The sequence below is a fragment of the Prunus mume genome, linkage group LG2 (genome assembly GCF_029339155.1).
Source record: "Prunus mume cultivar Tortuosa linkage group LG2, ASM2933915v1, whole genome shotgun sequence".
NCBI lineage: Eukaryota > Viridiplantae > Streptophyta > Magnoliopsida > Rosales > Rosaceae > Prunus > Prunus mume.
The window spans coordinates 36330304-36398976 of record NC_142699.1 but is presented as its reverse complement, the minus strand read 5'-3'; the positions used below and the strand labels follow the sequence as shown (position 1 = coordinate 36398976).

Sequence of the window (68673 nt, the reverse complement as noted above, 5' to 3'; positions counted from 1 at the left end):
TAGTATAGTAGCATTTACACCTGCATTCGAGTTTTTCGGTTTGATTCCTTTCTCGTTCAATATCTATTGAATAAAAAAAATATATGTTTAAGAAAAAGCCATCCTCTCTTTAATTTCACACTCTTCCCTTCATAAAAAAAGGACATAAACCCACCATACTCTGCCTTTCTATTTAAGGCTTCAAACTACTCTTAGTCTTTAACTTCCTCCTATTCTCTCTTTCTGTCTCTGAGTTGGGTTGGTACTTTGGTACTTTGTTACTTTGGGGACATGGAGAGCCAGAGCCAGTACATTGGGAGCAATAGTGGGATGGATGGGGTGGATCAGAAGGAAGTGAAGGCAGCAAACCAGAGAAAAGCAGGGACTTGTGAGTCAATTCTGAGGATTTTGGCCTTCATGCTAACTCTAACTGCAGCTGTAGTTCTTGGGGTGAATAAACAAACCGAAATTGTGTCAATGAAGATCGTCCCAACCTTGCCTCCTATTGATCTTCCAGCTACTGCTAAGTGGCATTACTTATCTGCTTTCGTGTAAGCGCTCTCTCTCTCTCTGTGATTTGAACACTAACTAATTACTAATGTTTTCTTTGATGATATATCCACACATACAGTTTATTTTGTTTTGCATCATTTAACATGTTTTTAAAAAAAATATATTATTTACGAAATTTAACATGTTTGTTAGAAAATCTAACATGTTATGTTATGATACTGTAATTTGAGAACCATTAACAGTCTCACAACATAACATACTATGCGAGATGCGAGATATCTACCAAGACCAAGAAATCATAACCCTATAAGAGATTGGTGTGAGTAAAGCTAGATGTGATTTGATACAATACAAATTGAAGCTTAAGGCCAAAATCATAAACAAGGGATTTCTGAGATCAAAATAGAACACATATCTCCTACATGAAGACCTGGAAGATCTTGGCTTCCAAATTACAGTAAACTCACATAGTTGACTCGGTCCTCCACCCACCCATGCCTTTTCTAAATATTTCTGGCTATTATTCCCGTGATTGCATAAAATCCCCTATGCTTGTGAGAAAACTTTACAAGTCCCTCTTTCTTGTTTTCTTTTATGTGGAAAGGTCAACATCAACCACAATATCATCCGAGTTTACAAGTACCTCATAAGTACGTAATCCTCCCTTCTCACCATTTATGTTGTCATTATCATCCTCCTTGAGATGGAGGAGTTCTCAATGACAGAAACTTGCTTAAATGTCCTCAACTACTTTGTCTTACTAATTTTCAGTCAGCTGGTGCTGGACACCGCAGTCTATAATTTGTAGACTATATGTTTACTCACCACCTGTAATCGGGGCGAATATTAACGTCGCATTAATTACCTTCAGATGAGTGTGATTTAATCTGCCACCTACACAAATGAATGGGTATTGTAATGTTACCAACCAACAGTGGCGAGCAAAAAATATGTGTTGTTAAGAACTCCAACAACAACTAAAACTCCTCTAAAATTTCCTTCTTTTTGTTTTGGTAACTCTAGATTATTGGTAAGTAATTATTGTATAATTCTAGTAACTAATTTTACCAAGGTTGACTATGTGCTAGGTACTTTGTGGTAGCAAATGCCATAGCATGTGCATATGCAGCATTTTCCCTAGTCCTTTCGTTTGTGAATCGGGGCACCAAGAGCAGCTTAGGGCTGGTGATCATCTTACTTGATCTGTTAATGGTGGCATTGCTCTTCTCCTGCAATGGAGCCGCAGGGGCAATTGGTCTGATGGGGTACCAAGGGAATTCACATGTGCAATGGAACAAGGTCTGCAAAGTGTTCGGGAGATTTTGTAACCATGCGGCAGCTGCAATAGTCCTGTCCATGCTTGGATCTCTGGCATTTATGTACCTAGTTGTGCTTGCTGCCTTGGGCCTCCACAGGAGGTCTAAGTAGAATAATGGCATGCATTGCACCATATAATTTGCAATACCTATAACAGAGGTAGAGCCCAATTTTTATTCTCTATGTCAAGCACTAGCTAGTTTGGTGTGTGCATAATAAAGAAATTTGATTTCTTTCACCAATATTTCTTCTGAAATATTATTTGTCCACTATAGTATTTCTGAAACTGCTTATATTGTTGTCAATTCCTTTCAAAAGTCGACATGGAAGCAATTAGATCATTATGACATAATCTCTCATGAAAAAGTTGAAGAGTATCTTCAATTTCAAACATTAATTGGAAGGAAAATAAAAAGTTGGGTTGGTGGGGACTTTATTGTGTTCACAAAGTGTTAATATATACAGAGAGAGAGAGAGAGAGAGAGAGAGAGAGAGAGGTCTTTGATTTTGTGGCTTCTGTTTTCCTAAGGGTGAAATCAAAGGTTGATAAAAAGAGTTCCTACCAATTTTTTTTTTTTCTGATTAAAAGTCTTGAAAGAAGAGAAATATTGTTGAATTTGGTTAGGCCACTACCTACTAGAAGGTAGCACAGTCGTCAACTGGAGCAAAAGAAACCACTTGTTCTTCAAGGTCAAAACCAACAAAATAGTTCTGTTGCTGGATATTTCCAAATATGGACAACTTTTCATTGGACCTCACCATGGCAAGGCACCAAAGCCCCTTCTTTGCTTCAATGTAAGTAGTTTGTTTCATTAGAATGACTTCTGCACCATCAAAAATGAATGTCACATCAGGTGCTGCAGATTCCAAGTCCTCAAAACTTCCTTCAAAACACAACTCAAACCATTCGCTTGGTCCTCTCCTTTGTGGCAAATCTATGGCTTCGTTCAGTGCCCTGATCAATGCATCATATGCTTCTGATCTAAGAAATGTGTAAGTTGTGCCTGAATCAATCATAAACCCTCCTTCCCCATCACTTGTCCTGTTAAAAATCCCGACAGGGAGAGGTACATTTTGGTCACCAATGCGAATTCCAATAAGAGTGACATAGTAATACCGATCCTCTCCCTCCAGAAATGGAGTTCGCCCACCAGAGATCACTGCCTCTGATCCAAAATGCATCCTGCTTCCCGATCCCTCGTTGTTCGGGAGCACCATGCAGTATGAGAACCTTTTTATGTCTAGTTGAGAAATTAAGGACAGGGGCCGCCGGCTCAAGCCAAGAGAACCTGATTCATTCCCAACAAAATGCCATGAAGAGTAGTCAGAACAACCAAAATCCAAGTGACCAACATCCACAAGGTTCCTCTCAGGGTCTTCAAATGCAAACTTGTCATGGGACAGAGTTCCCTCCGTTGTGGAACCATCTCCATATCTTACCCTATAGTAGCAAGGGTCAAGAAACTCTGCGCAGGTTCTCCTGCCTACCCCTAAAACCTCACAGGCAAGGGAATCACACGGATGGTGACCATAAGAAGAGGATTTTGTAGGGTTGAAGACAGGGGAGCTTTGTGAGCATTTGACCCAAATGACCTCACTTCCAGTGTCCATGAAGGCATGTACTTGGGTAGGGGGAGTGCCCACAGAGAAAGTCACTATGTACTCACCATTTTCAGGGACTGTTCTAGAAGAGATATCTTGTTCTGAGGAGGAAAAGGTGGTGGTGAGTGAGTGGATGTGGTTAAGACGCAAGACAGAACGATAAGCAGCAGCTTGTATACGATCATAGGCAGTCATGGAATGATTGTATGATGGGGATAGAGGTGAGTCATGGTGAATCAGACGAACCGAAAAGCCATCACCAGCAGTACTGCTGCTGATAGAGTGTATGGATTGAAGAGTAAAGATAGTGTTCAAGAAGAAGAAAATGGTGGAAAAGAGAGAAAGGGCACTCATATGCCCATTATTTAATATATGAGAATACTGCATCAGAATTTAAGTACCTAGCCAACTAATGCTTTTTTTGGAAGGTAATCTATGCATTTTGGTGCAATTGTTGTCTATTAATAAGGCAGCATTAGGAGTAAATTTAGTTATTAATGTATACCATGTAAGTTTGTGAACTAATATAAAGTGTGAATGAGTTTTTTTATTATAAAAAAAGTAGGTCAAGAAAGGCATCAAGGATGTGATACCTTTACTCTTGCATCAAAAGGATGTGATACCTTTACTCTTGCATCAAGGATGTGATTCCTCAACCTTCAATCTTCATTCTCTCTCTTTCTCGATCCCTGCGAAATAAATAGGAGTAAATAGACCACACCCGCGGAGTGTTGGCCAAAGGCCCTCCAATGCCTAATTTAGTTCAATTGTATCTTGATAAAGATACGACAATAGCTAAAATGAATAGAGTTTTCTCTCATTAGGAGAGTCGGATGGCCTTAGCCGTGTGTGGTGGCGCTTAGCCTTGTGAGAGAGAGAGAGTTGGGAGGGGGCGACGACAAGAGAGAGAGAGAGAGAGAGGGTTTTTTCGGGTGAGAAAGCAATTAAAAAGAATTACCTCAAATGTCTTGCGTAGCTATGTATTTATAGTCTCCTTGTGTGCTAGGATTTTGGGAGAATAATCCTAACATTCTTTCCCAAAAAGATGATAGAAATTATTCCAAGAGATTTGGTGGAGATTGGTTCCTTGATTTAGAGAGATATTCCTATCTTAAATCAAAGATAATTTCCGTAATTTTAAATAGACTTTAATTATGCTAATTAGTTTGACCTAAGGAATATTATTTTTCCATGTGTCGTCTTATTATTGGCTAGTGAAATATATGTTCTCACAAATGCGCCCTTCAGCTTCTGCATTGCGCTTGTGAGACATAGAGGCAATGAGAAATATTTATCGGGCTCTCCAACTACATCTGGGCTTTCTTTCTTGAGTTGGGCTCCTTTTGCGAGTTGGGCTTCTAATAGGAGTAGGCTTTTGACTTCTTCTTCGAGTTGGGCTCCCAATGGGAATAGGCTTGTAATTCCTCCTTGACTTAAGATGCCTAACCTTTATAAATACAAAGCTTCTTTTCACTCATCTTCAAATTGCAAACTTTCATCCTCTACTTTCTAACTTGTGAGAGAGATCTTGAAAGAGTCGTTATGCACACCAAGGTAGGTTGAATCTTTTTTTTTTTTTTTTTCGAGGCTAGGACCATCTAGGTGGGCTCGACTGGTTGTCATCATGATCGACGCTGTTGCGGCTCCCATGAATTTCCCTTTCTTTTTTTCTTTTGTTTGTTGCCGGACTAGCCGGGTGGGCTTAGCTGGTTGTCGTCGTGACCACATGGAGTGGCCAACAAGACCGCGATGGCGGCATAAATTGTTGGTGGCATTGTTGCCACTTTTTTTTTTTTTTCATGTCATGTTCCAGGCCCATTTGACTGATGCGGTGTAGTGATGGCGCATGTTGGAGTCGTGGAGACACTGACAAGCTGCGGGCTTGGCACTATCTAGGCCGTGCAAGCGGTTTGGTGTGGCTTGGGCCGAGCTTGCTGTTTCTTTCTTTTTTCTTTTTTTGTCACAACTTAGGGTTTTGACATGGTATCTACTTGCAATTTTATTCCCTTTTTGCACCTATTTACCAATCAAGTTTTTCCGATGAGGGTAGCTGATCATTGAGTTCATAAGTTCCTTTGTACTTGTAGGGTGGTTCCAAGGTGCACAAGAAATGATTTGTGGTTTATCTGCATCGTGTTACCACCGAGGCTCACTTCCAAAAGTGGCACGCCACCTATGCTTCTGCCATACTTGATGACGTGTATGTCAAGCTCGCGGCAGCTTCAACTAACGATGTGCCTTGTGTGGATCCGAATGCTAGAGTTATCACATTCCGTCCCTTCTACTTCTTTTTAGGCTTCACATTCCTGTTATCAAAGTTCTTTAGGAAAGTGTTCTACGCATGGAGTGTGTCCTAAGCCATTATATCGGGCGATCATGTGTTTTGAGAATCTAAGCCGTTTCTTCAAGTTGGATTTGATGGTGCGGGAGTTCTTTTACTTCTTCGAAGTGAGGCGTTACGAGAACTATTCTCAGGTCCGTGTGTGCAATGCCAAGCTGTTTGGCAATCTCAGCCAAGGAGATCACACATGGCACGTCGATGTGTTGGAGGTCAATGGATGGTGGGAAGGTGAAGGTAAGTGAAGGTCCACTTGTTCCCTTCACTTACTATGATGGTACGTCATACTTTATTGATCTGCTTCAACTTTGTCTGAATTTCTTTGATGTATGACTGACTGACTTATGTCTTTTACTTGTAGAGAATGACATCGGCAAGAAGCTGGATCTTGAGCCGGACATGGCTAAGGTCCGTCGGGCCCTGAACATCCCTATGAGATTTCTCAAATGGCGCTGGCTGTTGAGCGAGTATCGAAAGAAGCTGGTGGTATACCCCTCCCAAGAATATTGAGATATGGAAGCAGTATAGCCTAGACTTGGACAATCTGCATGTCGAATGGAGGAGTCCTTGACCAAACTTCTTGAAAAGAGAAAGGCTGATGCCAAGTCCTCCAAAAATGAAGCTGGAACCTCGCGGGTAAGGGACGTGTCTCTGTTGAGAAACAAGCCAAGACTTTCTTTTGCTATGATCAAGTCTATTTCAAAAGAGGTCTCGTCTACTAAGAAGACTCAAGCGGGAGCTGCACCTTTGTCATCTGCTAGTGTCGAGCACCTCTTCGGCGCAGATAGTAAGAAGATTGGCGGCATGCGGAATGTTCAGGACATTCCACAAAAGTCTCCAACGACAAGCTCAAGACCTGCAATCTACAGTAAAGAAGTCTGTTCTGAACGGATTTGCTTGCCGAGAAACAAAGAGTTGTTGACACTCCTCCCTGAAGTTCGAGTCTGCACTCAATGGATGAATTTGAACTGGGAGGACTGCTCCCCACCAAAACATTGTGATCTAGCTGTCGAGCCACGAGCAGTACTCAAAATTCACATATTATACACATAATTCTCACATATTATTAAATAAAAATAATATATGTTTTTAAAAAATGGTATAGCCACACGGGTAAACTTAGCTTTTCCCTAATTTTCTTTAAAAAGTAGTATAGTCGTGCGGCCATACTCTTTTTTTGAATTTTGTTTAAAAATAGTATCACCACACGACTATACTCATTTGACACGTGGCCCATAAGTATTTAGTGGTCTATATATATAAAATAATATAGCCACTAGCTATACTAGATTTTTTGAATTTTTTTAAGAAATAGTATAGTCGCATACAACTATACTCGTTTTCCTTTTTTAAAAATTAGAATAGCCGCCCAGCATTACTGTTTTGACACGTGGCACCTAGGCACCGGGTGCATCTTTTTAAAAAGAATATTTAATCTGGGAAATTTCGTCGGCATAGACCTGTGCCACCGATCGTTCATTAAGAGGGGCTTTTTAAAAAAATTAAAAATATAAAATTAGTTTCTTTACTTTTGTTTTATGGCCTTCTTCTTTAATTTAATATATTTAATTAAGTAATATCTTAGCTTTTTGAATTACTTTAATTAGTAAGTATATTTTTATTTTTATTTAATAAAAAAATAAAAGAAAAAGTCCACAAAATAATTAATTTCTATTTATTCAAGTCTTTTGTGAAATTGTTTGGGTGTCTTAATTAAATTTCTCCATAACCCAAGAGCCCTATGCATTACTATTAGACCATTACATGAGTCTCTATTTCCTCCTTTTGATTTTTTTAATTTTCTAGAGTTATTACCCGTAGAAAGATTTTAGTACTTTGACGTTTAATAATGTATTATACACGTACACATGTATTTCTCATGCTTAATACACATTTTTTACAAAAATTTCAATAAGACACACAAAATTCACGTATTATACACATAATTCTCATATATTATTTTTATTAATATATATATTAGTATAGCCGCACGGCTATACTCAGTTATCCCCTAATTTTCTTTAAAATAGTCTCGCCATGCGGCTATACGCTTTTTTGAATTTTATTTTAAAAGTAGTATAGCCGAAAGGCTTGACTTGTTTGATTTTGTTATATATATATATATATATATAGCGGCTATACTATATTTTTTTGAATTTTATCCAAAATAGTATAGCGGCTACTATCTGCGTTTTTCCTAATTTTTTTAAAATAGTATGCCGGCCGGCTTTACTATTTAAACACATGGCACCTAGCCAGTGGGAGCGTCTTTATTATATATAAATAGTATAGCCGTCCAACTATACTTTTTAAAAAGAATATTTAATCCTCAAACTTTACAAGATAGACTGTGAACTTTAAATCGAGAAAGGTTTTTTTTTAATTTTAAAAATATAAAATTTTAGTTTCTTTACTCCTTTTTTTTGGCCTACTTCTTTAATTTAATATATGTAATTAAGTAATATCTTAGCTTTTTGAATTACTTTAATTAGTAATTACATTTTAATTTTTATTTAATTAAAAAATATTAAAGAAGAAGTCCACAAAATAATTAATTTCTATTTATTAAGTCTTTTGTGAAATCATTTGGGTATCTAAGTATCTTAATTAAATTTCTCCATAGCCCAAGAGCCCTATCCATTACTATTAGGCTATTACTCAAGTCTCTATTTCCCCTTTTGATTTTTTTACTTTTCCAGAGTTATTACCCGTAGAAAGATTTTGACACTTTCATATTTAATAATATATTATACACGTATGCACGTATTTCTCATGTTTAATACACATATTTTTTTACAAAAATTTCAATAAGACACAAAATTCACGTATTATACTCATAATTCTCACATATTGTTGAATAAAGATAATATACATTTTTTAAATGGTATATCCGCACGGCTATACCCAGTTTTCCATAAAAGTAGTATAGCCGTGCGGCTATACTCTCTTTTTTTCCTAATTTTGTTCAAAAATCGTGTAGCCTCATGGCTTTACTTTTTTGACACGTGGTCCATAGGCGCTGGGCGGGTGTATATATATATATATATATATAGAGGACAAATAGGTCTTCGATCTTGTGGCTTCTGTTTTCTTAAGGGTGAAATCAAAGGTGTTGGAAAATAATATTATAATATTTATTGGATATTATAATTTTTAATTTTTAATGTGTGAATGAAAATAATTATTTTGTTTAGGTATGAAGGGTTGCATCTGATACAATTGAATAAGTGTAGTTGCATCTTTCCTTTGCATAAGTGGCGTCATTTATTGAACAGCCACTGTTGTTATTACAAAGGTTATTTGGGTTAATTATAAAAAACCCATGTTGTATGGCTATCCAACTAGTTCTTACCCGCGAAAAATCCGAGTATTCCCTAGTGCTCTAGTTTTACTCTTTTGATCAATTCTGAGTCTAGTCTTGAAAGTACAAATATATAATTGGTTTGTCATAGTCTTAAATTGAAGTGCTTCAATTTAGGATTATCAATTGTTGAATCCTGGAAGATGAACACCTATAGAACTACCGAGCACAAGGGCATGGGCGAAATCTGTCTTTAAGACATTGCAATTCTTGCAAGCCTCAATCACTAAAGTTGTCAATATTTCTCTTTGTGTTTGTTAATTTACATTAATTTCATGTAAATTTGTTATTGTATTTGATTATTACAATTCTGAATTTCCCAACAGTCTAAAGACAGAAAAATATGGAACAATTTGGAATATGAACTAGTTCGTTTTGAAAGTATCTCATTAAGTATTGCTGCGATTGAAAGCATGACCTTTCAACCAAGTCACCCAACCACACACGAGCAGAACAAGTGAGTGGTGTCATACTATAGCAGTATCTGTGATTTTCTATGGAAAATTACATTTTGGTGGGGGCTGATTGTTATGCTAATTGATGTATATTCAGTATACATAATAGCATAATTGATGTGATCACTATCAAATTGACTTTGAGGATGAGGGCACGTGGTCCCATCTGGTTGAACAAGTTAACTATTTTGTTAATCGTTGGGGTCTGTTTGAATAATTGAGACTCGTTTCCCATATATTTTGAAAGTTTGTTTACAGATATATATTTGCATGTATGTTATTCAAAATTGGCGAACAATTCTTTTGTACAGAGAGAAATCATATTACATATTTGTACACAGATCATGGATGTGATGTTAAGAAAGCAGCAAGTTGCTTTCGATTTGAATGGGTTGTTAACTTACACTAATGGTGCAGCCCCAGTAGAAGAGATATGTTTATGTTTACATAATTGTATATGTCAACCTTCGGGTTAATATGCAGATATGCAATTGGCATATTAGATTCCATATAGAAAGATTGCATAAATTTGGTTTTGCAAATTTTTTGAAGAAGGGAAAGCAAGTCAGTGTGTTGTCTAAATTTGAAAAACACAATTGAAAAATACTTCCGAGTAAGTGTTGAGATGACCGGAACGTGGTATACTTCTGTCTTGTTAAGACTACAACTGAAATGTGGGGACTAAGGCCTATTTTTTAAAGACTGTAGTTTCTAATTGTGAAGCTTCAAACTATAATGGATTGTATGAAGGAATCCATCACAATTTCCATTAAATGGAAACAATGAGAAATCGAAATAGTGGGGGTCCATTACAAAATTGCACTAGATGTAATTTACAAAGTTCTTAAGGTATGTAAATTCATTGGTAGTTTAATAGCAGCCACAATTGTAAGAGAATTGTGGGGGGTCATTTAACTATCTTTGTAATCTCATATTCGTGTAAGAATGGAAAAGTAATTTGCTCTTTAAAGAGATGAGTAAGCTTTTATTTTAAGGATATAGAAAGGTTAAAGACTCTATAAATACCCCAAATGTGGGGGAAGTCTACCAAAGAGTTGGCAAATTACTTAGTAAGTCCCAACAAACGTATGGAGGACTTTTTGAAAACATCTTCTCTCAAATGAATATAATTTCATAAAATGGAACAGTTTATAGTCAACCTAGTGGATCCAAAATTTAAAAGGTTGGCCTAGAGAGTGGTTGAGCATCAAGGGAAATGAGGTTAAAGCCAACATATTGAATGAATCGGCCGGGTGGAAACCTAACCTAGTTTATTAGAGATCCCATGGTCTAGGTTCAATAGGAAAACCGATTGGGCATGATTCAAAGAAGTTAACACACTATACCTCATTCCTATGGTGGAAGAAGTGTGTTGTCTGCAGAAGCATAAAGGGTACTTTTGTTTAATGATACTGATATCTTATAAATAAGAGGAATAGAGCAGACTATTCTTAATCAATGTGTCACCTATGTGAGAGTAGAAGTGGGGTCGCTTCTATGAGAATGAGATGGCTAAGTTCTCTAAAGCTCTCATGAATCTGGGATTTGTTCAGGACCAAAATGAACACAACCGAATGAACCATAATATATTAGGATTGGAGATGTGTGATTCATATTTCTCATTTTACTATTGCGGTGAACGGTTCAAGTTCATTATATCCACTGCGTCACCAAGTAAATCCGATAGGTATTCACTATGATAGGTTCACGTCCAAAAGACACCTCTTCAGATGCATCTCTTTTCCGCAAGTACTCTCAATTTCTTTTAATTTTCATTCATGTGGGATTGTTGGAAATTTAATATTATAATATCTATTAGATATTATAATATTTAAATTTTAATATGTGAATGAAAATAGTTGTTTTGTTTAAGTATGAAAAGTTGCATCCGATACAATTGAACTAAGTGCAGCTGCATCTTTCCTTTGCATAAGTGGCGTCATTTAGTGAACAACCACTGTTATTATTCCAAAGGTGACTTGGGTTAATTATATAAAACCCGTGTTGTATGGCTATCCAACTAGTTCTTACCCGCGAAAAATTAGAGTATTCCCCAATGCTCTAGTTTTACTCTTTTGATCAATTCTGAGTCTAATCTTGAGAATACAAATATATAATTGGTTTGTCAGAGTCTTAAATTGAAGTGCTCAATTTAGGATTATCGATTGTTGAATCCTGGGAGATGGACACCTATAGAACTGCGAGCACAAGAGAAGGGGTGAAATCTGTCTTTAGGACATCGCAATTTTGGCAAGCCTCAATCGCTAAAGTTGTCAGTATTTCTATTTGCATTTGTTAATTTTGTTAGTGAGATCCTAGCTTAATTAGGATATTTATTTCCTAGTTTATTAGGATTATATTTCTTTTCTTTTGTACAGATATTGTGTAATTAGGATTTTATCTTGTTTCCTAGTTTGACCATACTAGGGTTATATCCTTGTACTATTGTTGAAGAAAAATGTAAACCTCCAAACATAATTTCACCACCACTAATCAATTAATGGGAAAAAATTATGTTGAAGGAAAATATGAACCTCCCAACATAAATTCATCACCACTAATCAATTAATGGGGTTTTATTATTTTACGTTGGACCCATTCGAGACTCAAATCTCTTAATTACAATCCCTCGCTACAAGGGAAAACCCTTTGATTCCATCATAAAGAAACAGAATGTATGTGTTTGGTTTTGCGACTGCTTCCAAGTTCAACCATAGGGTGCCTACATATCTCTTGCAGGAATCAAGTCACTCGTAGTTCAAAGATTCGCAATGAGTAAATGACTCATTGCAAAAGGAGAAATTTGAATGAATTTGATTGAGTTGTGTTTGAGTGAATTTAGCTGAATAAACCAAGGGTTCGATATGGAATTGTGTTTGGGATGGTTGCATTTAGATTGAATCTCTAGATTGCCTACGTACCCTTTCAAAGGGATCAAACCAACGTAGTTCGGAATTGATTTGTGTGGAGATTTGATTGGTGAGAATTTGGTTGCGGTTGCGTCTATTGGGATGCTAGACTGCCTACGTACCCTTGATGGGATCAAACCAGCGTAGTTCCAAAGTTTGGAAATTAATGGGTAAGTGTTGCCCAATAATTTAGAGTTGGTGTCTTTGAAACGATTTGAAAATTTTCATAGGTAGATGACCTATAGGAAAATTTGGAAATTAATGGGTAAGTGTGGTCCAATAATTTAGAATTTGTGTTTGAGATATTTGAATTTAATCTCATTGGAATTTTCATGAGTAGATGACCCACGAGAAAAAATTAGAAATTAATGGGTAAGTGTGGCCCAATAATTTATAATTTGTATCTTTGAGATAATTTGGGGATTTTCATAGGTAGATGACCTATGGGAAAAATTGAAAATTAATGGGTAAGTGTGGCCCACTAATTGAGAATTTGTGTTTGAGATATTTGAATTTAATCTCATTGAAATTTTTATGAGTAGATGACCCACGAGAAAAACTGAAAATTAATGAGTAAGTGTGGACGAATTTGGTTAGGATAAAACCAGGGATTCAAATTTAGTTGCGGTTGGGTCTATCGGAATGTTAGACTGCCTACGTACCCTTGGCGGGATCAAACCGACGTAGTTCCAAAATTTGAAAATTAATGGGTAAGTATGACCCATTAATTGATAATTCTGTTTGAGAGATTTGAATTTAATCTCAATGAAATTTTCATGGGTAGATGACCAATGAGAAAAATTGGAAATTAATGGGTCAGTGTGGCCCATTAATTGAGAATTTCTGTTTGAGAGATTTGAATTTAATCTCAATGAAATTTGTATGGGTAGACAACCCATGGGGAAAATTAGATGGTTTTGTACCATTTTTCTTTTTGTCAATATCCAAGAAAAATAATGAACAATTTTGATTAAGCCACTAATTTTCTACAATTGACATTTGCACTTGGACCCAAATATGGCTATGATGATTTTTTAAAATTGATTCGTGAACCATATAATAGGCAATTTGGGTCTCTGTAAATTTAATGGGTAATTATTTGGATTACCCATTAATTACTATTGACTTTTGAGAGTTAATAGGCAATTATTTTTGACAGCCCATTATTCTATTTTGGGCCTTAGATATTTTGACTGACCAATGAACAAAATTGGTTCACAACTGTGGTCTTTGTGACGAAAGGACCAGTGCAGCTTTTGATTGTTTGCAAACAATCAATGGAGAAGGAATTCAAGGCATGGCACCTGCCCTTTTCAAAGCCTTGTTTCTTTTCCTTTTTTTTTATTACTCATGTTTTCTTTTGGCTGGCCCTTTCTCTCCTTTTAACCCAGCAACAAACACAGTGGCGTATAGCCACTTTCTTTCCTTTTTTATTTTTGGTGGCTGGCCCTTTTTTCTTCTTTCTGTATGTTGCTGTTCGTCTTCTGCCTTTCTAGGTGGCTGTCATTTTTTTGTTTGTTGCTGCTATATGCAACAACAAGCCAAGAATTCAAGACGTGGCTGCAAGTCTATCTTTCTTGTTTTTTAATTGCACACACCAAGCATTTCTCCAACCAGCGTGGCTGTTCCTCATCTTCCTGTTTTTCTTAGTATGTTGCGTCTGTATGCAAACAACACCAAACCCTCCCAAAACGGGGCTGGTTTCCTCCTTTATTTTTTTGTTTGTTTGTTGTGACTGGGTGCCTAACAACAACAGGACAAGAGGATCTTCCAAGAGAATTCAGTTTATGAGTTTGACACTCAAAATGGATTTAGTTTATGGGTTTTGTACCCAAGCATGGCGGTTCGCTCTGCAGAGCATGAAGATTTGCTCAGCAGAGTATGGAGATTCGCTCGTGAGCATTATTAATTTGTGGGTTGCTACCCAATATGGATTGCCATCCATTTGCTTGATTTTCGGGTTGCGACCCATGATGGATTGATAATCCATATAATTTGGTTTATGGGTTTCATACCCAAGCACGGAGGTTCGCTCGGCAGAGCATTATTGACTTGCGGGTTTTATACCCAAGCATGGATTGCCATCCATTTGTTTGATTGTGGGTTGCCACCCATGATGGATTGATAATCCATATAATTTGGTTTGTGGGTTTCATACCCAAGCTAAAAGACTTCCAGGGAGGAACTTTGTTGAAGATGCAAAAATATAAAGGTGTTGAACTGAAGTGGCTCACCTTCTTGAATTGAAACTAGCAGTTTCATTGATTTGGAGCATTTGGTTTGCTATGTTTCATAAGCTCTTTTTTTCTCCAGCCTCACGGCTGCCTCTCCTGCCTTTGTGGCCTTCAGGCCTCCTCCCTTTTTTTTCCTTTTCTCTCCTCCTTTCCTTTAGCACCTCTCCCCCTTTCCTTTAGCATCTCTCCCCCTTTCCTCCTTTTTTTACCTCTGTACGTTCATGTCTTTTATAGGCAAAAGATGAACAGCAGTTGGGGAAGCACGTTTGCTAAGTGGGCAGTTTCTCCGCTGAATGGAGTTGCCAAGGATAAACACGATCTCTTCCCACCTTTTATTTTTTTATTTGTTTTATTTTATATTTCTTTTGAAAACTGACCTTATTCCCTTTTTAATTTCTAGAAGGAACAATCAGCAACCTTAAATATCAACCTTCACGTCTTGGGCTTTTATCCTAGGCTCCTTTCCTTGTCTTATAATTTTTTTTTGTTTTCAACAACTATAAATACCTAATTTTGGAGAATGAAATACAACCTGAAAAATATTCAACCCTACTTTGTTTGACTTGGCATCAGAGCCAATTTTTTTGGTGACTTGTGTGTTGTGCCCACCCGTGTTCTATCCCTATATTTTTTTCTCTACCTGTGTCGTGTGTGCCCTCTTGGGTTTGTGTGTTGTGTTGTAGTGTCGTATGTGCCATTCTTGTCTTCGTGCATCTGTCGTATTTATGTATCTGTTATGTTCCATTGTATACTCTGCCGTGATCTATTGAGTTTCTGCTGCAATCATGGGTGATAACTTCATTGTTGGTGATGCTACTGCTGCCTCTACAAATTTGTGTGTTTCTAATTCTATTTCAGATACTAGCTCCAATACTTGGATAATTGACACTGGTGCTTTTGATCATATGACTTATGATGCTAAATTTTTTGATGAGTTGTCTAGTAACACCCGTGACCCATACATAACTAGTGCTAATGGCTTACCCTCTCCAATTACTGGTGATGACACAATCTCTCTCACTCATACTCTATCCTTGTCTCGTGCTTTACTAGTTCCCAATATCCATTGTAACTTGTTATCTGTTGGTCGATTACTTGATACACTTAATGTTTCTGCTACTTTCTATTATACGCATTGCTCTTTTCAGGATCTCAAGACTTACGAGATGATTATGCTTGGTAAACGGATAGGGGGGTTATATTATTTGACATTGCCTTTTGCACCAGTTCATGATCGTGTCATTAATGCTATTCAAAGTTGCAGTTTCAAAGACAAACAACAAATTTAGTTATGGCACCGTCACTTGGGACACCCGTCATTTGGCTACCTTAAGCGTCTGTTTCCATCTTTATTCCGCTCTTGGGATGAGTCCAGTTTTATGTGAGATACATGTATTTTGGCCAAGAGTCATCACACTGTGTTTCCTTTGAGTGACAGTGATAAAGCTGCAAGCCTTTTGATTTAGTGCATTCTGATGTGTGGGATTCGGCTCTCGTTACTTTGAACAGATTTCGTTGGTTCGTCACATTTATTAATGATTATACCCAACTCACTTGGGTTTTCTTGCTGAAAAATAAACATGATGTTGCTTCCATCCTTCCAGAGTTCTGTACTATGGTGTTTACTCAGTTTCATGCTCGAGTCAAAGTATTCCAGACTGATAATGGAGGCGAATATGTGAATTATATTTTGGCATCTTTTTTCCATGCTCAAGGTATTATTCACCAAACTACAACCTTATTTACTCCTTAGCAGAATGGTGTGTCTAAACGCAAAAATCGTCAGTTACTTGAAGTTGCCCGCTCCTTTATATTGGACATGTATGTTCCCTATCATATTTGAGGGCATGCTATTTTATTTGTTGCCTATTTGATTAATCGTACTTCTAGTAGGGTTCTTGATTTCAAGACTCCACATGTTATGTTTGGTGACCATGTTTCCCTTGTCTTAGTCTCCAAGTTGCCCCCTAAAGTTTTTGGGTGTGTTGCCTATGTTCATGTCTACTTTCATCAACGGAGTAAACTTGATCATTGTGCTCTACGATGTGTCTTTATTGGTTACTCTTCTACTCATAAAGGTTATAAGTGCTATCATTCACCTACCTAGAATGTGCATGTTACTTTGGACATGACTTTCCATAAAGAAGTGTCCTATTATGTCTCTCTCTCCTCTCCAATTCAAAGGGAGAGGGGGAGTGAATTGGAGAGTCTTGGATTGGAGAATGATGTGTTTGAAGATACTGCTCTCAAGAAGGAAACGACTTGTCGCACTAAAGCAAATGACCAGTCGCCCATATCTGAAGTTGAAACTTGTGGTCTCTATGAAGAAACGACTTATTGCCCTTTGGAACTCGACCGGTTGCCCATATCTAGAGATGAAGTAGGTGCTCTCGGTGTCGAAACGACCAATCACACTGAAGCAAGTGACCAGTTGTCTATATCTGAAAATAATGACAGTGATTCTTGTATGGATGGGTTCGATGCAATACCCTCATCTTCCCTGCCAGTGCCCCAATCTACTCGTGATAGTGAATCAAGTGAGGTAATTTCTAATGATCTATCTGTGTCAACTTATCAGTTACCCCCATGAACCACTCGTGGGAAACCTAAAGTACAATATTCTCCTGATATACATGTCAAGTCTAAATATCTCATTAGCTATTATGTGTCAACTCATCGTTTGTCTAAGTCATATGCATCATATTTGTGTCAATTATTTAGTGTATGTGTGTCAACTAAGCTGCAGGATGCTTTATCTAACCTCAAATGGATAGATGCCATGAATGTTGAAATGGATGCCTTGAACAAGAATTAAACATGGGATTTAGTTCCTTTGCCATGAGGAAAGAAAGTTGTTTGATGCAGATGAGTGTTTACTTTGAAGCATAAAGCTGATGGTTCCATTGACCGTTACAAGCTAAACTGGTAGCAAATGGTTATACTCAGACCTATGGAGTGGATTATTTGGAGACCTTTACTCCAGTGGCAAAGCTCAATACTGTGCATGTACTATTGTCCTTGTCTGTTAACCGCGACTAGCCCTTATTACAATTCGATGTCAAAAATTTGTTTCTACATCGTGACCTCAAGAATGAGATTTACATGGATCTCCCTCATGGTATTCTTGTAACCTCTAAGGAGGGTGTTGTGTGTAAGTTGCCGAAGTCTTTATATGGATTGAAGCAGTCTCCAAGAGCGTGGTTTGAGAGATTTGCAACATCTATGAAGAAATTTGGATATGTGCAGAGTAACTCAAACCATACTTTGTTTCTAAAGCGTCATAAAGGTAAATTGACAGCTTGAATTATTTATGTTGATGATATGATTGTGACTAGAGATGATCATGCAGAAATGCAAAATCTTCAAAAGTATCTGGCTTCCGAGTTTGAGATGAAGTCATTAGAGTGATTTGAAGTACTTTCTTGGGATTGAAATTGCCAAATCTAAACATGGTATCTTTCTGTCTCAAAGAAAGTATATTTTGGATTTACTTGCAAAGACTGGAATGTTGGATTGTAAACTAATTGATACCCTTAGTGAACAGAATCATAAGTTGGGGTTGTATCCTGATCAAGTCCCTACAGATAAAGAGCGTTATTAATGACTTGTGGGGAAATTGATTTATTTGTCTCATACACATCTTGATATTGCATATGCAGTAAGTGTAGTGAGTCAGTTTATGCATTCTCCTAGTGAAGATCATATGGGTGCTGTGATGCGCATTTTGAGGTATATGAAAGTAACTCCTGGAAAGGGGTTAATATTTTACAAGTATGGTCATACATATGTAGAAGGGTATACGAATGATGATTGGGCTGGTTCAGTCACTAATAGACGTTCTACATCTGGGTATTTCACATTTGTTGGTGGTAATTTTGTTACTTTGAGGAGTAAAAAGCAAAAAGTGGTGTCTAAGTCTAATGTCGAGGCCGAGTACCATGGGATGGCTCAAGGTGTGTGTGAGTTACTATGGTGGAGAAGATTGTTGAGAGATCTTGGGTTTAGACCCCAGAAACCCATAGATTTGTATTGTGATAATAAAGCTGCAATTGCAATTGCGCATAACCTTGTGCAACACAAAGCACGTGGAGGTTGATCGACATTTTGTTAAAGATAAGTTGGATGCTAAAATTATTTCCTTTCCGTTTATATCATCCGAGTATTATTGAAAGATGTTCTTACGAAAGTTGTGTCTACTACGGTCTTTCTCAACTCGCTTGACAAATTGGGCATACGTGACATCTTTGCTCCAACTTGAGGGGAGTGTTAGCGAGATCCTAGCTTAATTAGGATATTTATTTCCTGATTTATTAGGATTATATTTCTTTTCTTTTGTACAGATATTGTGTAATACCTTATTTCTTTCCCTAGTTTGACCCTACTAGGGTTACATCCTTGTACTATAAATACCTTATTTTGGAGAATGAAATACAACATGAAAAATATTCAACCCTATTTTGTTTGACTAATTTACATTAATTTTATGTAAATTTGTTATTGTATTTGATTATTACAATTCTGTTGAGAATTTTTATTATCTTTAAATTCATATTTCCTATTGTTCCCCTGAAAAAAAGGGTTGATAAAAAGACTTGCTAGCATGTTTTTCTGATTAAAAGTCTGGAAAGATCAGAAATATTATTGAAGTTGGTTAGGCCACTACCTACTAGAAGGTAGCACAGTCAACTGGAGCAAAAGAAACCACTTCTTGATCAAGGTCATAACCAACAAAATAGTTCTGTTGTTGCATATTTCCAAGTATGGACAACTCTTCATTGGACCTCACCATGGCAAGGCACCAAAGCCCCTTCTCTGCTTCAATGTAAGTAGTTTGTTTCATTAGAATGACTTCGGCACCATCAAAAATGAATTTCAAATCTGGTGCTGCAGAATCCAAGTCCTCAAAACTTCCTTCAAAACACAACTCATACCATTCGCTTGGTCCTCTCCTTTGAGGCAAATCTATGGCTTCCCCCAGTGCCTCGATCAATGCATCATATGCTTCTGATCTAAGTAATGTGTAAGTTGTGCCTGAATCAATAATAAACCCTCCTTCCCCATCACTTGTCATGTTAAAAATCCCATCAGGGAGAGGAACATTTTGGTCACCAATGCTAATTCCAATAAGAGTGACATAGTAATACCAATCCACTCCTTTCAGAAGTGGAGTTTGCCCACCAGAGATCACTGCCTCTGAGCCAAAATACATCCTGCTTCCTGATCCCGCATTGTCCGGGAGCACCATGCAGTACGAGAACTTTTTTATGCCTAGTTGAGAAATTAAGGACAGGGGTTGCCGGCTCAGGCCGAGAGCCCCTGATTGGTTCCCACGAAAATGCCATGAAGAGAAGTCAGAACAACCAAAATCCAAGTGACCAACATCCACAAGGTTCCTCTCAGGGTCTTCAAATGCAAACTTGTCATGGGACAGAGTTCCCTCTGTTGTAGAACCATCTCCATATATTACCCTATAGTAGCAAGGGTCAAGAAACTCGGCACAGGTTCTCCTACCTACCCCAAGAGCCTCACAGGGAAGGGAATCACACAAGTAGTGACCGTAAGAGGAGGATTTTGCAGGGTTGAAGACAGGGAAGCTTTGTGAGCATTTGACCCAAATGGCGTCACTTCCAGTGTCCATGAAGGCATGTACTTGGGTAGGGGGAGTGCCCACAGAGAAAGTCACTATGTACTCACCATTTTCAGGGACTATTCTAGAAGAGATATCATGTTCTGAGGATGAAAAGGTGGTGGTGAGTAAGTGGACGTGGTTAAGGCGTAAGACAGAACGATAAGCAGCAGCTTGTATACGATCATAGGCGGTCATGGAACGATTGTATGATGGGGATGGAGGTGAGTCACGGTGGATCAGACGAACCGAAAAGCCATCACCAGCAGTACTGCTGCTGATAGAGTTTATGGATTGAAGAATAAAGATGGTGTTCAAGAAGAAGAAAATGGTGGAAAAGAGAGAGGGCAGCGATATGCCCATTATCTGATATATGAGAATACTGCATCAGAAAGGTACCTAGCCAACTAATGCTTTTTAAGGAAGGTAATCTATGCATTTTGGTGCAATAGTTGTCTATTAATAAGGCAGCATTAGGAGTGGATTTAGTTATTAATGTATACCATGTAGTTTGTGAACTAATATAAAGTGTGAATGAGTTTTTTTATTATAAAAAAAGTAGGTCAAGAAAGGCATCAAGGATGTGATATACTCTTGCATCAAAAGTAGCTGAGTGAATAATATTTCGACATTAGACAGAATTGTTGCAGGGTTAGGTATTTTATGGTTCATATTGGAAAAACGCAGGAAGCTGAAGAAAAGCTTCAGGGGTGTGAATGCCTGTCTTGGAATCAAAAGATGGGGAAAGACTAATATGACACAAAAGCGTGTCCAAGCTCCTGGCCAAGGCTATACGGCTAACCTAGCTAACCACCGTGCCAAGTTGTGATCATCTAATTGTGATCAGAAGGTAGCACAGTCAACTGGAGCAAACGAAATCACTCCTTGTTCAAGGTCATAACCAACAAAATAGTTCCGCTGCTGAATATTTCCAAACGTGGACAACTTTTCACTGGACCTGGTAAAGGCAAGGCACCAAAGTCCCTGCTCTACTTCAATATAAGTAGTTTGCTTCGTTAGCATGAATTGTACACCATAAAAAAGAAATGTAACATCTGGTCCTGCAGAGTCCAAGTCCTCAAAACTTCCCTCGAAACACTGCTCAAACCATTCCATCGGATCTCTCCTTTGCAGCAAGCATATGGCTTTTCGCAGTGCCATGACGAATACGTCATATGCTTCTGATCGAATGATCGAAGCATCGTATAAGTTGTGCCTGAATCAATAACAAACCCTCCTTCCCCATCACTTATCATACTAAAAATCCCATCAGGGAGATGAACATCTTGATCACCAATGCTAATTCCATTCAGAGTGACATAGTAGTAGGCCTTTTCCTCTTGATCAAATGGAGTTTGGCAGCACCATGCAGTATGAGAACTTTGTTTTTCTGATCCAAAATATATCCTGCTTACTGATTCCTCATTGTCTGGCAGCACCATGCAGTATGAGAACTTCGTTATGCCCAGTTAAGAAGGTAAGGACAAAGCATCCCTGTTCAAGCCCAGAGCACCTGTTTGTTTGGTTCCCCACAAATTCCCATGAAGAGTAGTTGGAACAGCGAAAATCCAAGTGTCCAACATCTACAAGCTCCCTCTCAGAGCCTTCAAATGCAAACTTGTCATGAGAAAGAGTTCCCCTTGTTGTGGAACCATCTACATATTCTCCTATATAGTAGCAAGGTTCACGAAAATCTCTGCCTCCACAACAAGTGTTGCCGCTTGCACCTAGATCATTACAAGAAAGGGAATCGCACAAATAGTAGCTGCAAGAGGAAGATTCTGCAGGGTTAAAGACATTGGAACTTTGTAAGCATTTTATCCAAATGACGCCACTTCCTGTGTCCATATACTCACCGTTTTCAGGGACTAATCTGGAAGAAATATCATATTCCTGGCGTGAGGATGGAGAGGAGGTGGTGAGGGAGCGGATGTGGTTGAGGTGCAAGAAAGAACGATAAGCAGCTGCTCATATACGCTCAAGGTTGGTCATGGAGTGGTTGTATAATGGGGAAAGAGGCGAGTTGCGGCGGATCAGGCAAACAGGGCAATGCCATCACCAGCAGTGCTGCTGATAGCACTCGTGGATTGAAGAATGAAGGTGGCGTACAGGAAGAAGAAAATGCTGGGAAAGAGAGAGGCAACAACAGCCATATCCCAATGCATGCAGAAACTATGCACCTATGAGCCAATTGATACTTTTATTAGGAGTATAATCCAAAGCATTTTCGTGCATTGGTTGTCCATTTTACAGCACTTTGGTACATCAGTTGTTTATGTAAATCATAGAATTACTATATAGCTCAGGAGAAGCATCAAGGGTGTGAAATCTTTTACTATCATAAAAAAGCTGAGTGAACATTAGAAAGAATTTCAGTTTACATTTGAAAAATTAGCCAAAGGAAACTGAAGAAAACCTTCGAGGATGTGAATCACTGTTGAGAAATCAAAAGATATATACGGCCATCCATTAATTGTTATTAAAAGAAAAGCTTCACGTTGCCCAAATCCAGAAATTGTGATTTGAAACTATGCAATAGGGTTTAGTAGGTCCTCTTGCTCTGAAAGATCTAACTAGAGTATAAAATTAACCTATCAAATGTCACATTCCGAAAATCCCTCCGTGTCAGAAGTTTCAGCTTGAAGATATTTGAAATGATACAAACACACTGGTAAAGTTAATTGAATCAAATCACTGACATAACAACAAAACTTGCATTGCCTTTGTAAGGAGAGCAATCATTGGGGTGCTCATCAACCTTGGCCAAAACACATGGTTCTCTCTTTTACAGGATACGAACAGCACATGGAGCTTCAAATTTTCATTCATCCCCGAGGAGTTCAATAAAGAACACCTTCTTTGCTGGTTAGGTCCTCAATGTTTACATTCACTTGTAATCCCGTGGTTAATAGACCACTAACCATTGCAGGAATATCAGATGTTAAAGATACGGCTAATGCCTGGATACAGGGACAACGTGTAAGCTTGAGTTCTCAAACAGACTATTGAACAAGAAAAACAGTTGCATAAATGGTATACCTTTCTGTCCTCTTCCTTTTGGTGCCTAATAACCTCTAAGGGCCACTCACTACCCAACTTTTGAAGCTCAACCACAATGCTGGACTTCTTTGAATCAGGTAAAGTCTGACATACATAAATCTCAATGGCATCAGCAAATAGGAAAATATGAAATAAAATCATAACATGGAAATATGTTTGATCATAATCTTGTCCTTAAAGGTAAGGTGGAGCCAATCTGAAACCAAAATCGTGAGTTGTGTTCAACAATGGAACTCACACCTCATGCGAAACCAGAGTAGGAGCTATTCTCTCTTTGTATGTCAAACATTAAATTTACTAATGGGTGGACAGACGTATTAAAAGTTCAAATATGGTCATTTATCCTGATGTAATAAACAAATGAAATGAATCATAGTTGCTCCATTCATTCAACAGAGAGATTCTGTGGTACCGTTTAAAGACTTTACATTTCTACAAAAGACTCAGATTTCAAATTAGCTATTGTAGGACTTATTTCCCCTATCAAAATATAAAGTGTAATAAGGAATCAAACCTGATTTAGAACTTGGATGATGGAAGCAGCTTCCTCAGGCTTATGTTCTAAGAGAAAACCCTGCAAAACAATTAGTAAATAAAAGTTAAAAAAAACATGGGGTGAATTGATTGAAACTAATAGCTATACCAAACAAAGCTCTAACTGGAGATGCTGAGGCAAAGCTCAAACTTTTAAGTTCTAGTTTTTTTTTTCTTTTTTCTTTTTCTTATTAACAGAAAGGGGGATTCAAACTTGGAACCTCGTTTGATATTGGCAAAAGAAATACCACTAGACAAAGAGCTAGTTGGTTCTAGCTCCATAGAAGCCATTTAACCAGATATATAGAGGAACTGTCACTTAACCACCTATAACCAGGTTTGAGTGGTTCTCTTACATATCTGGTAGTAGAATCAACCATCTCCAGACCATTGCTTACTGGACCCAGCTACCGGTCCGTCTCGTTTTAACAAATAGGTATGGAAAGTTTGGGGGGAGAATAGAGGGATGTAAGGTTCAATACCTTAGCACATGAAAATCCACTCGCAACAGTGTGCTGCTTCATCGACTCAGATCTTAACTTCTCAATTTTCCACAATGATTCAACATCTCCTGCAAATGAGAAACTTGAAATGCTTTAAACAATATACCGGATGCCATCATAAAGGATAATATTCATTTGAAGCTAAGGATAGCATAACCTACTGGGGATGACGATAGAAAAAATAATAATAATTTGGTCTCAAAACATAATATAAGAGAACAGAGAATTTGTAGAAACCTATTTTAGCAGCAAATTCCATCCATAGATCAAACGCAGTTTGCCGTAGCTTTACTCCAGCTTTGACAAACCTTTTTGAGTACTTAGACATCAGCTGCCAATTATCAGTATTGTAACAGATGCTGCAAATAGTCAACCAAAACAGATTCAAGATCATGTTAAGAACGTTACAAAAATATAAAAGTGAAACCATACAGAAAACAAAAACCTTAGCTAATGATTATCTTGTTTCTTTGCAATCAAACCACTACAGAGACCACTTGTGAAATCTGTCCAGTATTTTAAGTTCTTTTTCACAATGAAACTTTGAAAGGTAAGAAGTAAAAGCATTATCTAAGCAGTCATAATTTATAACCTAGATACCTGAAAACAATATCTGCTGTACCAGGTTGCAAGGGTAAGTCATTCTTCTTTAAAAGACTCATTATTTCCATCATAAGTTTAGCATCACCGCGTTCTTTAGCATGTATCTGCAGCCAATTTACAGCAAGATTTTATTGCATCTAAATGTCAAGTACAAGAGAAACCTAAATGGTCAACGTCCAATTTCATTAGTACCAGTAAATGGTGAGCAGATCCGATGGTAGGAGCCAATCCATACACATTATGTTCCCACAAGGCCTTCTTTCCTGCAATGTCAGATATATAAATTGATAAGATCCAGCAAGTGCAGAACTCTGAACACCCAACAATCTACATGCAAGGGTTTCTCTAAACTGTAGATTTAGAATTTCACTTACAAAAAGAGACCAAATTTGAGCCCTAAAAATAAGATTCATATGGCATACCAAAGTCGAGGGCCCCCACACGAGCACATGCCTTAGTAACCTCTCGGCAGAGATTGCAATTAAAATCAGAATGGATGCGAAGATTTGACAATCTCTGCAATCAAAAACAAAGCATACAACTGTCAACAGAAACAACTTAAACTTCACTTAGAGTATGCAAATTGAAAATGGTGAGCCAACCATAATGCTGAGAGATTAGGAACTAACAAATCTGCGTAGGTTCTGCAAGATGTCAAATAGAAGCTTAATATCTTCATGCTTTTTGCAATTCTCAATCAATGACCATAACCAAGCATTGGGGGGCATTGATCGTTTTATATTCACAGATTGCAGCATTTTATCATACAGCTCCTTCACAACTTCTGCACCCAACCAAGAAAAGAAGATATTACTAAAACAACTTAAACATCAATTTGAAACAATTTACACCAAAGCAAAGCTACAACCTGTGGAACCACCTTCGACGGTACTCGCTTCAGAAGAAAAGGGCGCTCTCAATGTCATCATTGTGCACATTGTGTGTTGTTCCATTGGCAGAAGATAACCGTGAGTAATGCCTATATAATTCAATATCCTCATGTTACAAAATTATTGATTTCAAGATATAGTAGACTTTGCTTGTTTGTTTGGTTCATGAAAAAATACTCGCAGATTATAAATAGAAAAAAAGTTAAGAATACCTGAGAACATAAAAATAAAATACTCTAACTTCGTCACTAGAAACATAAGACTCAATAATCATTATCTTTTACCCTTTTATTCCTTTCATTTCCTCAGGTTTCTCAACAACCAAACAACATATAAACTATAGAAACTGCATCAACACAGAAAAAAAATTCTCAAAAGTAATACTTTTACTCCTTTGAGTTCAGCTTTGGCTTGCCAGATATTTCTCGGCAACCAAACAGAATATTAGTTATAAAAAAAAAATTCAACTAAATACAGAAAAGAGAAAGGTTCGCAATGAGAATTAGATGAGCGAATGCTGAGCCTACCAGAGAACAAGGAGTATTGCGAAGAGACGGTGCTGAAGTTCCGCCATTGGAAAGAAGTGAGGGGAGCTTCGAGAACTCGGACATCTGGAGAGAGAAATTGATCGGATTTGATAAAAATGGGAGATTTGAGAGCTCTAGAGAGCCTGCGAGTATTGGAGACCACTTGCATGGCTTTGAAGGACCGAGTCCAGTCTGATTTTGGGGCTCCGAGTGAACTCGGCGAATTTTGAGAGAGAGAGAGAGAGAGAGAGAGAGAGCGAAAGCCCAGGCACTGAACGATCAGGGTTTAGAGGGAAGACCGGAAGAGAGAGGAGCATGTGTTTGTGTAACGGCGGTCCATGGTTGTTACTGTGGAACTTTTTTTTTTTTTTAAGACCGTTACTGTGGAACTTCACTTCCAAGTTTTTGCTACTTGCTATATACACCCATGAAGTTTGATCATCACACCCAACAACAACTTGAAATTACGAAATTTCAAAGTTTACTCTCTATATATGGCGATAGAAAATAAATAAAATTTAAAAGGGTTTAAATGCAAATACATTTTCTTAGTTGCATTTTTCAAGGGCTTCAAAAATTATAGGGCGACTACTTGAAGTTGGTGCAAATTAGTGGAATTACTTTTCAAAAGTATATTTTTGTTATAAATCCATGGAACGTGGATGATTTATAATCTATATTTAGTGAGTTAATTTCTATGGTTGTAAGCCTATAAATAAGTAGTTATCAAAGATGAAGATAACAAGTTCACAAAACAAATTCTCTATATTTCTCTTCCTCTTACTGATCTCTACAATTCTCCTTAGTTTTATTACACGTTATCAGCACAATGCTGCTCTTGGTATTATTTCTTTATTTGAATTTTCTTTTCCGTCTAAACTAGAGTCATCATATGATATAGAGCTCTCTTTGTACTCACCATTGAACTTCACTATGCTCGTTTTTAAAAATAAAAATAAAAATTTCTTAATCTTAGGCATGAATGCCATGTTCGATATTTTTCTTTTGGTTGCATGCCTGCTTTATATTTTCATTTCTCATCTTATTAAGCTCTGGTGCTTTAATCATTCTGAGATGATATGCCTTATTTCTTCGTTAATATTTATGGCATTTTGTAGGTTACATGACTTTCATTGTTATTTCATATATTCATACAATTCTAACCTTATCATGGTTTAGTTTATTTATTTATTTCTTTAAGCATGATTTTAATTAATTATTATCTTTTATGATGAGTTTATATTATACAAGAAATCAGGGCTTGAACTTCCTCGATCCTCATCATACAACTAGATCAAGACCTAAAGTTCCTTGATAGAATCAAAATCTAAAATTCTTTGATTTTAAATAATTGAGGGCCTGAAGTTCCTCAATTCCAATTATAAACATCTCAAATCAGAAGTTTTGGTAGATGTATTAATGTTTACTCCAAAAACTACTAGAAGTAGAACAAACAAGACAAGGCAAAGGGCCCCCCAAAATATGACTGATAATTGGGGAATCTTGTCATAGTTGTTGTGCAGATGGGCACTGGGCACGCATCTACTGCACGCTAAAACATTTGGTAGATCTTTACCAAGCCTCGATCAAGGGCAAAGAAAAAACAGTTTAGGTACTCTGGTTTGAAGCTAATCCTATGGACTTGTCCCAATGAATATAACTTACCTTGATGTTTCAGACTTCTTCACTAATACTAATGGAAAATCACATGATTCCATGATTAATGGTGGGGTCCTCCCAACTAATTTGATGTCTTGTTTTCTTTTCAAATTTTTTAGCTTAATTTGGATATTTTATTTTGATCTTATTTGATTTTTTTTTCAATTATATTTTTTAATTTATTTCTTGTTATGAGTACTTTTAAATCAAGTTTGTATTTCTTTATCTTTATGTTGGATTGTTAGTTAATGGTAATGTTTTTGTATTACCCCCAATATTGACAATCAGAGGCGTCTATTGGAGAAACTTCCTACTTTCTTTTGTGAGTTGTATTACACAACCATTAAAGTAGTTGAAGCCCACATCATTTTATATAATTACAGTATTAGTTTGGTTGAGGCATGTTTCCAACCAACAACAATCCCTCCATAAATCTCATTTATGGCATTCAAATACATTTATGTGCCTATTGCACAAAAATAATGTACGAATTGAATTATCAATCCAAATTGAAATCTAAGTTGATTTTGTTTGTGCTCGCACTTTACCGTATGTTTTAAGGATTGTTCCTTTCATGAGACAATTTTCTCGCTGTCAGGGGGAGATATGACAGTTCCTGAAGAGCGTCGTGAAATAGTGTTGAATCATTCCACTTTTGTCTCATCAAGATAATGCATATATAAGTTATATATATGCTAACATGCATTGATATTCTCGTATCACAATCCATTAACATTATAATAAGTGACTATCAACTAATCTGTTGCATGCCTGAAGCATGACAGATCTATAGGCTCTAAAGACTTAACTCCTTAAAAGTGGAGATTATTTGAAAAATTCAAGCCCTATAAAAAAATAACTCTCTATAAAAGGTTATGATCCATATATTCTAAATAATTCATCGTAAAAAAGATATTTGTCCCATAAATGACAACATAAGCCCCTGAAGAGGCATTAATACCCCAAAGCAATGAGATGCTTATAAATTATGCATGTGCATGCACATGAGAATTGTGGGATCACGAATTGATGATACATTTGGTTTATTAGTAGCTACTACAATCATCAAGGGCTATGATTATATTAAATCTCGTTTTATGAATGTCGACAAGTTAAGTGATTGGCCAAAATGAAAATAGTCAATTCCATTTATTACTAAATATGAAGTGTTCAATATTGAACATATAGCTCAAACACTGGATTACAAATGTTAAGTATGAAGGTTACATATTGGTGTTTGTGAATTGAAATAAGATCACTAATATGACATAGGTTTCCTAGTATAAACATGGTTTTAGTCTCCCATCCCATCGTAGATGCATTTATATTTTTATAAGTACAGTTGTTATTTTGACGCAAAACTTATAGCATGTGTTAAATGCATATTTATTAAGACTGTATGGTATATGGAAATCTTTAAAGCTCATGAAATATGTGAGATTTATCGCATGAAGCCACCCCCTTGATGGATATAAAGTACCACAATATTCTTGATTAAGAGTTAACATTAAGAGTCCAAGTATTTTAAATTCACATTTGATATTGTTGTAACATATTCTAACTATTAGATTAGTTGTTGATGCACCTAAAGAGTTCAATCATTTATGAAGACAATGTTGCTTGTATTGCTCAAATCAAAGAAGTGTTCACGAAGGGTGACATAGTTTCAGAAAAATCCAAGAGATTGGAGTTAGACAAATTCATTCACAAGATAATTTGATGAACCTTTTTACCAAAAAAAATTTGAAACCTATATTCCAAAAGTTAATGAAAATCAAGGTAAATATCAATCAGGGGGAGCATCCCAATTTTACTACATACAAGACATATGCACGTTGTACTCTTGTTCCCTTCGACTAGGTTTTTGTCCCATTGGATTTTTCCTGACAAGGTTTTAATGAGGCAATATAAGAGTATCTAAACCATATCAATGATCGAGAAGAAAGTTGCACTCTTTTTCCCTCATCTTCGGTTTTTAATGAGTCAACAATGTCATTGTATGGTGGACATCCAAGGAGGAGTGTTATAAATAAATCCATGGAATGTAGATGACCACCATTATATCAATTATCTCCACCTTTTGTTGTTGTGTGACATATGTTATTAGTATAGTAATTAGTAGCCTTTAATCTATATTTAGTGGGTCAATTTCTTATGGTTGTCAGCCTATAAATAGAAGACAACAAGTTCATAGAACAAATTCTCTGTATTTCTCGTCCTCTTATTAATCTCTATAATTCCCCTTAGTTTTATAACAATTTTAGTTTATTTCTTTACTTTCATTTTTACCTATATCGGTGTTAAGACCCAAAAATCCAAGGGCTGGGCCCAGGTTTATTGTTAGCCCAGCACAAATAATTGATCACAAAAGGAGCCCAATTGGGACATAAGATAATTTGTGGGACGCACCTATGCGAGCCATGGGCCACGTGTCACGCCAAGCAAATATGCAATCCCGCCATGCAAAAGGGCCAAAACGCACCGGCTCTATAAATTCACGCTTACTAACCTATCCAATGCTACTTGGCCCGATCATAGCTTATTGCGGCACGATAAAACTCAAGCACAAGCATGCTACATAAACATGCAATGCCATGAAAATGACTGCTATTCTAATACCAAGCCATGCTACAGGCTTAAGTGGGCCCAAGCCAAGTAATTACCCGGGATTTGCTGAGAAAGTTGTGGTATGGACGGGGCCAAGCACTCACAAGGCGCATTGAGGGTTTAAAGAGTGTAAGTTTTGGGGCACTTGGGAGCACTAAAACTTAAACTCATTCCTCGGGCCCAAACACATGGATTAGCATAAGAAAGGGAAAAAAGTAATCCAATGCCCTAGGAGAACATCTAATAGTCTGTTGCAACACTTAGACAAACCCACATCAGTAAAATGCCTAAAATAAAACAAATGGACTACTCTCAGCAGCTTGACGAAAACCCACAGGACGCTGGAAATAGAGTACCAATAACCCAATACTATAAACAAAGCCCAGCCCAACCTTGTAAAAATCTAGCATCGTATTCCACCATTGTCAAAACTCCATAACAGTCAACGAGAAGCCATTGCAGGAACCAAAGGAAATTCATGTGTGTAGGAGGAGTACCCATTGGACAAACGACTCTACCCATTCTCTTTTCCTCTGTGATCTCTAATTTGAAAACCAAGGAAGAAAGCAGGTGGCGCCTCCCCAATGGGGGAGGTTCAGCCACACAAAAACCTTGGAACCCCAAAGAGCTTGTGATCTATGCGCTCTGGCTAAAGAAATTTCACCAAAAAGGAGTGAATGGAAAAAAGCAAAGGAAAAGTGGGAATGAAGGATCGATAGAATTAGGGTTCTAAGCGCCTATAAAAAGGAGCTTCCTCTACCCAGCACAAATCATCATCCAGAGCATGACCAATATTTGTCAAGCGACTGGAAATTTACTCAAGACACCCCATCTTCTACTTTCATCATTCTCTCTTCCTGATATAGAAATCTTCCTAATTTTCCGCTTCCCCACTTTGAACCTTTTCTCTCTGTAAGAAATTCATGCTTTTCTCTCTCTCAAATTGCTAAACTTGTGAAAGCTTAGCTCCCATGCCACAAGCTCCTCAAGCTAAGTCACTTATCAATTTGTTACGTTCATTTGGTTATTGGTGAAAAGAACCTAGAAGTGTTTTTCTAAAGTTTCAGCAAACTTTTCAAAACTCTTTTGGGAGCTTGGTTCTTGAACTCATGTATTGGGGGAAATTTTGTTTCTCTTTCTCTTATAGCAGCCTAGACCTATTTGTCAGGCTGTTGGAACAAAAAGACCCCTACAATCAGCATGGGATATATTAGTAATTATACTACTCTCAAGTGTATAAGTAGTTGGAGATTTGCATTTTGCAAGTAAAATTGAGAAGAATATATCTTAGTGCACTTTAAGCAAACAATAACATATCTAAAGTTTAGGTCACTTGGCCGAGACAGTGAGCTCCCATTGCACCTAATTTCAAATCCCCTCTTCATATTGATTAGATTAATTTTAAGTAGTACAACAACGAAACAGCTACTTTATAATCAAGACATAGATATTATTAGATACTTTGCTTGTGTCCTTAAACATAATAGCACATGAAAATTTCCATTTTCATTAATACACATATTTTGCAGACATATGATTAAAGTGCCTTTGTTAATGAATTATTTGTTAAAGTTATTCATGATGATGGATGATGTGGGGTTTTCGATCTCAGAGATGGGGCTTCAAGCCCCCATCACATATGGGGATTTGATGAGTTCGTATCATCCCAATCCCCATCGTGATCGCCATGAAGTTAGTTGTGGCAGAGTCTTTTTCTCATAATTTCTTGCACTGTGTAATGCAATTTGAAGGAGAAAATGACTCATATCAGCCTGACACTTGCAAGCCAACATCCTAAAAGGTTGCATTTCCTCCATCCACCCATTGGCCTCTCTCTAGTGTTGCACAACATGCACTGAAACAAATTGTCAAACAAAAATCATCTGATCAATGGTTCAAAGTATATATAATGACAGATGATCCTTATTATCATCTGGCATATCTTTCATTGGTCCATAATACCATTCCCTTGAATTGCAGTATATATAATGTTTACATAAACCCAAGACGCATCACCTGGGTTCCACATAAATTGGGGGAAGAACAATAGCCTGGAAAAAGTTCGATGGACGCATACAACATTACAATCATTTGAATCATAATGCAATGGTACAGAACCAATTGAGAGGATAAAAACCGAATCCCCATTTACGTTGTTCATTAACGGTACAAGCTTTTCACTGCGCCTACCAGACTGGATATATTCCTGGGATGGGAACCAATGTCTGAATGTCTGGTCATTGAGGAAGAACTGGAGGGGCAATCGTGCGGGTGTTGTATGATTTGCAGTGGTTGCATTTCTGCCCAATAACGTGGAAGTAAACTTCGGTAGTGTCGTTGCAATCATTGCACAGGATCCATACCTGCAAATTATCATTGCTTCTTAGACTTGTGCATATAAAGAGTTCAGGATTAGTGGGGAATAGCATTTTATACCAAAGAGAAAGGGCATGTCCTGGTATTAGAGCTAGACCAGCCTTGTTTTATAGGTAGGCCTGAACAAGGATGAAAAGTAAGTACCTTCTTGTACCGGTAATCTTCAGGCATCGCTGTTGCTTCTATCTGGCAGTTTGAAAATGTCAACAAATTAGTATGAATCTTCATTGCTACCATGTAACTGGTATCATTCGACCAAGACAAGAAAAATGACTGAAATCTTTGTAAAAGTATACCTCCTCATCTATTCTCCTCCAGGTTCTGGACATGTCAATCACTGACTTGGAGCATATTGGACAACAGTATCTGAACCAATTTGAGTTAGCAAGCAAAATAATCGTCTTTTGACTTGTAAACTAATGAAATTAAAGTGATTCCACTTACTTGTCACGCTTCATCATTTCATTGTAACATTCACAGTGCATTGTGTGACCACATTTCATTACAGTAGTGTCTTTCAGCGAGTCGAAAAGGAACTGCAGAACACAACATGATAGTTTTACCTGTTAGTTAGAACATGACAAAAGTTTCCTACTACTATAACTCCAAAGGAAATTTCAAGACAAACCTCATAACAAATGGGACAGTGGTGCCGCATGGAGTTCTCCACACACAAGTGATTATCGCGTAGGCCAACTGAATAGCAAGACCCTGAAAATATATAAAGCATATTTATAAGAAAAACTCTAACAAAATACTATTGTTAGAAAGTAACTTCTTCAAAATTATAAAAATAAAAATAAAAAACTTTTCCCCACCCATCCCCACCCCAAAGTCAGAGGAAGAAGTCCCACAGAAAAGAAAGGTTAACTAGAAAAGATTTTTCAGAAAACCAATATGAATAAGCTGATTTGTAAGCACAAAGAACTCAACGTCATAGAGAATGAAATTTCCCATAGCAAATATAGATCCAATGTGGTAAAGGAATTTTTAGTATTATGACAAACTAAACCAAATGCAAACCCATAATCAGTAGTTCAAGGAAGATAGAAAAGTACATGCATTGCACAATTTTAGCAACAGCTATGGCCCAAAGCCAGGCAATCCAGATTCCATGAATCAATGACGTAAAACCTCTCTAGCACCCATTTTATGCTTAATATACTGCAAATGAGAGGACAATTACAAGCAAATGCCAGGTCGAACCATAGGGTGTAGAGAATGCAGGGCTAAAATTTTCATTTATCCCACAATTTAATGAATGATTGGTAGCACAAAACGTAACATTAGCACTAGAAAATCAATGCTATTGTCCAAAAGACAGATCTGAGTAAATCAAAATGTGACACAAAATAGTATAGATTTCTTTATTTCAAAGAATCTGCTGCAATGAAGCGCCGCATCTCTCTCTCTCTCTCTCTCTCTCTAACCCTAGCAGAAAAACAAAACCCCCAACCCCTTCAGCGCCTCATCTTTGGGGGGAGGTGGTCTACCCCTCCTCCCCTCCCCTCCTCTTCCTCCTTCCTCCTTGAATCACACTTCCCTCTCCCCCTTTTTCCAATCTGGTGGAATGAAGACCATGGGCATGATTTCCCCTATCACCACCATCTTTACCCTGGTCCTGCTCCATACCGACCCAAAATACATGGCTCATCTGGATTTCTTCACCTCCCCTTTGATCTGGCCTCATCCTTGGTTTGTAGCTACAAATTTTAAATGCGTTTTGGCGCGTATTTATTGGAAGGTGTGTAGAGCTCTAGCTCGGATGCTTGCACCACCTCCTTCCAGGTTCTTGGTTCTTTTCCTCCTGACTGTGGAATGGGTTTTCTCATTCTTTTTTTGTTGGCTGCTGTCTTTTGGATGTTTTGGTTGGGTTATTTCTGGATCTATTAGTGAATCTCGGGTGGGCCATGTTTTGAGGGATGTTTGGCTTGGTTTGCTGACCTACGGGTGTTTGGTTCTTCATGGTGGTGATTGGTGGTTTGTCCATCTACAGTCATGGAGTTTCTCTTTGTTGGTGGTGGCGGCTTGGAGTTTCTCTTTGGTTGTGGCCGCTAGGTTTCCTGTGTTTTATTTTATCTTTAATGTGGGCGTAATGCCTCTTTGTGGCCTAAATGCCTTTTTGTTGGCTTTTGACATTTTAGTTTTTGGTTCGGGAACATGATCTTCATGCTACACTGTACTAGTTTTAGCTAGATTTGTTCCTATTTGTTTTCTGTTAGTTTTATGGCCGGTGCTCTTGCTCGGCTTTGTTTGTACTGTTCTCTACCCCTTTGAGGGTTTGCAACGAATTGCAACTTCGACCCATATTAAAAAAAAAAAAAAAAAAGAATAACTAATTGCTTGCAAGAAGTTCATTAGGAAGGCAAGTTTCCAATTTCAGCAACAAAATTTCCATAATGGTTGCAAGTACATACCACACTTCTTGCAGTGATAGAATTTCTCACGACCGCCAATTCTGTTCTCCATATAACAGTTTAGATTAAGAAACTCCTCAATATCATGAATTTTTATGACAAAAATCAGCCATATAAAAAACAGGAAAAAATACTGAAATTGTACTAACCTGCAGATCCCACAATCATTACAATGAAATTGCCCTTTATCAGTCTGCATGGTATAAACGAAAAGGCATACTTCAAAAAAGGAGGAACCACCAATACCATATAAGATCACACACCAACTACCAAATCTGAATCTAGTTCATTTCTAGAGAAAGACTGATAAATCAACAAAATCAAAGGAAACAAACTTTTCACTAAATATTTCTTCTTTAAATTTCTGGGTACGGTAATTCAATTTGAGATGGTAGTAAGCTTACATCATCATCGTAGAATTTGCAAATTTCACAGAAATATTCCCCCATACTGACGCCGCAGTTTGTACAGACTCGTGCAACCTAAAACCAATACAGGTATCGAAGAAAATCAGAACCAAGACGGCGTTTTTCTATGCTCTTTTGTTTAATTTGGATTGAAACCAACATAGGAAGACACATACCGGCTGCTCTGTGTCACAAACTGAACAAACAACCTGAAACAGCACCACAATAAACACAATGAGAAAACTCAGAGAAGTAACACAGAAATAAAAAAACAGAGAGTATGGCATATATATTTCACGTACTTGTTTAACATCGTAGCGGACGAGCTCATGCCGATCAAAAGGGTTGCTCAACATGCTCTGAACAAATCAAATGTACCCAGATGAGAAACAGGTGCATAGGCCAACCACCAATGTTATGAATTTATGAATTGAAATGCTGTTTTAGCTAATGTAACAAATACCGTGGCCTCGTTGTGACAATGACGACATGGATAGATCTCGTTGCAGCACGGAGCTCGAATCTGGCATCTTCTTCTATAATGCTTGCATCTGCACAAAGAAAAAGCAAAACCCAGAAGATAAATGAAACAAGCAAAACCCAGAAGACAAATGAAACAATCAGTCACAAAAACGCGAACAATAGCAAAAATTTGAAGGGAATGAAAATGGAAAGCAAAAATAAGAAGAAGGATAAGGCGGATGCGTACCCGTAACCCATTTTTCCAAAATCGAGACGTTCATTCCCTGAACCTCCCATGAGAGCTGGAGAGGAGATTTGCAGAGAAGGCTAAAAGAACGCAAGGAAGTTTCCCGATTTGGGAAGGATGGGTTGTTTGTTGGTTTGGCTCTGTTTGTCTCAATCCCTCAATTAGAAAGAGACAGCCATAATGTAAATGGGTCACCTTTACATTACTTCCCCTCATTAAAATAGTACATTTTTCTCATTATTTAAAGGCTCAAAGCTGTAAAATATTTTAGAGTTTGCAAAAAGATCTAATATTTTTATTGTTTTTCTCATTTGCCATTGTTGCGCATACCCACATGGGCAGAGTCAGAGAGAGAAAGAGAGAGAGGATAAGGTCGGTGGGCAGTGGCTGGTGACTTTCATGGCGAAAAGGATAGGCGCCGCGATCTCAGCGAATCAAATTTCAAGAGAATGAGAACAGGCTTACAAAAACAAGCAATCTTTTGGGCATTTTAACAAACACTTGCAAGGCCTAATTATACCAACCGTTTTTACTTTTTCATGGAGAAGGGGAATGAACCGATGTAACCAAATCCAAGCAGCTTTCTTTTCTCTCTTCTTCTCTCTTTTTCTTTCATTTCTGTTTAGTTTACAAAACGACTTTGAGAGGAAATTACTTTCCATGTTATTTCCCAAGATATGGAAAATTGAAGATTTTTTTTCCATGTTTGGTAATCCTGGGAAAGAAACCAGAAGACATCACTTTATTTCTTTTCTCATGTTTATTTTGAGTATGAATGAAAAACAAAATTTGTATAATTTTTCAATTATACCCATATTAAATCAAATAAAAAAATAAATTTAATAATATATTGTAATTCCAAATTATTAATTAGACAAAATAGTCATAAAAAATGTACATATAATATTGCTTATTTTCCCAAACTTTCCCATGATAAAAGAAAACAAAAAAGTTGGGAGGAGGTTTTAATTTCCTCCTTACTTTTCCATGTGTCGTGCAATCATTTCTCATATCTCGACTTACTAAACATGGACAAGCAATTAATTCTCATTCCCGAACCTCATTTTCCATTAATCAAACCGGGTCAAAGTTTTTAACTGGAGGAAATGTTGACAAATGATCGATGAATTTTACATATTTACCCAAAATTGAAGGACGACTGAAATTTGATAACAGAAAAGCAGTTAAGAGCCCTGACTTACTCACTGGCTTCAATTTGGACGCATCAAATGACTTCATCTTTATCCAATTGTTTTCCCATACTTGTTTGTCCCTCACGCTACCTTCTGAATTTCTAGCTCCAATACTTATTTCTTATCCAATTCATAAGATTCTAGTAGGATCTTGTGGCCCCAAACTATGACTCTAGCACCTTACGTCTACTGCATTATAAGAACAATAATTCAAATACATCGCCTTTTAATACAAGTAAATTTCATATTATATCAACGAATAACAGTTACTTACGTGCGATTGTTAATAACACAACTTAACAACCTAAGTTGTGAAATGCTTTAATTCATTATTATATATTTCAATAATAAAAAAAAGACTAGAATAAACATTAAGCCATTGTCATGAATTTATTAAATCTGCATCAGTTGCGATTTGCACTGTTCTTGGGAAGAACTGAGGTGGAGTTGACATGACTTCACATCACATGCATCTTGAGGTTTATGGGAAGTTGGAACTGTTTCTTTTTTGTACACTATTGCAGCTATATTTAATTTTCTTTATTCATATTCTAGGGGTCTGTGCAAATGGATGTTATTGGACCCTCAGAATCTGAGATATACAACCTTCAAACGGTTGGGCACATTTCTGCCATTTCAGAGATTTCATCTCTCCCTCTCTCAACTACGTGGGAGAGGAGAGAAGAGGGGGAGGGGGGTGATGGCCTCAGGTCTCACCTTCAAATATATTCATATTTATTATATGGTCAAAATATGTGGGATAGCTTGTGGGTGCAAATAATCGCACGGCAATGATAAGGCACCACGTGTATTAAAGAGCAACCACATGGACCAAATTGTCCTTATAAGGGGCAAGAGAAGTCTCACGCAATTGGAATTATTGCCAAAGAGCTCGCAGAGGTCGCTTCCTCTGCCAGAGTAATGAGGAGCCCACACGGCAAAGAAAGCCCTACAAGGCCTTGCGCTAGACAAATGCCCATGATTGAGCTAGCTCGGCCTGGGCCCAAACGCCTATCTAGCCTTGGGTTAGGACAGATATGGCCTAAAAGGATAAGCCCAACATGACTTGTCGCCATATTGCACGCCTGTAAAAGATTAGCCCAAATGTTGGAGATTTCCCTCATGTTCACCCGCTTTGGGTAAAATATCTCACACGTTCCAAGTCAAACATTTAATTGACTTTATGTGCACATCAATGAGTATTTCATACCCCTAATTTATGTCAAATACGTAGCCTCCTACGACAATAAATCAGCCCTCAAAGAGCTAAATATAAATCAATATCCGCCTCTTGTAGAAGATAATTGTTCTTTGAATTAAGAAACCTTACTTTTCTCTTTATATAGTCGAATTAACTTAATCGGAAGCTCTTTGGCTCACACCACACTGATGTGTTCAAGGACTTACAATCATCTCTCTTTTCTTAGTTTAAGGTTGCAAAAGTCCTTTCCGATGGCATACAAATTCATTCCCCGCAAAGATATTGTAGAATCCAATTTTTTCTTCCAAAAATAGATTTCTAAACTTTGTCTTATTGAGTATTGATTTGGTATTGCCTTTTGCGAAAGTTGTGTTCTAAATATTTCCCTAAAAAGTAATTTAAGATTTAATTCATGAGTGTATAGTTTTTCAAATGTGTTTTATTTCAAAACGTGAATAATCGAACAATTGAATGAATGAATGAATGAACATCGCCAGAAAAAATGTTTCCTAATTACTAAGGCCTTTTACCTATCTAAAAATACACCAAGGCAAGGCACATTGATGTTGATAATGAGCTGCCCATAAACCCATCTCCACCTTGAAAACACAACGAAGAAAACGGTTCTATATATAAGCTATATGTGCATGACAACCAAATTACACCCATGCAAACCACAGCTCCAACACAAACAAATAACCAAATCAAAACACAACAGCTTTCATTGCCTATCCATCTCTAATCTCTCTCTTACATATTCAAGGGAGCTAAACACATTAATCTCTCAGCTTCTGTCTCTCTCTCTCTCTCTCTCTCTTCTCTGAGACCTCACAACACAAACACACGATTGAAAAATGGGTTGTGGGGAATCAAAACTGGCGGTTGCCACCAGCAACACCATCCTTCGCCGCAAGAAATCCAATGTTGGAGGCTCTTCCAAGAAGAGCAAAGACATCGAAACCGTCCTCGAAAACGTGGACAACGGCAGCTCAACGGTGCAACAACCAGCAGATTGTAAGAACAGCGAAAACGTACTCGACAAGAATCATGAGGATATTAATGTAAATAACAATGTTGGTGGCGGCGAGCCAGTGGCGGCTGAGGAGAAATCGAAGGACGTCATTGTAAATAACGAAGATGGAGATTATGAAGACGATGGTGATAAAGAATCCTTGGAGAAAAGTAACAAAGAAGAGCACGGTGAGGCTGCGGAGAGGCTGATCACCCACGGCTCCCCGAACCGTTTCTTTTCGTCGAGGAAATTAGATGAGGAAGGAATTGATGGGATTATTTCTGAGGGCAGGTCTGGAACGTCTGACTATTACACTCCCCGCCATGGAGCCGGCAGCAAGGGTAGCTTGTACTTCAAGGTAGACGATGATATTCCAGAAGACAACAAAGAATTGGGTTTGGATGCGGAAGAAACAAAAGCTCCAGAGACACAACAAAATGGTTTGTGACCTCAATCATGTTAATTTAATATAGTTTATTTATAAAACTATACATATCACGTTGCATGGATATAAGCAACATGCACATTCATAATCCGGCAACATAAGTATATGTCTAACAAGTCGTCAGTCAAATGTATTGTCTGCTAACCTAATTTGGTTATGCGTGTGTACAGAAGAGCCCGTAAAACCAGAGGAGAATTTGGTAAAGGAAGCAGAAGTGGCAGTCACAACAGCCATTGCTGAAGCCAAAGTGGTAGAACCCGTAGTTTCTATCCTTGATGAAGAAGAGAAGAATAATCTGAATCTGAAAACAGAGTGAAGGGACATGTGGGCGATTCGCTAGCCAAGGATTTGAAGACAAGCTTGGGTGTGAAAGGAAAACTAAATCTGAAAAGCTTTTCTCCTACATTTACCTTCTTTTGTAATTGATCATCACCTAGTTTTTATTGGTTTTGCTCCTGTGCTGAACTCTTGCTATGCATCTAAACATGAACTCTTGCTATGCATCTAAACATGTAACTTGGACACAGAATATCTAGTCCCACTGTGTGTTATGTACTTGGCAATGATGACATTACAAATTTGTGAAATTAAGTTGTTATATGCCAAACTTAATCGATCGATTTCAACCACTTAATATTCGTGTAAGAATATTGTGAAATATATATAGATAAAAATCGTGGGAAAAATAAATCTAAACAAGTGGCTAGTGCAGTATAATGTAATTGCATTTACGTATTCCATTGTTGGAAGGTTTATAATTAATTAGAATAAACAAGGGTTGCCTAACTAGCTTATTACAAGTTGTAAAACCAAATTAACTTAAATTGAGACGTGAAATTTTTCCTTTAGCAAACCATAGATTTTGCTGCGATCTTCGCGTCGATGATAAATCAACATCCCATGCATATGTAGCGAGACTAATTAATCGAAACATTTCATTCAACATTAACTCATTATTCAAAGATAACTTTGAGAAAAGGGGGTATTAATTAAGTGACAGGCTATGAGTAAGAAGAAATATAACCTTTTTATTAAGAAATTGGATGCATGGGACTAGAGCTCCAAATAAAGTCTGAATTAAGAAATTGCCAGGCTGATCAGATTCAAGTTCAGCTCGGTTACGAGTTATTTTACTCAGACAAAAAGGCAAAAGTAGACCCTCGATCTTGTCGGATGCAATTTGGATTTAAACTATACAAGTTAGAAAACTAGCATTTTCTGCATAGAGAACGGCCATTATATATACACAAGTAACACAAATGTCAGCATTCATATCCGAAAGAATGAAGATGAACACATTAATATATACACAAGTCATTTGCAGCCTTGGCCCCATCCCACCGATATTTGTCAGCTATGGCTTATGAAAACGAAAAGCCTACGACGAAACAGCTTTTTAAGGGGCATAAACCTACAACTGACCTCTCTCAGATTTCTTCCAAGCGAATCATTGGCTGGCATTTTATAGAGGTTTTGCCCCAGCTTCTGACAATGCATTCAACTTTAGAACAGGAGTTGCAAGATCTCTGGACAGTACAAAATTTCCTCCAAGATCTGTTCTGCTGTATTCCACTACCCCAGGACCCATCACAATTCTACACCGTCTCCATGTCTTGGCCATTAATTCAACACCAAAATAAACTAGATGGTCTGAAATGCTGTTCCCACTCACCGACCTGCACAAATTTCCCGAGAACTTGTATCATCTTTTCTGATAAGATTGTTCTTTTCAATTCAGTATTATATTGTTCTTCTACCAATAGAAGACAGGGTGGAAGAAAAGAAACCAAGGAGAAAACTTTTGATGAAATCACAACACAAAAGAGAGATTACCTGCTGCAGGTTGGGTCCTCGCCAGAATCATCACAGATCTTCTCAACCTCATAAACAAGACTTTCAACTCCAACGTTATAAAGCCACACCTAGAGTAAGAATAGGGCTCTCAATGGTCAGAAGAGAAAGAAACTTCCAAAGTATGGTCATAAACATACATGTTTATGATTCCAAAATTGTCTCAAAGGTGCAGATAAAGATGGATTTGGTTACAAAAGCAGTGTGCAAGTGTATATCTAAGACTCTTATTCATCTGGCATCATTCTCATTACTCAAACTATTCACAAATAATGGGCCACCAAGAATATGCTAGAATAAAGTACTTGATCCGTTTATTCTCTAATTGATATTAAAGGATTCAAATTGAACACATAAGTAATCCACCTCTGAGGATTAGAAAAAATACCTCTCTTGGGAAGTGGTGGTATGTCTTCTGAGGAAAATAAGTATAGTATGGAGGCAAATGAGGAACCATATCATGTTCATTTGTAACTCGTATAGTATTTGGCACAAGTTCGCTAAAGTAAGATGCAAAAGCTGCATTACCAATACGAGGTTGTCCAAATGTCATAACTTGAACATTTCTCTCTTTCTGATTGACCTGGATTACAAAAAAGAAAAAAGAAACATTTCAATGTTACTGGTTCGAAGAACAAGCTTCCAGAATAACATTCACAAAAGTAACATGAGTGCAGCAGGGCCAAGAAAAACTCCAGCAAGCAGTGAATGCAATTAGACAAATTCAAAAGACCCTTGTGGAATAAGTTCACACTCTTTTACACTGACACACTAACATATCTTGATCAGTTGAAGTGAAAGGGGATAAGATTAATTGAAGCTCCATTGGTAATAGCTATGTTGACATAACATATGAGTCAAGCTCTGACATGATACGATACCTAATACTACTTAGTTTCTTGCTACTACAGCTATCGCATACAAGTTACAACAATCCTCTCACAGGACTTCAAATTACCTGCCTAAGGCTAAAACAATATAACTCACTAACAGAAGTAAAGGTAACTGCTCATTGTCGGTCTTTGGACCAAGAGAACCATCAAATGTAACTATATTCAAAAGCATGCATGCATTTATTGTTTGCAATCATGACGGCCACAAACTACTGTTTTGAAGAAAAAAGACAACCAGTACATTACCCCGACTCAAAATTTATCTGAGAAAAATAACAAAAAATTATCCTCATTCGGTAGTTACCCAGAACCTAGAGATAGCATACATTGAAATAAAAAAATTACAAAAAAAATTGATGGAAGGCACTAGGAAAAGAAAAATTCAAACAAATATTCCTATAGATGAAACATGCAAAATAGAGACTGGCTTAATTGTGAATCTATGATTACCCTTAGATCAAGAGCACAAAATGAAGCCATTGCCCCGCCCATTGAATGACCTGTAACTATGATGCGAATATCTCCATAGAACTCCTTAGCTCTTGCAATAGCATTTAGAATTCCAGGGCGTATGGTTGTGTTGTGGTAAGCGTTAAAAAACCCATGGTGCACCTAAAGCAATAGAAAAAGAATTGAGACTTGAAACTTTATATTCCAGCAAGCAACAGAGTAGAGAAACTTTACTGTAATAAATACCATTGCATCAGGCATGCCAGGGTAATCTAAATCAAGCTGTTTCCAAAATAAATCTTCAACCCAATTCTGTATGCTGTACACATAAAGTCAACCATTAGTCGACTAACAACTCTGATAAAAGAACAAATCAGATTGCCTATGGTGATGCATATATTTTGAGGTAAAACAAGGAATCTAGATGTTAATTCTCAACAAGTGCTGTATTAACATCCTTAATATTAAATTTTCTTGTCACCTATGTTTTCTTATGTCACAGACAATATAGTTGGACTGCACAACTGACCAGCACAATTCATGAGCAAAGCCCTTCTATTGGTCACTGGGTAATTTGGGCTCACAAAAATAACTCAGTTGTGACATAAGGTAGTTGGACTGCACAACTGACCAGCACAATTCATGAGCAAAGCCCTTCTATTGGTCACTGGGTAATTTGGGCTCACAAAAATAACTCAGCAAAATTTTTAATCTCGAATGATATAAGCACTCTAGCACTCTACCTGTGTTCCTGAGTCCCTCTAAATGCAATTATGATAGCATTGGGATCTTGTGCCACTCCAACAAAAGCCTGGAGAAAGTAATGAGTAATGACAATGTAAGACAGAGGCAGATAAGAAAACAATTTTAACACATAAAACCAGGCTGAACTATGAAATTGCACCTGTAAGCAATGCTGGATGTCAACAACCAGCTCAATCATTTCAAAATCCTGTTCACATTAAAGGAGGAATAAGGTCAGCGGTTTTTAGTCATAAATTTTTTGAATTGATGCCATAAATCTGAGTACCTTAATCAAACCGTCACATCTTGAGCATGTCCAAGTAAACAGCTCTGTCAAATCTGATAAATACACCTACAAGTGCAGAAGTTTGATTTCAATTGTTACAAAACTTATAGGCGATGCTACTACTAATAGTTAAAATATTGACATCTAATCCACCAAATCTCCATAGTTTTTTGTTTCCTATTTAATTAGACAGATTTAAATACTCCCCAAAATCAACCTTTCTCTATGTCACAATTACAGCACACTAGGAATCACAAAATATATCGTACAGATTTGCAAGGGAAATGGTGAGGCTACATATTTCCGTAACATAAATGTTTACCAACCAAATCCTCGTAAATGGTCCCACGAGCCAATATCTCGTGAAACTTACCGTGGAAGCATACCGCACTAATATAGTGGCAAGCGTATGATTATAGATGGGGCCATGATCCTTGTGCTTAATTTTCAGTTCTGCATTTAGAAGAAGGAATAATTCCTTGTTAAAAATGTGTTCCATAAGCTCAACAACAGCAAAGTCTATCTGGGATCTACCCTAAACCATATTCAAACCATTTCATCGGTAAGAATCATAACACAACTAATTCATATTTGTATAATTCTCGTATGCGCTTCCCTCTCTTCTCCTAAGCAAATGCTACTACCTCTTGAGCCCAGGACAGACTAAAACCACACCAACTTTCTAAGTACATTGTAACAATGTAGAACCAACAATACCACCCATATTGCAAATGCTATCATACATAATTAAGCAATTACGTAACATATACACATATATATGTCCACCAGTAAAGACCGTTAAGCTCGCCCACCGTGTCTCCTCAACTAATTTTTCTCCAACCAACCAAAATTCCTTCAAACCCAATACAATGTCTACGTTCACAACAAGAAATTAGTCTAACCCAAGACCACCATCAAGTTAAACATTTCTAATAAAATTTTGATGCATAAGTTCAAATTTTACCTCTTCCAGCAGAAAAAACAAACATCCATGTAAATACTACAAATACCAACCATCTCCTTTTCTCCATGCTCTGGTAAAATGCTTGCATCAAAGGAAACAATTTAGGGCACAATTCAGCAATAATTAGATGCAGAAAGACAATTAGACAAAGGGGCCAGGACGACTCACTCACCCCGCGGCTTAGAAGCTCCGACGACTGTCGAACTGTGCCGGTTACGGTGAGCGATCAGCCGTAGATGACCGAAACGCACCGTTACGCACCGTTTTGGAGACGCTCGTGGTGGTTGGCAACGTGTTAAGACTGTTGAGGGAGACCCAAGAAAAGGAGTCGAGGGAAAATAAATAAATAATTGAATCAGGTAGGAGTTGGGCAAACCACGGAAAGAGAGAAGAAGGAAAACAAAGTTTGTTTTATTTATGTCCAGTAACGAAATTACCCTTTCTGTCACTGTTGTGTTTACCGTTGATCTAATCTTTTTGGAGGGCACTTATGGGAATGTACCCGTGATTGAGACGTGTCAGACTCGCAAGCGCTGCTGATGTGTGTTTTTATTTCGGCTGGGGTTGGGTTGGGTTTGGGATTGGGTTGGGATTGGGGTTGGGATTGGGTTTGGATCATACGAATTTTGCCTCTATTTTATGAATTTTTTTTCCTTTAAAAAATATATAATACTTTTTCTGTCGTGTTATGATTTTACAGACACAAATATAAATATTATGCATTGATAATAAAAATTGTTGTTTTGCTCCAATGTTAGTCCATTTGTAGATCCGGCAAAATTAGTATAATTAATACTGTCACTAAAGCATATACTGTTATTTTGGTAACTAAAAAAAGAGCATATACTGTTATGGTTGATCCAACAAAGCATATACTGTTAGTGACTACAGAGCCTTGAATTAGAGACTTCATTAATTTTTATCATAAATACATTTAACATGAATTGTTCAATGTTGGAAACTTCCTTGCAAGGAGTTGCTCATCGAATGACGAGTGGCGGAGCCATTATGGGGTCAATGGTGTCAGACGATCTCTGGCAACCATGAAGGAAGGCTTGGAGGTCCTTGTTTGCTAGCGGTGCGACCCCATGGAGTTGCCCACCATCTGTTGGACGGAAGTCCAGAGAAGGAGAAGGAGCTGTGCAACACAGCTTGTCTAATTTTATTTTATTTTTTTCACATCTTTTTGGCCAAGGCAATTTTTTTCTTTTTTTAAATGACCTAGCAGGACTTTTAAAACATTAAATAATAAAAAAAACACTGAAGCATCCCCCCAAAATCCTCCCACCCGATAGTTACCCACCCACTCCAAACCCTTATTTTCTTATTCTTTCCTTAACCCTAACCCCAATATCCCCCCATCTATCACCCCAACTTTGCCAAACTTTACCACTTAGGATGAATTAAACGAAAATCAGTAAATACTTAATATCAAATCGTATAGAATGCACAAACTGATAAAACCAACACAAGCAAAGCAAGATGAAAATTATGATTTCAAGCATTTATTATATATGTAGAAATATATAACTATCAATGTGATGTTTATCAACACAACACCTAACAGCTTAGGCAGTAAAATTAACAATTGTAATTCTATTCTATTCTATTAAAGGGCCAGCCTATATAAACTTTCTCTCCAATTAGATAACCTCACTATAATTTTGAACAAGAAACTACATAATGTCGTGGATTATTGTAGCTTGTATTATTATTTTTTTTGTTTTTTTTTTTGTCATGAATTATGAATGGAAGTATTATCTTTTTATTTTTTTAGTGTTATTTTTTTCCTTTTTTTTTTTTTTTTGAACTTTTACACCATGATCACCATAAGGTTACAATCCTGGATCCGCCACTGCCAATGACCAAACATGATTCGCATCACCAGTTAAATAGTTCACGTGTTAGAATTGAAATTTCGCCACACATGACTAGGCGTGTGAGGATGTGAAAGTTTTTACCCCAAACAATTAATCCTTAATCACAATTAACATTTGGGATTGTGAGAAAGTGAGAGTTACAATGGAAGCATGGTAAAGACTAGTGTGTTTGAGTTTCCTCCCTCCCCCTTCCTAACTTGGCAACAACAAGAAATATAATCTTATATTTTTTTACTCTAACATTAATTACCCTCTATTAAGTGGGAGATTGAAAAGTTGGTTGCATAGAAGACATGAATGAAGCCATATGCATTTTATGTTTTCTGTTATATATAATAGACACACATAAAAGTAGGCCTGAGTGCGGATCTGTTCATAACAGTATAGGGCTCTTCCGTTAACCAAACCAAAGACTTCAATCAACCAATTTATCTTTCTTTAACCAACCATTAAGACCTTTAACCGTTCGAATTGGTTAACCTAACATTCGATTCAAATTGGTTTGGTAGGTAGGTAGTACCGTAATAAAAACATACAAATAAAAACACAATTTATAATCATTTCACATAACATAAGTTCTTGAACAAATACACCAAATTATCTTTGTAAAATATAAAAATCCAATAGTCTAATTCAGCCAAGTACGAAATCAAAGAACTTAGTTTTAAAGTTACAAATTAACATGAAAAATACATAATAAAATAGCAAATAACGTTACAAAACAAAAAGAAATTAGTTTAAACGTTGCAAAGAACCAAAACTACAACAAAGAGGCCTTGTAATCTTGAATTCAAATATGATTCATCTACTGTAGCCAAAGAAAAACAAAGTTCATAATAAATATAAAGTACATGGGCATGTTATTTAAGATAAAGGAAGATTATTAGTCATTATACCATTCAATATGTACTGAAGATGTATTGGCAACAACTTGCGCTTTCATTTAAGGACTAGAATATACTTTTACATCATTAAACAAATCATGAAAGTGAGAAAATAAATATATGTCATATAAATGCAATTAAAAACAAAAAAAAAATGCAAAATTAAAATTACTTACCAGTCTCAATTTTCTCCAAAGCATCAAAGAAATCAATTTCCTCTTTAGTGGGATCCTTGTAAAAGGAGAACTCCCCGGCTTTCAACCAATCACTTGTGCAAACCAAGGCCTCCACCATTCTTAGAGTCAAAGAAGCATGAAAAGGATCTACAATTCTACCACCCAAACTAAGGACAGATTCTAAAGTCAAGGTAGAGATTGGAATGCTAAATACATCCTTAGCAATTTGGGATAAAACCGGAAACCTTGGACTATTCTCTCGCCACCAATACAACAAGTCAAAGTTGGGATTTCTAAGATTTTCAGGTGGCTCTAACAAATACTTATCCACTTCATTTCTTATCTCAATGTTGTGAATTTATTGCAAGCGCACAATTCACACAAGTAATACAGTGATAAGTGAAGTGTCGTTCCCATGAAGCATGATTTAATTCACTATGTACCAATTGTGATTAACCCAAGACTTTATTTGAACAATTGAATGATGAGATTCGATTGATTAATTAACTAAAACAATGAATAAAAGTGTTGAGGCCCAAAAATCCAAGGGGCTAAGCCCGAACAAAAACCCCCTACAAAAAGCAAGCGTAGAAAAATAAAGTAATGAGATTCAAGTTATGAGAGCACTAGAGTTTCCAATTTCATCATAGTCAATTCTACCCAAATCCCTTAGCATGTTAATCCTAATTATTCTCCATATTGACAGTTGATTTTTCCTACTTTATTCGATACTCCATCCCTGGTTATACCAAAAGTATTCTTATTACCAACCTACTTTATCCCTAGTAATAGAATTAAGATAATAAGAACCCATTGAATTCCTTGGAAAACCTGCAAAACAACCACATAAGTCATGACAAACATCCTGTTTAATCATGTAACCCATGACATCTGTTACAAGAAGCAACCCCAAATTGGATATACCTATCGTCAATTTAGCTTCAAATCAATTAAATGTTGGCCGAACATTCAAAGCATTAAGCATGGTAATAGATACTCAACATGGAAAAATACTTGGAATTAAAAACCATTCATGACAACTTTAATAAAAACCATGACAAACAGTGTCATAGGAAAGAAAAAACCAATTGAAGATTTGATCTCTGCACAACAACAACTCTAGCTCCAGGTCGTCTTCTTTGTCTCTCTAAAACTCTCTCTCGTGCCTTTGTGGTCTATGGTCTCCCAAAAAAATAATAAGAACCCCTAGCCTTAGGTTAAGGCTTAGTATTTATAAGTCAAAGGAATTCTCCAATCCACAGATTCACGCAACACCTCACTGGCACGAAAGGCATACCTTTGGCTAGGGTTCTTGGCCTTCATGACCCTAAGCTTAAGGTCACTTCTGGTGCCTAGAAACTTGGCACGGCACTCTTGGTTGGTCAGGTCAGTAAAAGTGTTCAAGCCAACCTTTTAGGGACGGTCCTGGGCATTGTCCTCATCGAAGAACCTCAAGTTGTCCTTGATGATCTCGAACCTCATGTCTTCCTTTCCAATCTTTTTGTAGGTTTTCTAGTGCTTCACAAGCCATTCATGGTAGATTTGTTTGACCTCAGCCTCGCTTTGAGAGTCGACGCTTAAGGCATAGGATGAGAGGGTGAATGAGAGGAGGAGGAGAGTGAAGATGGTTAGGGACATGGTTGATGACATGGTTTGGGAAAGAGGGTATGTCCATGGCTCGCCAAACACTTTCTCGTAGATGGCTTGGATGAAGTGGCCTGGGTCTGGGTCGACGTAGGCTGCGTTGTCGCCAAAGAAAACTTGGGTGGAGTTCGGGTCGGAGGTGGAAATGAGGTTGGATTCAAATTCGGTGACGTCATTAATCTTTGGGTTTAGGGACTTCATCCACCCAGCATGTGGTCGAAGGAGCGGTTCTCTTGCACCAAAACGACCATCGTTTTGATGGGGCTGCTGCTGCTTGACTCCCTTTCTTCTTTTGTAGATCTGTTTTAGGGAGGATTGTACTATCTGCTACTGTTGGAAAGTTGATTGTTGGAAGTTTGAGAAAGAAAGGTATTGAAGCATATGGGGTTCATCATATAATTCAGCTAGTATTTTGAAAGCGAATTCGTGCTGATAACGTGTTATAAAACTAAAAAGATTGTGGAGAGAATTTAGAGGCAGAGAAAATATAGGATCGCTTCCTATAACTCAAGTCTTATTCAATCTATCTTATAGAAGGGATTGTAAACCCATTTATAGGCAAAGTTTAGCCTAATAATCAGAGAAGGAATGTGTAAGGGAATTTCCTTCCAACATGTGAGCTCCACTCTCATCATTTTACAACATTATCCAAAAAGAGTGAATAATTTAATTAATGAAGGAACATGCAATTAGACACAATACAGATTTTCATCTTCCTTTTAATACATCTTCATGAGAACATTTTGAAAATGATTAAAAGCATTTAACCTTATATTTGATATTCTAAGTTCGATTCCTTCCTCTCCAATATTCCGTCACTTGTATAAATAAAAAATATTAAAAAATCATTATAGCCTCACACAAACCCACAGGAAAGCAAGCCCATTTGAAGCGCATTTAAACATGAAGGTTCGAGCCGATAAGCCTACGGGTGCCCGACCCAAAGACCCGGAGTACCAACCCAATTACACACGAGCGGGAAATCACGTTTCCTTATTATTGGCGGGAAATTCTCACTTTTCTCCCTCCCCCCCAAACGCAATTCTAAACCGCACATCTCACATTTCCAAATCGGACGGCTACAAAGGCAACTATTTAATAACCCACCCCAAAGCGCACCTCACTCTCTCGTATTTTTCAATTTTTCATTATTTTCGCCAAATGCCTTCTAAATTCTAAAATTTAAAGTCGGTCCTTTCTCTCCTCCTGAGCGTCGAAACCCTCGATCTGAGAAAAGAACCATGGCGAGAGCCTCGAAGCCGCAGGTATCGTCCGATGAAGCCCTATCCAACGGCTCCAATTCGTGCGAGGAGGACCCGATCAATGACCAGGAGGAGGAGGTGGACGAGGAGGAGCTCGAGGCCGTGGCTCGCTCCGCTGATTCAGACGACGACGAGGCCGCCGCCTTCCCTGGCTCAGACGATGACGTGGCTGCCGATGAGAACGGCGATGACGGCTTTGAGGAGGATGAGGTATGCATTTACTATTCTGCCTTTGAGGCAGCTTCTGTGGTGGTGCTTTGGGGTGTCGTTTTGTTGGATCTGAGTTCGGTTATGTTACTGCTTGTGTGTGCTAGGGTTGTTTAATTTATTTTAGGGAACTTTTGCGCTAGGGTTTTTGTGGTCTAGGGATTGGTTACTTTTGCCCCTTTTGGTGGTCCTTTGTTTCGAAGCTAGAGCTGAGTAAAGGAGAGGAAAAACAAGTTTCTTTGCACGTTTACTGTATATTCTGATATGAAAGCTGAGAAACCGATGCTAGTGGTTGATTTTTGGTTGGCTTTACCGGATATTTCTTCTGAAATTTCTCTAAATTACTTTTCTTTTGGTTGATAATAATTGTCATTGTTATGTTTAATTGAGTTTGACTCTTCAAGGTTTGGTGCTGTAAACGCCGAACCATTTGGGTGCACCTTTTCTTCCCTCATGTACTCTTTTGCATGATCGTCTTGCAGGATGACGACACTAATTTGAGTAATGCTGAAATTGGAAAACGGGAAAAGGCCAGGCTTAGAGACATGCAACAAATGAAGAAGCAAAAGGTTCAGGAAATTTTGGATACGCAAAATGCAGCCATTGATGCTGACATGGTGAGTATGTTGGGAGGGCTAATATGGTTGGCTGAGTTTACTTGGTATTGGATATTTATAGTCTGTTTTTTAAGGTAGCTGATTCTGTCGGTGTTGGTTTAATGACAGAACAATAAGGGAAAGGGGCGGTTGAAGTATCTTCTGCAGCAAACAGAGTTATTTGCCCATTTTGCCAAAAGTGATCAATCTGCATCCCAGAAGAAAGTGAAGGGAAAGTAAGTTCAACAACCATTTAAGAGTATTGCATATTCTAAATTCTTACTGTATTGGTTTATTGATTATTGTCGCTGGCTTTTTATTTAACTTGAAGAAATAAATGGGAACACTAGAGTTTCCGATGCTCCAAAAAGTAGGATGAATGCCTTTAATGGGTTACAATTGTTGCATGAATGAATTTTTTAAATGTTCTTACTGGTGCTTTCTTCCTTTTTCACACAAATTAGAGGTCGCCATGCTTCAAAAATAACTGAAGAGGAAGAAGATGAAGAATGCCTTAAGGAGGAAGAAGATGGTTTGTCTGGGACTGGAACCACACGGCTGTTGACGCAACCTTCTTGTGAGAGATTTCTCTTAAATTTAGTTGTTTTTTGAAGGCCTTTTTTTCAATGACAAACTTCACAGTTCAGGTGCAGCTTAAAGTTGAACCCTTGCTTTTCGCTTTTCCTTTTTTGTAGGTATTCAGGGGAAGATGAGGGATTACCAACTTGCTGGGTTGAATTGGCTCATACGACTCTACGAAAATGGTATAAATGGAATCCTCGCAGATGAAATGGTAAGCATTGAATTGTGTCTTTTAGGATTGACTCTTTCCTTTCTTCCCCATGTTGGATTGGGTATTTAAGTTTTGTTTTCAAGTTGCAATGTGCCTTTGTCATTCTATTTTTAATGTTATTACATGAAGGATATTTTACTTGCTATGGTAGTGATAAATGTTTTTTGTTCTCTTCCGTTAGGGGCTTGGTAAAACATTGCAAACCATCTCCTTGTTGGGATACCTGCATGAGTTTAGAGGGATAACTGGCCCTCATATGGTAGTTGCTCCAAAGTCAACACTTGGAAACTGGATGAATGAGATTCGGCGTTTCTGCCCCACCTTGCGTGCTGTAAAGTTTCTTGGTAATCCTGATGAAAGAGTAAGTCATTCTGGCTTCGTTTGTACAAGTGAGTCGTATTTATATTTTGGTTTATACTCTGCCCATATTTCATTACTTTTAAATCTTGCAGAAGCATATACGTGAGGACCTGCTGGTTGCGGGAAATTTTGATGTCTGTGTTACAAGTTTCGAAATGGCCATCAAAGAGAAGACTTGCCTACGCCGTTTTAGCTGGCGCTATATAATCATTGACGAAGCCCATCGAATCAAGAACGAGAATTCACTGCTTTCAAAAACTATGAGGCTTTATAATACCAATTTCCGCCTTCTAATTACGGGCACACCACTTCAGGTATCAATTGTGATATTAGGGACATGCTACATACCGGATGTAATTTAATATGCTGATGCGTTAAGCATGCTTATCTTGCATGCACGTGAAAGTTTCTAATCTCTTTTTCCTCTATAACTTTCGGAGGGTAACCTGAGTTCAATTCAGTCTGTCTTGCTCTTTTGAAATAGCAACAATATTTCTTTCTCTGAATTTCGGATTGGTGTAAGGATTCTTGACTTTTTTTTTTTTATGCGTCAACTTGCAGAACAATCTCCATGAACTATGGTCTCTGCTTAACTTTCTTCTGCCCGAGATATTTAGTTCTGCAGAAACTTTTGATGAATGGTTTCAAATTTCTGGTGAAAATGACCAGCAGGAGGTTGTTCAACAGCTTCATAAGGTAGGCCTAAAATATTCTCAACTGTTTAGTAGTGTGGCTCCTGCTTTTATCATTACAGTATCTCACTTGATTTATGTGTCTTTTAAGGTCCTCCGGCCATTTCTTCTCCGAAGGTTGAAGTCAGATGTTGAGAAAGGTTTGCCTCCGAAAAAGGAAACAATACTCAAAGTGGGCATGTCACAAATGCAAAAACAGTACTACAGGGCTTTACTGCAAAAAGATCTTGAAGTTGTTAATGCTGGCGGAGAACGTAGGCGCCTTCTGAACATAGCAATGCAGCTTCGTAAATGCTGCAATCATCCATATCTTTTTCAAGGTGCTGAGCCTGGGCCTCCTTATACAACTGGAGACCATCTTATCACGAATGCTGGTAAGCTTAACATTTTGTGAGCCATTGACCTCATGGATGCATATTGGTTGGTCGATGGTCATTTAACTCATCCTTACTTTAAATCTCCATTGTAGGCAAAATGGTTCTTTTGGATAAGTTGCTTCCAAAGTTAAAAGAACGTGATTCTAGGGTCTTAATATTTTCACAGGTTTGTTCCATTCTGTAAAATCATTTATTGAGTATTGGTATGAATTCCTGTGAATGCTTGTAAGCATTTATGTTGCTGTGCATACATACCCAGAGATATTATATCTCATCTGTGTCCTTTGGTTTTTGGTTTTAATATCAGATGACAAGGCTGCTAGATATTCTTGAAGATTATTTAATGTTTCGGGGCTACCTGTATTGTCGGATTGATGGAAATACTGGTGGAGAAGATCGTGATGCTTCCATTGATGCCTTTAATAAGCCTGGAAGTGAGAAATTTGTTTTTTTGCTATCAACCAGAGCTGGAGGACTTGGTATTAATCTTGCTACTGCAGATATTGTCATTCTTTACGATAGTGATTGGTAAGCATCTGTAGCTTTTTCATTATAGTGGTAGTGATTATTGTTCTTCTGTCTGCATGCCTATACCTCTACTGTTTAATAATGCATGTGACATGTTATAGGAACCCTCAAGTAGATTTGCAAGCACAAGACCGTGCTCACAGGATTGGTCAAAAGAAAGAAGTTCAAGTGTTCCGGTTCTGCACTGAGGTATGAACGTGTCCTGATATGATACATTTTCAGCTATGCAATGCTTGCACCATGTAGTTCTTTATCAGAAAATAATTTTAATTTTTGAACAGTATACTATTGAGGAGAAAGTGATTGAGAGGGCTTATAAAAAGCTTGCGCTTGATGCTTTGGTGATTCAACAAGGGCGATTAGCAGAGCAAAAAAGTGAGCAACACGATTTCCTCAAGATATCCCTCCTTTAAAATGCATATATGAAACACAAATTTATTCCCTAACATTTTATTCTTGGATGCAGCTGTTAATAAAGACGAGTTACTTCAAATGGTGAGGTTTGGTGCTGAAATGGTTTTCAGCTCCAAGGACAGTACAATTACTGATGAGGACATCGATAGAATCATTGCTAAAGGAGAAGAGGCAACTGCTGAGCTTGATGCAAAGATGAAGAAATTTACTGAAGATGCTATAAAATTTAAGATGGATGATAGTATGTTTACCAATGTTGAAAAGTTCTTGGCATTTAGTTTTATCCATTTGATTATATTTTTGTTCTTGCAATTGACAATGTCAAAAAGGGAGATTCAAAATTTTAATTTCGATACTGTTTCTGCAGCTGCTGAATTGTATGACTTTGATGATGAGAAGGTAGAGAATGTTTTTGTATTTTTATCGATTATTATAGTATATTTGATTTATGTTACCATAGTCTTATGGCCCATATTTGAAATTTATTGGCCATCTTATATGTGCATCTTTTTACTTGATGAAGGATGAGAAGCTTGACTTCAAGAAAATTGTTAGCGACAACTGGATTGAGCCACCAAAAAGAGAGCGGAAGCGCAAGTATGGGGTTTTACTTGTCTGCCTCTTTAATTGTGTATTAATTTCATTTAGTTTCTGAAGCATGAATTTTTTTGCTTTCACTGGTAGTTACTCGGAGTCGGAATATTTTAAGCAAACAATGCGCCAAGGTGGTCCAGCAAAACCAAAAGAGCCTCGAATTCCACGCATGCCTCAATTGTAAGCACCTCTTGAAGGCTGCTTACTGATTGTTATCTGTGTTGTGTTCTCTTATCAATGTCTCTTATCAATGTTTGATAATGTTATCTGTTCTTGCCTTTATCAGACATGATTTCCAATTTTTTAACACACAGAGGCTCAGTGAGCTGTATGAAAAGGAAGTACGGTACCTCATGGTGTGTATAAGTGAACTCTCATTTTCCTTTCTATTTTAGCTGCAACAATTTATGGTTTGGGAATTATTGCTTTGCAAACTATTTATTTATCTTTTTGATGAAAAATCCTCAGCAAACACATCAAAAGAATCAGGTGAAAGACACAATAGAGGTGGATGAACCGGAAGGTACTTATTGTTTTCCATATGAATTGACACCATGTGCTGATCTGCTTTCTGCTATTCCATTTGCTAACTGGGTATTGAATGTTTAGAAGTTGGGGATCCATTGACTGCTGAAGAGGTGGAAGAAAAGGAACGTCTGTTGGAAGAGGTAAGTCTGTTGAATATATGCTGCAGATGAGGTTCTCATCTAGGTTTTCTTTATTGAGTTTTATTATTGGTGAATTTCAGGGTTTCTCTTCTTGGAGTAGAAGAGATTTCAATACCTTCATTAGGGCCTGTGAGAAGTATGGCCGAAATGACATAAAAAGCATTGCTGCCGAGATGGAGGGGAAAACAGAGGAGGAAGTTGAAAGATATGCAAAGGCTTTTAAAGAAAGATACAAGGAATTAAATGGTTTGTGATGTCCAACCATTTTGCTGTTGCGTTAGGTAAAGAATGTAGCCTTTAAATCTAACTTGTTGACTCAATTGATGCTTGCAGATTATGATAGAATCATCAAGAACATTGAAAGAGGAGAGGCTAGGATTTCCCGGAAAGATGAGATCATGAAAGCTATGGGAAGAAGTTGGATCGTTACAAGAATCCATGGCTGGAACTGAAGATCCAGTATGGTCAGAACAAGGGGAAGTTGTACAATGAAGAATGTGATCGTTTCATGGTACAATTTGAAAATATCTTTATAAAAAATTTATTTTATACAAACTGCCAATATTTGATGTCCATTACCTGGTTATTCATGTCTATTGCTCAATGCAGATATGCATGGTTCACAAGCTTGGATATGGGAACTGGGATGAGTTGAAGGCAGCATTTCGCACGTCACCCTTGTTTCGTTTTGATTGGTTTGTGAAGTCTCGCACAACTCAGGAACTTGCTAGGAGGTGTGATACATTAATAAGATTGGTGGAGAAAGAGAACCAAGAATATGACGAGAGGGAGAGACAAGCACGCAAAGAGAAGAAGCTTGCTAAGGTTTGATCTGTGTTCCCTACCCAACCTATTGAAAGAACCAAATGCACACATTTGTTCTTTTTTGTTATGTTTGTGGTCTAGTTATTGCCAAATTGGTGAATGCATTATCATATTATTATGTATCATGTTTTGTTTCAGAGCATGACACCGTCAAAGCGTGCCATGGGTAGGCAGCCGACTGAGAGCCCGACTTCCGGAAAGAAGAGGAAGCAGTTAACTATGGATGATTATGTCTCGGTATGCTTCATTTCTAGTTGCAGAGTAATTTATGTTGGTTGATGGCTAGAATAACTGAAGCATGTTATGTTTCTTTATTTGGTTGCAGGGAAAGAGGAGAAAATGATATAAAAATTGACGATCAGGATTATTAAGGGACTTGGAAGCATGGATGCCAGAGTTTAGGTTTTTCTTTTTTATATATTAATTTTCCCCCGATGTTTTTGGGATCACGATCAGGGTTCAACATTACCCGTGACCTCAACAGTGGCGGTGGAATGGAAGGCTTAACCAAATTATGAGGCTGTAAAAACGAATAGCGCCTAGTACTGATTTACCCCCAATGTTTTGAACACCAGGAATATTACTATTAGGTCATTTAATGAGATGTATATTTTTGGGTAATTGCTTGTGTTGTGTTGTGACATAATATGTTCGGGAAATTCATGAATTGTCAGATGGTCAAAGGAATTGTGCTCGCCCCATTGCATTTGAGTTTGAACACCTTTCCATTACACTAGAATTTTTTTAAAATTTGTCACAAAATCATGGATCGTCAGAATATCAGATGTTGAGGACAGTATCTCATTACTTCTCAAATGAGTACTTTTAAGCAAATTGGAGCTTGAAATACATTCCAATATGTACTTGCAGTAAATATTTTCCAGCAGAGGGTAGAAAGTAAAATACGAAGTAACTTTTGTCCCATTTGTGAGCAGTAGTAGCTGTGGTTTTTTTTTTTCCTTGGTGGGGACGAAGTAGAAGCTGTTTTAGATTTACCCAACTGAAGTGAAATTGTAGAAGCATCTTTGAAAGTCACATCAAAAGTAGCCCGAGGATTTGTTTATTTATTTTTTATTAATTTATTAATTTTTCTTTTAGCGTGGGTCTAGTTATGGTACTTTGTAACGTCATTTATTGCGGTAAAATGACATGCAGATTGGCTTTCATTGGTTTCATGTCGTGTTATGAATTATTAGCTACTGGGGAGTAGATATATCATATCTTGTTTGCCTGGTGGTTGGCATTTAGGCTGTACGAGTGGTTGCAATTCTGTTGTCCACCTGCACGCCATTTCCCGTATTTTTCTTTTGCCCTAGGCTTTATGGATGCTCAACTTCAATTGTCTTTTCATTGAGGTTGTAAATGTACCATCTATAAATCAATTCTTCCTTAAGCTAATAGAGTCTACTCCAATAGAAAAGGGCAATAACATGTAGATCAGTGGTTTTGGATTCGAACCCCTGTATTTAAGAAATCCCTTTCCCTTTCCTAACTTTGGCAAAATAAAAAACAAAAAAATCAGTTCTTCTTATACAGATGCGGCAGATTGATACTAATAAAGTGCCAATATCATTGTCGATAATATGCCAATATAAAAAAAATGCTTCGACACATTATCAATACATACTTCTTCAATTTGGGTCCATGCCGAACGAATGAATGTCATGACATAAAGAAGAGAATGATGAATGGATGTAGCTTTACATAGTGTGAAAGCCAATATTTTGCAATAGGATTTTTTTGTTCTGTTTTTGCACTTGAATATTGAAGACTTAAAAACATTTGGAAAATAGCTTTGATAAGGAGAGAAATTTACATAGAGAACAATCGGATCAAACGTTTCTGTATAGGCCGAAAACATGACTCAGAAATCCATACATGAGATTGTATGAGTACAAAGATGTAACAACATCCAAACCAAACCCACTAATTCCCCCACTTACAACAGGCTAATATATGGGGCAAAAATTACACATCGTCCTGACTCTCCCTGTAATATGAGCATCAGAACATAAATACAAAGATGAATATGTTCCATACAACCATTCCGCTGTGGGGCTACACCAGTAAATCCCCCGAAATTGTGAATCTACCCCCTTCCTCCAATACCTCCCTTTCTCTTACTGTTTTTCTTTTACCACAATACCCAAGCATTCAGTTTCCATACTCAACCTACAAGAATGACATGACAAGCAAACAATAGCGAAAGCCGGACGATGAAAGGACACTTATTCCCTTGGTGAAGATGGAAACCAAGATCGTAGAGGATGATCTACCTCTTGCAATTTCTCTTTCATCAACAATGAGCCCCAGAACCTAACAACACTTTTTTTTTTCCCCTCAGAAGGTGATAGAAAAATTTGCTTGGCATGTTGGTGCATTTACTCATTTGTACCATCAAAGCTACCCATTGCATTTGCTCGCTTCTTTTCTCTCCAATTTTCACCCCAAACCTTTGCCTCAGCCACTGCACGTTCTCTATCTAGATCACGATTTCTTGGATTTTCCCTTGCTCTCCCAGCACTCACTGGACTGTCTCTCTGAGACTCTTGTCGCTCTAACCCATCTAAACCCCACCTTCTCCCAGACCCTGTGCCAGTTTCAATCCTCCCTAATTCTACGCCAGTATTCAAGTCCCTCCTTCTGTAATCGGGTGAGTTTTTATGCGTAGAAGGGGAACCATGCCGCCCACCACGTCCAGGTTCATCTGGGCTATCCAGTCCATCTGCCATGTTCCTTCGTTCGTCCTTGTGCCTAGGAGTGGATGGACCAACTCTGTTACTATGACCACTGGCGGAGTTTGGATCATATGTTTGAGAGGCTAAGTATGTGAGAGCCGTCACAACATCCCCTATTAGAGGCCTTGTAGCCGCTTGTTCCTGCAAACACATGGCTGCAACAGCAAGAGCTTGGTAAAGCCCTCGCATTGGGTAACGGCCTTGCAATAGTGGATCAGCCATTTTTGGGAACTTCCTACGATCCTTGAAAAGTGGCCTTGCCTGCAAACCAAAGAGCCAAAAAATGGAAAGACAAAAAAAAGAAGAAAAGGGAAACCTTTGCTTCAAGTGAATCCATGAAAAGTTAACTAGATAAATGCTGACGACGGAAAAAATTCTCAAATGATAAATGAATACTTACCCATGCAACAAGATTATGCTCTCCATGACCTCTGGTATTATCAATGGCTTTTCGGCCTGTAATAAGTTCGAGGAAGACCACTCCAAAACTGTAGACATCAGACTTCAAAGTGAGTTGGCCGGTCATAGCATATTCTGGAGCACAGTAACCATATGTCCCCATCACACGTGTGGAGACATGTGTCTTGTCACCAACAGGACCTAGTTTTGCAAGCCCAAAATCAGATAACTTCGGGTGAAAGCCCTCATCAAGAAGGATGTTGGATGATTTCAAGTCTCTGTATATAACGGGAGGGTTTGCTTTATCATGCAAATACTCCAACCCCTTAGCTGCACCAGCTGCAATCTTCATTCTTGTATTCCAGTCCAGGGGTTCCTTATCCGATGGAAAATCTGAAAACAGTAAAAGAAAAGCAATCTGGGTAATTTACAGAAATTATACACGCACAACACAAACTTCAGACTTTTACTTGAGTAACTAAGAGATTTGAGGGTATAATAAGTTGCTCAAGGAAAATACAGATAATCATACTGCCAAATTTTAAAATTAGGCTCTTAAGCATTTTCAAAATTACAATCTTGAAGTTTTGGTGATGTGATTAAGCAAAATAATTACAGATGCTTCTCAGTACATTAAATTAAGTAATTATGACTTAGATCTCTATGCATTCACGGTATGACATTGACATCACTTGTCCATGAAGTGCTCTATACATATATGAAATGTAGGCATGTGTGGGCATTCTTCCATGTGATCATTGACTTGTATTCTTCATTTCGTATACTAGATATGGCAAAAGTAATCATCATGTTTGCAGAAAAGGCCAGTAACCATCAAATTACTCATCTAGAGAATTCTGTTTATATTATTTACTGTCTCATGTTAACATTTTCTGGTTAATATAGTATTTCTTTCACCGAGCAGTGTTTAGTTGTTCACTTGTTAGCACTGAGAAAGGTTTCCTAGAGATCCTTGGTAAACTTGAACCCAGGTATGGGTAGTTGACCCACACAAGACTTTATTAGGAAGCAGTCCACATCTTTGGAGATGGATAAATTGAGTTAAAGCCTTGATTCTAACAACTTGGGAATTGCCAAACCCCTTTTTCAGCTTAGCTTCATTCAGGGCCTTTTCAAACTTTATTTTCCTGTTCCAATACTAATTTGAAGGCCCTTTGCCTTGAACTTGAATCTAATCACCTCTCCATACTATTTAGATCTTTTCCCCCTCACCCCTACCTCACCCCTATCTCATGGCCCGACAAAGTGGTGACTAGATTAAATATACAGTGAAGATTCCTCCCCTTCTTTCTTCTACGACAAAGTGGTGACTAGATTAACAGCTTCCTCTAAATTGGAATCAACATCAATACGATGTCAGCTTTACATAAAGGGCTTCTGTACATATCCCGTGTACATCTCAGTACTGCTTTTCTTAGGACCATAGTCCCAATGTACATTCAAGTGATGCCCTTCCTAGTCTTCTAGTATCCCCAATTTAAACAGTACATGGATTGACAAATGTGAAAAAGATGAAATTTGGAATTTCGACTAAGCAAACCAAGCCTAGAACTACAACAGAAACACACAATGTCCCATGAACGTAATGAACCAAAATAAGAGCCATACAATCATAGGCCAAAGAGTAGCTAGGCAGCTAGATTTAAGAACTTATAATAGTGAAGATTTTCCATGTCTTCTCCAACAATCATTGGTCATCACTAGTTTTTCTAAATTGGAATTCCCCAATAAACTTTAATTACATTTTCCCCGTAGGAAGGACATCCAATCTCACTAATGATAAACATAACAGAGTCGGGTAAAACATTGTATGATGGTCAAGGAAATAGCAGAAACCGTTAATCAATAGTTCACCATGTCATGATTCTTTTTTTTTTTTTTTGACTTGGCGAAAGCTATAAACCATCCACTATCACTAATTATGTGAATTTAATCATCAGCACTCCCATCTACTTCAGTGATGGTAACCTATTTGCATAATACTTAACTCAAGTGATAGAACTTCTTGACATTGTATACCTTAAAAGCTTCAGCCCCAAGATAATTTTAGTTAGGAACTCCTGGATAATGCCTGACAGGCATTTAATTTTCTTGACTAATGCAACATTACTTTGGTGATGTCAATTAATTAGTACTTTTGACTGCAAACCCCCATAAAATAACTCAATTCACAGGCCACAATAGCTCTTACATTTTTTTTAAGACAGCCATCAAACAGACACATACCATACACAAAACATGACGACACAACACAAAGTATGTACATACTTCATATATTCTAATGGAAACAACTGAGTTTTCACTACTACGCACAAAGCTTTTGCTGAACCCCTGATTAACTCATGTTACATGGGAGAAATGTTGCCATAAAAGCAATCCCTAAAAGCTTATTGCAAATTCAAAAGATCACGTAAAGGAACTAACATTTTAGGACTTACACATGCAGAACTAGTTATCCAGAATATGTATTTAACATGTACATTGTATAAGGTGCATCACCATTAAATAAAGTAAAAGTCTCTATCTTTTCTATGGGAATAAAAGAAATTCAATCTGACCGTGTAAATGATCTTCCAAGGATCCCAAAGGCATAAACTCATAAACAAGGAGGCGTTGATCCCCATCAGCACAATAGCCAATCAAGTTGACAAGGTTTGGGTGGTGCAGAAGGCTAAGCATAAGAACCTCCACCAAAAATTCTCGATTTCCTTGAAGGCCATTCCGGTCAAGTTGTTTCACGGCAACTACCTGGAAACAAATTATTCCAAAGTAAAGAGATCCATCATGGAGTAGATGGAGACTGAACAATTGAGTTCTGCATAAGTGCATATAATCGTTGGAAAAGCAAAATGTAGAACGATGTGGAATATGCTGAATAAGATCCTAAATCTTACAGATAGGATAAATGACTCAGAGGCAAACACTCAAAACATGCTTCTGATGATGATTCTCATTTCATTTTCAACCAATCAACCTACCTGTCCTGTGCTCTCCAATCGACCTTTGTAGACACGTCCAAAACCACCTTCGCCCAATAAACATTCTGGCCTAAAATTCTTTGTTGCAGCTGCGAGCTCCCGGAAAGTAAATGTCTGTGCAGCAATGTGTGCCGTAGGTCCATCTTTTGGAATAGCTGGCTCTTTCTTATGATCAGAACCATTTCGAGATTTTTTGTCTGCAAAAATTATGGAAAAGGAACAAAGATGTTAAAAAGGTGTTTTGGTTAACAATGAAACTAAAATACATAGATCCAGCATAACATCTTCCCTGAATTTCTTGAAAATATTCAGTAGCCTAATGGACGTTTATAAAAATGGGAAAAAGAAAACAAGAAGTGAGATGGTAATGGCCTCTATGTTTTCTAAATGCAAAATATACAAGCAAACATAGTACAATCAAATCATTGAAAATGATGATTACTCCAATATGTCCACCATAATATCGCATAACACACATTTGTTGGATGTCCTGTGCTGGACAAGTAATCCAAACCAGTACTGTAGTCTGTATTGCACACAGAAATTGCCATGGTAGTGATTCCAACGACCATGTTAATTTAAAGCTTAAACATTTCAACTAATATAGATTCTAAATTGTATACAGAGGTGCACAGCATCTGAAAAGTAAAAAGTTTTCTGTTTTAAATTTTGGTTGTTCCATTAAAGCTTTCACCTCACTTATTAGAAACTCTTTCTCATACATTTGGCAGTTCAAGAATGAACAGAAACGTCATCAAAAGAAAGCAAACTGCTTGATACTTCAGAAATTAATTGCAGATCTCCAGGAATGATCCATTTGCAACTCCATCAAGTTAAAGTCCAAACAACACAAACAAGAAAATCCACAAACAAGGAATCACTCTAACAGAGAAAGCATGAAAACCCCAATTAGAAAACCAACCCCCAAAAAAAAAAAACCACCACCACAGACGCATCAGATCAACATAATAAAAAATTCCACCAGAAACCCACCATCAGAAGACTTCCAAAAACACCATAAATTTACAAAATTCAGCACAACCATAAGAAACCAGTAATCAGACTAACCAAAACTAAAGAAAACCCAGAAACAGTTTAGAAAAAAAATGGAGAAAGAAAATTCACCTGAGCTAACTCTTGTAACATGGTGAGACTGAGCAGCTGAGCCTTCTTTAACTGAGTCCTTCTTGGTCACTTCCTTTACACCACTACCCTCCTTGTTGGATGATCCAAAACAAGGAAAGCACCCACCCATATCAAAGTCCAAGCAAATCAAAGCCACCCAACAAAGCCCCACAAAGCTCAAAACTTTTCACAATCATTCATTACCTACCTTCCTCTCCATACACAACCCCATATCACAATTCCAATCAAAATTCAAATTCACCCACTCTGTCTCTTTGTCTCTCTCTCTCACCCTCCCTCTCTCTCTCTAGGATCCCCAGTGGCCATTTAAGAGAAAGATCGAGACCAACATGTCTGAGAAGCAGATCAACAAATCGAAGAAAACTGATGTGGTGTGTAATAAGAGAAGGTAAAGACTAAAGAAAAAGAAGCCCCCAAAAAATAAAATAAAGTAACAAAAACATAAACAAATATGTGAAATAAGCAAACCCACAATAATGAAAATAATAATAAGAGTCCTTGGGGATTAACTTCGAATTTAACTATGGATTTATGTTGTCATTAAGAGCTAAATCCTAATACGTAGTGTAATCTCTTGGAATAATAAGAAGATGCTTTATGCCACCAACAAGGAAAATAAATAAATAAGAAAATGCTTTTCCGGTTTTGCCTTTTTTTTTTTTTTTTTTGAAACTTTTTTTTTTACCCCTCGGAATGTCAAAATATTACAGCCAAAGCAAGGGTTAATACCAATACTAATAATCATCATCACGGTCGGAAAAGTGGGGCCCGCCTCCCAAGGAGATGTGCTTCCACACACTTGCGATGGACATTCTTAACACATGTCTTAAAACTACATTCAGACTTTGTGTTTTGTAAGGAAGAGTGGTGATCGAGTGCGATAGGGAGTATTTTGTTATGCGTGGTATTGGGCTGTGAGCCGTTGGATGGAAAGATGATTGGGTGGCTTGGATAAAAGGTATGACGTCATGGTGCCTGATCCAACCTTATGGGGAGCTCAGAGTAGCACAGTACACACTTCTGACAAATTTTAAAAAAAATTATAAAAACTAATACCAGTACAAAATTTTATATTTTATACATTGTGGGGTAAGAAACTACAAAAAAAAATTATAAAAAATGAAATATTTTTGTTGTTGTGGAGGTGAACCCAAGCCCAATGGAAAGTCTCTAGAGTGTGCTGTGAATTGAAAAGGCCCAATAGGATTGTACAAGTTGCTTGTTATTTTATGTTATTTTTTATTTATATATTTTCTAGTCAAATAAACCAACAACTACTGCCTAACATCCCTACCACAAACCCAATTCCTCTGACTAAAAATTAATATTAAAAAGAAAACCTTGTCAAGAGAAGGTAAAGTATGAGTTCACACTTCACTAATAGGGGTGTTAATGAATTCAAATTGCAGTAAAAAGAAAAGGAGAGACTTGGTCTAAGGGCTGAAAAAATTTCAACTTTTTACCATTTAAATTAAGGGAGTTTCACTAAAACACCCAAAATGGGGGTTGAAATTATGCACTATTTAAACATATTCATTACACACACTCAAAACACATTTATAAATACACCAAAAAAGTTGACTTTGGGGTTGATTTTGAGTGTGTTTCAACTTGGGTTTTTTTATAAATACATGTCATTTGTATTAAATTAAAGGGAGTCGTTATTAACACTCTAAAAAGTCATTATCTTTTCATATAAAAAAAGTCATTATCTTCTCATTTCTTATATATATAGTTATTCTTTTATTTGGATGTATGCACGTTATTATCCAGCATATACTATTGTAAATAAGCAAGAAAGCGGGAGGATAGTACAAAATATATAGCGTTCACATGATAATAATGTCCAAATGTCTATATAGAGAATTTTTGTATATATACCGGTAATGCTACGGACATCAACTCTTATACCAACTTTTTGTTACCAACTGACTTAGCGTATGACATGACAATCCAAGTCATGTGCTACATCCTTCATTTTGTTTATCTTATTTTATTTGGTTAATTTATATAACTTTTATATGTTTGTATCTTCAATAGACATCTTTCATCCATTGAACGCAGCCACACCTAAGAACACCCTCCATTGCCACTCTATAGCTCCTCCATAACCTCCTTCGTAGTACTGTCACCATAATCGCACAACTTTTGCAGAAAAATTCAGGAAAAACAAACTCCATTTTTTTGAACACCGTCAGATTTAACCTTACATAAAAATAAATGATAAAAAATCCGATGTAAGGGATATACTCATCTATGTAATCCATAACATTAGTTTTTTTCCTTAATTTTTTTTTATGATGTCTCGAGCCATGACATATCTTCTCTGTATCTTTTGGAGTGCAAAGAAGAAAGAGCAATAATACAGACTCACCAACCCAAATAAACTTCATAATAAGAAAACTGAATAGACATAATGAAACTAGTACGTAGGAAAACCAGATCTGAGTCTCAGGTTTGGAGTTCTAAGATCATCAACCATGTCATATGTATGCCATATCAGTTGGTATAAAAATTGGTTCCTCTAATATTACTGATATATATATATACACACACACACACACAAAGTGATAATGGAAGAAGAGGAAATTGAACCTAAGACCTCGAATGCAAAGATAAGTGTTCTTAACTACTTGAGCTACAAGCATCTTGCATCTCTTTTTATATATTAACATAGGATATAAATTGCACATGAAGAAATGCATATTAATATATATATATATATATATTAATACAAGCGATAATCTAAACTATAAGAGGGAAGGAGATTTCTTATACACATATTACGAAGGTGCTATGGGAGGGTTCGAACTTGAGACCATTGGTCTTTAAGTCAAGACCATTTTCCACTGGATTAGAACTCGTTAGCATTAATTATATAATTTAACCTAAAACAATTGGGCTAAAGCACTAGCTCAATTTTGAGCTTTTAGCAATGCCCATGAGCCACGAGAGAATGGGCACATTTCTAGAATATGCGCTCCACTTGAAACTTCAACTTAAGATGATTATATCCCACCCAAACCAACCAAACCCAACCCAAGATGCACCCCATATCCATAGCCATAGGCATAATGTTAGCTAAAAGCTGAGTCTATTGGGCACTTCCTACGGCTGTGAGGCTTTTGGCTCCTGCAGACTTCGCAGGGACGCACCACATTGCATGTGATCATGTCCAGTAATAACCAATAACCTCAGTTGACCACCCAACTTACACAATCAAAGTGCCAATGTCAAAAACATTACACGATTGCTTCAACATAAATAGCACCTACCAATCTAGGGCTTTCTAGGCTTCTTACTATTAAAATATTTGAATTTTGCTACCCTCAATTGTTTACGGACACAAATTTGATCCATTAATGTGTTGTTGGTTTCACATGCATCTATGGTCAGAAATTGTACTCATCCCTAACCATAATATATGCGTTAAATTATTTACCTCGCATACCTAATCATTCTCCACTCCCTAAGCATCTAAGACATCCATGTGAAAAAAAGAAAGGAAAAACAAAACAAAACAAAAGCCAATACTAATTCTATGTGAAGGAAAAAAAAAATCCCTTTAATTGGAGGATAAAAATGTGTAGCACAATGACAATAAAAAGCCAGCACACTTATATAGGTTTCCCCGTCATCTATATGAATGAATATCAAGGCATTATGCATAGCTTTAGATGGTTAATGCCCAATTAATTTAATTTGTTAGCCTTGGGAAAATCTATACTAAGTGACTGGAAAAGAAGATGTGATATATTGGAATCTTCACTAATATATTTGTACAATTGCGCAAAGGAGAATTTTTATTTATTTTTATTTGGCTACA

General features: G+C 37.3%; 10 protein-coding genes and 1 pseudogene across 13 annotated transcripts; 4 read left to right on the top strand and 7 right to left on the bottom strand.

Moving 5' to 3' along the window:
- Positions 1 to 142: 142 nt before the first annotated feature.
- LOC103322928 (CASP-like protein 1E1) lies at positions 143 to 2051 on the top strand. Its single transcript, XM_008224885.3, has 2 exons — positions 143 to 530; positions 1581 to 2051. Exons 1-2 carry the CDS (start codon positions 271 to 273, stop codon positions 1918 to 1920), a joined length of 600 nt encoding a protein of 199 aa, XP_008223107.2. The 5' UTR covers positions 143 to 270; the 3' UTR covers positions 1921 to 2051.
- A 155-nt stretch (positions 2052 to 2206) lies between these two features.
- LOC103322975 (aspartic proteinase nepenthesin-1-like) lies at positions 2207 to 3884 on the bottom strand. Its single transcript, XM_008224932.2, has one exon. It carries the CDS (start codon positions 3796 to 3798, stop codon positions 2446 to 2448), a length of 1353 nt encoding a protein of 450 aa, XP_008223154.2. The 5' UTR covers positions 3799 to 3884; the 3' UTR covers positions 2207 to 2445.
- Positions 3885 to 19287: 15403 nt separating this feature from the next.
- On the bottom strand, positions 19288 to 20742 carry LOC103322976 (aspartic proteinase CDR1-like). Its single transcript, XM_008224933.3, has one exon. It carries the CDS (start codon positions 20695 to 20697, stop codon positions 19375 to 19377), a length of 1323 nt encoding a protein of 440 aa, XP_008223155.3. The 5' UTR covers positions 20698 to 20742; the 3' UTR covers positions 19288 to 19374.
- A 274-nt stretch (positions 20743 to 21016) lies between these two features.
- Positions 21017 to 22532, bottom strand: LOC103322977 (aspartic proteinase CDR1-like; annotated as a pseudogene).
- Positions 22533 to 22832: 300 nt separating this feature from the next.
- On the bottom strand, positions 22833 to 26739 carry LOC103322929 (uncharacterized). Its single transcript, XM_008224886.3, has 11 exons — positions 26452 to 26739; positions 25903 to 26013; positions 25664 to 25818; positions 25457 to 25550; positions 25227 to 25297; positions 25032 to 25138; positions 24669 to 24790; positions 24411 to 24499; positions 23909 to 23968; positions 23374 to 23478; positions 22833 to 23294 (listed from the first exon to the last, which is right to left on the bottom strand). Exons 1-11 carry the CDS (start codon positions 26618 to 26620, stop codon positions 23175 to 23177), a joined length of 1203 nt encoding a protein of 400 aa, XP_008223108.2. The 5' UTR covers positions 26621 to 26739; the 3' UTR covers positions 22833 to 23174.
- A 5862-nt stretch (positions 26740 to 32601) lies between these two features.
- Positions 32602 to 37262, bottom strand: LOC103322930 (CHY-type/CTCHY-type/RING-type Zinc finger protein). Its single transcript, XM_008224887.3, has 12 exons — positions 36627 to 37262; positions 36381 to 36468; positions 36220 to 36276; positions 36094 to 36126; positions 35915 to 35992; positions 35660 to 35703; positions 35511 to 35551; positions 33722 to 33804; positions 33538 to 33629; positions 33390 to 33459; positions 33238 to 33279; positions 32602 to 33080 (listed from the first exon to the last, which is right to left on the bottom strand). Exons 1-12 carry the CDS (start codon positions 36674 to 36676, stop codon positions 32955 to 32957), a joined length of 804 nt encoding a protein of 267 aa, XP_008223109.1. The 5' UTR covers positions 36677 to 37262; the 3' UTR covers positions 32602 to 32954.
- Positions 37263 to 39725: 2463 nt separating this feature from the next.
- LOC103322932 (uncharacterized) lies at positions 39726 to 41100 on the top strand. The gene is made up of 2 exons (XM_008224888.3): positions 39726 to 40472; positions 40648 to 41100. Exons 1-2 carry the CDS (start codon positions 39875 to 39877, stop codon positions 40791 to 40793), a joined length of 744 nt encoding a protein of 247 aa, XP_008223110.2. The 5' UTR covers positions 39726 to 39874; the 3' UTR covers positions 40794 to 41100.
- A 577-nt stretch (positions 41101 to 41677) lies between these two features.
- On the bottom strand, positions 41678 to 46050 carry LOC103322933 (lipase). 4 transcript variants are annotated; one of them, XM_008224889.3, is made up of 11 exons: positions 45838 to 46050; positions 45666 to 45735; positions 45075 to 45154; positions 44702 to 44767; positions 44576 to 44623; positions 44415 to 44482; positions 43918 to 43990; positions 43672 to 43833; positions 42717 to 42911; positions 42311 to 42399; positions 41678 to 42153 (listed from the first exon to the last, which is right to left on the bottom strand). In XM_008224889.3, exons 2-11 carry the CDS (start codon positions 45730 to 45732, stop codon positions 41940 to 41942), a joined length of 1062 nt encoding a protein of 353 aa, XP_008223111.1. In that variant the 5' UTR covers positions 45733 to 45735; positions 45838 to 46050; the 3' UTR covers positions 41678 to 41939. The 4 variants fall into 4 exon arrangements, with proteins under 4 accessions (XP_008223111.1, XP_008223112.1, XP_016647927.1 ...); XM_008224890.3 differs by having other exon boundaries at positions 45834 to 45984; XM_016792441.2 differs by having other exon boundaries at positions 45666 to 45746; positions 45838 to 45973.
- Positions 46051 to 51375: 5325 nt separating this feature from the next.
- Positions 51376 to 58186, top strand: LOC103322934 (ISWI chromatin-remodeling complex ATPase CHR17). The gene is made up of 25 exons (XM_089045143.1): positions 51376 to 51721; positions 52201 to 52335; positions 52444 to 52550; positions 52779 to 52891; positions 53010 to 53107; positions 53289 to 53468; positions 53560 to 53781; positions 54029 to 54163; positions 54251 to 54533; positions 54629 to 54702; positions 54844 to 55064; positions 55166 to 55253; positions 55346 to 55439; positions 55531 to 55719; positions 55846 to 55877; positions 56002 to 56075; positions 56163 to 56252; positions 56359 to 56428; positions 56541 to 56595; positions 56682 to 56740; positions 56821 to 56986; positions 57074 to 57251; positions 57350 to 57565; positions 57704 to 57802; positions 57891 to 58186. Exons 1-22 carry the CDS (start codon positions 51491 to 51493, stop codon positions 57190 to 57192), a joined length of 2835 nt encoding a protein of 944 aa, XP_088901269.1. The 5' UTR covers positions 51376 to 51490; the 3' UTR covers positions 57193 to 57251; positions 57350 to 57565; positions 57704 to 57802; positions 57891 to 58186.
- On the top strand, positions 57356 to 58186 carry LOC148920188 (ISWI chromatin-remodeling complex ATPase CHR17-like). The gene is made up of 3 exons (XM_089045142.1): positions 57356 to 57565; positions 57704 to 57802; positions 57891 to 58186. The coding sequence occupies exons 1-3, from the start codon at positions 57356 to 57358 to the stop codon at positions 57906 to 57908; spliced, it is 327 nt and encodes a 108-aa protein (XP_088901268.1). The 3' UTR covers positions 57909 to 58186.
- A 1160-nt stretch (positions 58187 to 59346) lies between these two features.
- On the bottom strand, positions 59347 to 65431 carry LOC103322935 (Protein kinase superfamily protein). Its single transcript, XM_008224894.3, has 5 exons — positions 64827 to 65431; positions 63702 to 63898; positions 63282 to 63471; positions 60704 to 61095; positions 59347 to 60564 (listed from the first exon to the last, which is right to left on the bottom strand). Exons 1-5 carry the CDS (start codon positions 64954 to 64956, stop codon positions 59947 to 59949), a joined length of 1527 nt encoding a protein of 508 aa, XP_008223116.1. The 5' UTR covers positions 64957 to 65431; the 3' UTR covers positions 59347 to 59946.
- Positions 65432 to 68673: the final 3242 nt, after the last annotated feature.

What these genes read in the sequence shown, in the direction of transcription:
- LOC103322930 (XM_008224887.3), bottom strand. Translation starts at nt 36,676, where the DNA reads ATGGGAGGTTCAGGGAATGAACGTCTCGATTTTGGAAAAATGGGTTAC. An exon ending in ATTGTCACAACGAGGCCACG is followed by an intron (nt 36,277 to 36,380) that starts GTATTTGTTACA and finishes TGATTTGTTCAG; the next exon opens with AGCATGTTGAGCAACCCTTT. An exon ending in GGAGGAGAATAGATGAGGAG is followed by an intron (nt 33,280 to 33,389) that starts GTATACTTTTAC and finishes TCAAACTGCCAG; the next exon opens with ATAGAAGCAACAGCGATGCC.
- LOC148920188 (XM_089045142.1), top strand. Translation starts at nt 57,356, where the DNA reads ATGGTTCACAAGCTTGGATATGGGAACTGGGATGAGTTGAAGGCAGCA. An exon ending in AAGAGAAGAAGCTTGCTAAG is followed by an intron (nt 57,566 to 57,703) that starts GTTTGATCTGTG and finishes GTTTTGTTTCAG; the next exon opens with AGCATGACACCGTCAAAGCG.
- LOC103322934 (XM_089045143.1), top strand. Translation starts at nt 51,491, where the DNA reads ATGGCGAGAGCCTCGAAGCCGCAGGTATCGTCCGATGAAGCCCTATCC. An exon ending in CCATCTTATCACGAATGCTG is followed by an intron (nt 54,534 to 54,628) that starts GTAAGCTTAACA and finishes TCTCCATTGTAG; the next exon opens with GCAAAATGGTTCTTTTGGAT. An exon ending in AGGAAGTACGGTACCTCATG is followed by an intron (nt 56,429 to 56,540) that starts GTGTGTATAAGT and finishes AAAAATCCTCAG; the next exon opens with CAAACACATCAAAAGAATCA.
- LOC103322929 (XM_008224886.3), bottom strand. Translation starts at nt 26,620, where the DNA reads ATGCAAGTGGTCTCCAATACTCGCAGGCTCTCTAGAGCTCTCAAATCT. An exon ending in TGTGGGGGCCCTCGACTTTG is followed by an intron (nt 25,298 to 25,456) that starts GTATGCCATATG and finishes CTGACATTGCAG; the next exon opens with GAAAGAAGGCCTTGTGGGAA. An exon ending in TCATCCAAGTTCTAAATCAG is followed by an intron (nt 23,479 to 23,908) that starts GTTTGATTCCTT and finishes TATGTATGTCAG; the next exon opens with ACTTTACCTGATTCAAAGAA.
- LOC103322935 (XM_008224894.3), bottom strand. Translation starts at nt 64,956, where the DNA reads ATGGGTGGGTGCTTTCCTTGTTTTGGATCATCCAACAAGGAGGGTAGT. An exon ending in GATTGGAGAGCACAGGACAG is followed by an intron (nt 63,472 to 63,701) that starts GTAGGTTGATTG and finishes ATTTGTTTCCAG; the next exon opens with GTAGTTGCCGTGAAACAACT. An exon ending in AGCATAATCTTGTTGCATGG is followed by an intron (nt 60,565 to 60,703) that starts GTAAGTATTCAT and finishes TTTGGTTTGCAG; the next exon opens with GCAAGGCCACTTTTCAAGGA.
- LOC103322975 (XM_008224932.2), bottom strand. Translation starts at nt 3,798, where the DNA reads ATGCAGTATTCTCATATATTAAATAATGGGCATATGAGTGCCCTTTCT.
- LOC103322928 (XM_008224885.3), top strand. Translation starts at nt 271, where the DNA reads ATGGAGAGCCAGAGCCAGTACATTGGGAGCAATAGTGGGATGGATGGG. An exon ending in CATTACTTATCTGCTTTCGT is followed by an intron (nt 531 to 1,580) that starts GTAAGCGCTCTC and finishes ACTATGTGCTAG; the next exon opens with GTACTTTGTGGTAGCAAATG.
- LOC103322933 (XM_008224889.3), bottom strand. Translation starts at nt 45,732, where the DNA reads ATGGAGAAAAGGAGATGGTTGGTATTTGTAGTATTTACATGGATGTTT. An exon ending in TAGTGCGGTATGCTTCCACG is followed by an intron (nt 44,768 to 45,074) that starts GTAAGTTTCACG and finishes CTGCACTTGTAG; the next exon opens with GTGTATTTATCAGATTTGAC. An exon ending in TTTGTGCTCTTGATCTAAGG is followed by an intron (nt 42,912 to 43,671) that starts GTAATCATAGAT and finishes TTTGTAATCCAG; the next exon opens with GTCAATCAGAAAGAGAGAAA.
- LOC103322976 (XM_008224933.3), bottom strand. Translation starts at nt 20,697, where the DNA reads ATGGGCATATCGCTGCCCTCTCTCTTTTCCACCATTTTCTTCTTCTTG.
- LOC103322932 (XM_008224888.3), top strand. Translation starts at nt 39,875, where the DNA reads ATGGGTTGTGGGGAATCAAAACTGGCGGTTGCCACCAGCAACACCATC. An exon ending in TCCAGAGACACAACAAAATG is followed by an intron (nt 40,473 to 40,647) that starts GTTTGTGACCTC and finishes GCGTGTGTACAG; the next exon opens with AAGAGCCCGTAAAACCAGAG.